Source organism: Onychomys torridus, chromosome 8 (genome assembly GCF_903995425.1).
Source record: "Onychomys torridus chromosome 8, mOncTor1.1, whole genome shotgun sequence".
Taxonomy (NCBI): domain Eukaryota; kingdom Metazoa; phylum Chordata; class Mammalia; order Rodentia; family Cricetidae; genus Onychomys; species Onychomys torridus.
In genome coordinates, this window is record NC_050450.1 from 38,165,075 (window position 1) to 38,236,508 (window position 71,434).

The window sequence follows — 71,434 nt, forward strand, 5'->3', positions numbered from 1 at the left end:
ACATTCACTGCTGGGAACCCGTAGGTGATGTGAGGTGTCATAATGTCAATGTCCTCTTAGAACTTGTCAGACTTTCAGAAAAGCTGTCTGGTCGTCCGGCTGGGAGTCAGGGTCCATGTGCTGGCACTCTGGAAGAAGTCTGGAGAAAGAGGACTGAGGCCACAGCATTCAATCTCCAGCTATACAGTCCTGAGTATCTGCCTCCATTCAGTACAAGGCCCCTTGAGGATGCCTCTGTCACCTCTACACCCTCTGGTTATCAGAGAATATATCCCTAGACTACCACCTTTTTCAGCCAGTCCAGTACACTCACTTGTGTTGTCACGTGAGCCCGTGTGTTGTTCAAATCTTAAATGGTGTTATATTAAAAAGCCCAGAGTCAGATATTGGGGTGAAAGCTGAAAGATCAGAGAAGCAGAGCAAGCTACAGCCAACCTCACTTCACCAACTCCTCAGCTGATCCTGTTTCCTCAGATCCTCAGATTGAAAGCTTCTGAGTCCTCACTGGAAAGGATCTCATCTGAATTGCCTTTTTTATACCTCCTCGTGCCTTATATACCTTTCTCTACCCAGCCATGTCACTTCCTGGGATTAAAGGCGTGTGTGCTTCCCAGTACTGGGATTAAAAGTGTGAGCCACCACTGCCTGGTTCTGTTTCCAGTGTGGTCGTGAACTCACAGAGATCCAGATGGATCTATACCTCCCGAGTGATAGGATTAAGGGTGTGTGCCACCCCTGTCTGACCTCTATGTCTAATCTAGTGGCTGGCTCTGTCCTCTGATCCTCAGGCAAGTTTATTAGGGTACACAATATATCACCACACCTGTGTCTGACCCTGATTGGCACATGTGTAGCAGCTACAAGAAGAGGTTCACTGAGTCTTTTACTTTGAGTTTTTCAAGACAGAAGGTTCTTGCTCTTGAATGGTGGGGGAGCAGAATGGAACGCAGGTGGCAGGCATTCCACAGCAAGAGAAAGATACTGCCCCAGAGAAGAGCAGGATGTGAAAGAGTGACCCCACCCTGGCTTCTCCAGCTCTGGCTCCTTAGCAGATGTTGCTGAGGCAGACTCTACCCTAGCTTTCACCACAGTGCACAGCACAAGAGCATCCCAATACACGTCCTGCTGTGGTTCTGAAGGGATGTGAGTGGCCCCCAGGGCTTCTGTGAGGTATGAAGAGGTGGAAAGTTATTTCAATTATGCTATTTAGAGGAGAGGCCTTAGGGAAATGATTAGGATTGGATAAGGTCATTCAGATTAGAACAGACTTCTGGTGGTTTTATGAGGAAAAAGACCAGATAGACACACATATACAAGTATACTGTCTCTGTCTCATACAATATGGTACCTTGAATTACCTGGAGACTTTGCCAACAAGAAAGCCATAACCAGATAAAGCCTCTCGACTCTGTACTTCCAACCACACACCTAAACAAACCTCTCTCTCTCTCTCTCTCTCTCTCTCTCTCTCTCTCACACACACACACACACACACACACACACACACACACAGATAATACTTGTCCCCATTGGTTTATGCGCAGATCACCATCACACCCTCCCCCCTACAAAACAGAGTTGAAACAGTCTTTGGTTAGGTTTGTCAGCACTGGTAACAGTTGGGGAGAAGAGAAGAAATGTTTGAGAGGAGTAGGAAGGGAGGAGAGGGAGACAGGAAGCCAGCAGGAGAAGCAGCATTCTCAGGCCTTTGTCCTCTCTGTGTCCCCAAAAGGCTACAGTCACCATCTTTACTATTTCCCCCAGCATTACCCTTGGAGGAGCTAACCCCTTGCCCTCGGGAGTATTGCTGATACACAGAGTTAGACTGGAACTCAGGCCGAGGACATCTCTCAGTCCAGAGGTTGCATGGGAAGCTGGCCTCCGGACAAATCCTTGTCATTCCAGCACCCCCAGCCCAGGACGCAGGCCCTCTGTGCTCTTTCCTTCCCAGCAAAGGGATCAGTGTGGGACAGGGAAGGAAGCCATAGCATCAAGGAGTGGGTAGAGCCAAGAGGCATGGCAGAAGAGAGAAAAGAAGCCAAAGAGGGGGAGCAGTGGGATCTCTGGATGACATGTTCGGTGTATTTTCAGATTTATCCAAAACGGCTCTACTGCTTTGCAAAATGTTGTATTATTTTTGCCTTCCCACCAGGGCACGAGTATTCCAACTGCTTCATGTCACCACCAACACCTGATATTAAATTTTGGAGCACTAGTCCAGATTGGTTTATAGTTCCCTAAAGTCCGGAAGCAGTTTTCAAGTCAGTTCCTTCCTCTTGGTACCTGCTACCCTGGCCCCAGCCCGGGCTTCAGTTTCTCAAAATGACCTTTGTCCTAGCTCTTCAACTAGACTTGTGGCCTTAAGCCCATCATCATTCTTCAGATCTTACACGTTCTAGTGATCTTTCTAAAACACACATTGAAGCACACCGCTTAACTCCTTGCTTAACACTCTCAACCTTTACCTCTTTACCTCTTCAGACAGGTTTCCACCCTACCACGCTGCAAAGGCCACCAGGTAAGGGTGAAGCTGCTGAGAAGTGGGGGCCGCAGGAAGAATAGGGTGGAGGAAAGCTGGAGCCTCACCTGAAGGGAGGCTTCCCCCCAGTTCCTCATGACCACTGCCCTTCATTAGGAGAACTCAACAATGGAGTTTTGCCTTTTTTTGTTGTTGTTGTTTTTGTTTTGGAAATCCTCTCAATTTTTAGGTGATGCAATTATGTCAAAAAACAAACCAACCAACAAAAAATGACCACCTATCCAAACCCCTTTGGCTAAACAAAGCATAGCAGCAAGCTGAGGGCAGCCCATGTGCCACTGGTCAGGGAAGCAGGCCATCCCCAGGATGGTACTATTCCAACCCTCTCCCCTCCCTCTCCTGCCAGCGCAGGTGGCCGTGGCTCCTGGACACAGCACACATGTCCCTCTCCTTCCTGAGCATGTGGCCCAAATGTGTTTCTACGTCCCAGTCCCAGCACTGTCCTTTGTCTTTGCAGCCCCAGTAAGGTCTCCCTTCTGCCGAGAGTCCTCAGTGCACTGTGTCTCCCTGCCTGGCCAGGGTCACCAGGTGTCACTAGCCACATATGGAGCTCACATCACACTTTCGGCAGGATCTTTTCACTGTGAACCTTGACCGGGATTCTTGGCACTCATTCAAAGCACGGACCAGCATCATCCCACCCCCACCCTGTCATGTCCCCTCAGCTCTGCATGTTATGTCTACCATTATTCTGTAAGTCAGGACAAAGAGTGGTGTCTGCAGAATGAACAGAATCCTTATGGAAAACTCAGTGGGTAAACGAAGGCATGATGATTTTTGGTTACTTGCTTGGCATTGAGGTGGTGTTATAAAACAAGTCTTGGATGTCTGGGACCTGGAGGGCCATTCTAATCAAAGGGAACTGGTCAGTGTTCTTCACTGACACCGCAACTATGGCAGCCAGGCGGCACTGGCTTTTACTAATGCCAACATTATTGGCTGTTTTCTTTGGTGGTCCTAAAGCAGATGCCAGGTAAAGCTGAGGTGAGGACAGGTGTGGGCAGAAGCCCACAAAATGAACCTTTCTCTGTGCAGCACACTCAGGAGGTAGGGGAATTTTAAGCAGGAATAAACCATGCTCCCTCTGGTGACCAAGATGGGGGTGGCCAAAGGAGGCCTGTGCTGGCGTTGGGTTTTGTCAACATGACCTAGTCATAAATGGGAAGAGAGAATCTTAAGTGAGAAAATGCCTCTGTAAGATTGGCCTTCAGACAAATCTGTGGGAGCATTTTCTTCATTAATGAATGATGTAGGGGGCCCTAGCCATCCCTAATCAGGTGATTGGGATTGTATAAGAAAGGAGCCTGAGCAAGCCAGTAAGTGGTGTTCGTCCATAGCCTCTGTTTCAGTTCCTGCCTGCAGGTTCCTGTCTGCAGGTTCCTGCCTGCAGGTTCCTGCCTAGAGTTCCTTCCTTCAGTGATGGAGTATGAGCTGAGAGTTGTAAGACAAATAAACCCTTTCCTACCCAAGGTGCTTTTGTTGTCACAGCAACAGAAAAGCAGAAAAAGATAGGGACAGCATGGGTGACTGGGTCCCTTTCTCTATCCCACCGCCCCTCCGAGGCCAAGGCCTCCACTGCCCTGGCTCGGTACTTGAAACCCGAGTCACAGGGTTGCAGCTCTCTTCAAATTCTGCCCAGATCCTCGGGGCCTCCTGGCCCCTTGACCTTCTATATGCAGGGTACTGTTCCTTGGCTACTCCTTGGCATCCTGTGACTACAGCTCTACCACTGTAGTCACCACTTTTCAACTACTGTCTCCCTTTTTCAATCCCTTAAAGGCCAGCCCTCAGCCTATCCTGTTTATAGCTCTCTGAGCCTTCCCCCAAAGGGCCCAACCTTCCTGTCTCACTTGCAGCCTTCTATCGAAACATAGAATGGTCAGCACCTAAAACTCTGTGCTCTCCAAACATCTTCTACAACCTCAGACCTGCTGGAACCTATCTGAGAGGCCGAGGGCTGCAGGAGAGGTGACGAAAGCAGCCTTGTCAAAGACCTCTGTTTAGAAGCCATTCGGCGGCGTTGAATGCCCTCCTGGCCCCTCTATACCGAAGCAGAAGTTTGTCAGTTGCAAGAGTTCCTCTCTGGGCCATACCCCATTACTGATTCACCAGGGTCATGGTCACTGTCTCCCCAACCCCCACTCTCTGGACATGTGGCCGCACCCCATTAGGAGCCCATTCAGCGCGGCATGCGCAGGCAGCGCACCAGCCTTAGCAAGCAACAGATCCTAAGCTCCGCGCCCTCCTCCCTCCTCCGGTGCCGTTATACTCCAGGTTTCTGGATGCCAAAGCCTTGATCCTGCCCCGGGGTTCCTGTCTAACCCGGCCGGTTCCCGTCTTTTTCCAGGCCGCCTCGCAACTGTCACCTGCGGCCACCGAGGCCTAACTACCGCTCTTACATGGTAGCAAAGACACGCCTCGCTCCTCCCCGGCTCCCATTCCCCTTGGTCCACTCTTTCTGGCGCATGCGGATCCACTGGCCCTGGAGGGAGCGCTCAGAAGACAGCCTTAGCTCCCCCAGCCTGCTGCACACACTAGCAGGCAAGCTTGCAGCAAGCAGACTGCCAGGCCCGCGAGCAGCCTAGGGGGCGCCACTCCGCACTCGACTACCCTGAGCCTTCCACTGGCCCCGCCCACACCAAGCCTACAGCCACGCCCGTTACTGCCCAGCCTCGGCCCGCCTCCCTGTCGCGATTGGCCCCGCCTGCCAGGCTCTCCTTGCTCTGATTGGCTGGTCTGAGAATCCGTCAGGCCGAGCGCCGCGGCGGCGGCGGCGGCGGCGGTGGCGGCGGCAGCAGCGGAGCAGAAGGGAACCGGACCGGAAGGGTCGCAGCGCCCCGCGCCCCTCACACCCACTGCGGCGGCGACGGGGCGGGAGCAGAGCGGGGCGGGGCGGCCGGGTCCGGGCCGCGGAGCCGGGGACCGTCAGAACGCATCGCCGCCTGCGCGCCCTCCCTCTGCCTCCGGCGCGGCGGCGCGGAGCCGAGGTGAGCCCGGCGGGCGGCTAGGCCCGGCGGGGCTGCTCGGGCCGCGCAGGGCCTGGGTTGCGGGGCGCGGGGCGTGGGCTGCTCAGTACCGCCCGGCTATCCACGGTGCGGCAGTCGTCCACTCCTGCCTGGTGTCTGCAGCCCCGGGCTGCGGACCCGCTGGCTGTCTGGCCGGGCCCCAGTAGACCGGCCCGTAGGGGTCTGTGGGCGCCTTCCCTCCAGCTGTGAGGCACGCAGCTGCACCTCGCGGCTCGCCCTGGAGCGCGAGCTCTGCTCCCCGCGACCTTGGCGGCGACTCTACCCCTTACCGGCCCTCTGTTTTCCCCTTGGAGAAGTGCTAGAGTGTCTCGGGTTGGGTCGGGGCTGTTACCAGGCAGTGTGACTGTCTCAAAGCGCTAGGGCAGAAACCTAGGGCGCACCTATGTGGGCACCTGGGTGGGTGAGTGCTCTCTGGAGTGCTGGTCTGAGTGTCGTGGGAACGCTCCCTCATCCGCTTCGAGTCCCCCCCACCCACCACCACCACTTCTCGCTCCTCCGCTCCCCCCTCCCCCAGTGCCTTGTCATTCATCTTCAGCGCGCAGCAAAGCCGGAGTGGGCCCTGCCCACCCGCCTGCCACTCCCTCCCCTCCCCTTCCCTCCCAAAGGCCGAAGCACAGCTCTTCTCTCGTGTCCCGCTCTCCCCACCTGCCTTGGACGTGCCAAAATCGTTATCAGGACCTTTGCACTTCCAATTTTCCACGTTAGGAGTTGTCCGTGGCCTTTTTTGTCCCCCCTCAGTTGTTCCTCTCATCAAGCTCCCTCCTGTGGTTCAGCGGCTTGTTTTTGGTGAGGCCTGCCTTGACCACCCTTTTCCCTGGCTTAGTCATTCCAGTTGATCCGTCTCTTTGATTTTCCTCCTAGCACCTACTGTGGTTTGATGCTGTCTGATTTATTGCCCTGTTCATTTTCTGTAGCATTGCGAAGCCGGGTAGTTGGCGGGTAGACTCTTCAGTAGTGTCAGCTCAGTGACTGAGCCGCAAGACCGTCGTCCCTGTCTACCTGTTGTCTCCCCTTGGTCCGTTTGTATTGATGACTTTTAACTTGTGAAACTTGTAAGCAAACAGACTCTTATTCCCGTTTGGTGAAAATTTTTAATGTGTGTCTTTTTTTAATCTCTGTCTAGTAGCCGTTAGAGCAATTTATGATAAACATTTTAATATTTTGGGAAGAGTTTTGCCCGAGCCTCCTCCCACACATGCAGGAGTTATCTACTGAATTCTGCATTATCTAGGTCATGCTTTCTCCCGGGCTCTAGGGACACAAAAGAGATAGCAACAGGGTACCTTCCCCCAGAGAGCCCGGGAGCCTCAGAGCAGGCTGGCTTGCACACAGTTCTAGGACAGGATATGTCACCAGCTGTAGTGAAGGGTCTGTGCCCTAGAAATGAAGGACATGGAGCAGGGGTGCTGGTGAGCCTTGAGCAGGGACAGGTACAGAAAATGAAAGGGCAAGATCAGCAAGGAACTTCACCCTCCAACGCAAGTGTGGGGTTGTGGAGTGGTAGAGACCCCCCCTCGAAATCCAGAACTCTCAGCAATTTTTGTGAAAGCTAGGATTCCAAGTTTGTATCTAGACTCTGATTTTTCAATGTTGGCAAAAGCTAATTAAAACTAAGTATTTGGTGCCACGCCAAATGCGGACCTCATGCCGCACTGTTAACCTCCTGAGCAGGCTGTGTGGGAGGGAGAAGCTGTGAGGAGCAGGAGCAGTAGCCTGAGGCCAGAAGAGCTAGGCCCTGTTCTCCCAGATACTAGCCAGGTACTCATTTGAGTGTGGCTGGCACTCTGAACGGCAGCTATGAAAGCAGGTTTCAGAGAGGAAGAAGAAACAGAGGTTCCCAGTGCTTCAGCACAAGCAGCTGGTGAGAACCTGAACCCAGATCACCCCCAAATCTACAGTTCTCAGCTCTGTTTGTGTTTGGTTTTCAGTTTGTTCTGGAAGAACAATAGCCAATCTATAAACGTTTTCCCCTCCCTTTCATAAGAGTCTTGCATGGATAAAAATAATTGTCTTTGGGGGGGGGGCATAATCTCCAGAGAGCTTTGGTTTTCCTGAGATTTTTAATTTGCAAGGTGCCAGGACTTTATAATAACTTGTTAGCAGATGAAAGTGGCTTTGCTCCATCCCTTAAATGAACGGTCAAGGGTATACTTGAATATGTCAGTTTCAAATGAAAAAAAAAATCTTAACATTCTGCATAAAGAAAAATACCAAAAAGCAATTACTTATGAGTGAACCAATTTTTAAAAAATTATTATAATATAAAACAAAAATCAGATTGTTAAAGGAAACCCTTGATTTGTCAGTAGGGCTGCTATTTTTGTCTAATTATGGAGTTAGCTTTCACACCTGGCTAGGAAGGTGGTAACTTTATTTTTAAAAATTCTCAATGATTTGTACTTGACCTCCCTGTGAATTGATTTCCACAGTAATCTGTTATTTTAATTGTTTACAATGGGGACTTTCAAATTTGTTCAGGAGTAAACAGCTTAGTATCAACATCTACAGGTTTGAACTCTGGCAGTCTTGTTTCATCCTGGATCTCGAAGTGCATAAACTCTCCTCAAAGTGTAAGGAACAGATTCTAAATCAGGGCCTAAATATCACTGTGAACTTCTCAGTCCATGTCTCTAAAAGACAGGGGCTCGCTTACCCTTTAAAAACAATAATTCTTTCATAGCATCCAGTGATCAATATTCAATTTGTCTCCTGTATTTCATTCCAGTTGTTGAATAAATATTCAAGGTGTAGAATTCAGTATTCAAGTTAGCTCATGTATTCTATAGTTTCTCTAATCATTCGAAAGGAGAACCAAGGTTATGTTGTGACTACTGGTTGATGTCTTTTTGATTCTCTCTGTTTCTCTGTTGGCTTTTGGTTTTTGGTGTTAATTATTATTATTTTCTTCTTTCAGACATGATCTCACATTGTAGCCCAGGGTGACCTCAGATTCACCATGTAGCCCAGGCTGGCCTTAAATCCATGGCTGTCTTCCTGTCTCAGCTCTGTGTGTGCTAGAATTACAGGCAGAAGCCGGCACATCAGCGCAGTTCCTTCGGTTTGTGACTGTCCCCTGCTTCTCTTGTTTTCCCTGTAGTTTACTTGTGGAGGCAGCTGGTGATTCTGGAGCACCTCCATGGTTGGAGTTCATTGATGCCATCTCTGTGGTATAACATAGTGTTATATTTCCTGAGAAGTAGCAGTTGAATCTAGATGACACTCACTCAGATTGAGGGTGGACTCAGGTCACAGTGCCTTCTCAGGTTAGCTGAACTCACATTGAGAGGTGTCCTGAGGTTCTGTGCTCATCTGTGTTTTATAGATGATGGTAGTTGCATGGCCCTGGATGAGTGACTGGCCCACTGTGAGACTGACTTGAGACCAGACCTTAACCTGTTCCACACTGCCTTCCCACATTTATCCTTGTACTTAGCTTTGCTTTGGATTGGTATTGCTTGAGCTGTATAAGGACCAGGGTTCAGAAGTAGCCAGTACAGCCTGCACCACTGAGGGTCTTGGAGTAGAACTGACGGGCTTTTCACACGAAATGAGAGGAGCCTTTGGTGCCGTTTAATGGGGAAGGCTGAGTAGGAAGCCTTGCCGAGAAGCAGTGCTTGAACTAGGTTTTGAAGGAGGGTGAGCGCTGGCCAGAGGAGCTTGAAGGGACAGAGAAGTCAGCTTAGGTGGATGGAGCTGCTGGGCAGAGGCCTGCAGGTGTGCAGCCACCTGGTGTGTCTGGTGTCCAAGAACAGGCCAGAGGGCTTGCAGTCTGCTCTTATGCTAAGGATTTGAATCAAGCTTTCAAAGTCACTATCAAACGAATTCAGACAGAAGAGTGGGATTGCTGTATGTTTCCAACAGTCTCTCTCTTGAAACAATTATGGATCTACAAGAAGCTGCAAAATCCCACCTACCTTTCACCCAGTTTTCTCCATTGATTGATACATAACTCCAGTATAGTACCATAACAGGAAGGTGGCATTGCTCCAGTGTGTGTGTGTGTAGTTCAGTGTCATTTTATCACGTGCAGGTTCCTGAAACACCATTGCCACCACAGGATACAGAAACTTTTTAGCATCCCCAAGGTCTCCTGTGTAGTCCCTGTGTGGCTGCCTCACTCACCAGCCCCCACCAAGCATAACCCCTGGCAACTGAGATCTGTTTTATATGTCCACAGTTTTGTCATTTAAAGAATCCTTATGGGCTTATAAAGTGACCTTTCAAGGGTCACTTACTTCAGTAAGTACAACTGTCTCCCAGCATCCTCAGGATGCCACAGTCTATGGGTGTTCAAGTCATAAAATGGTGTGGTATTAGTGCATATTCTCCCATGTCTTCCACCATCTCTAGAGTGTTTATAATACAAAGCAAATACTGTGAAGTAATTGTATTATATGACTTGAGGGAAATGACAAGAAAAATGTGCTGTATACATTCAATACAGATATAATTTCCCTCAAATGTCACTTAATTTATGATAATTTTAATTGATACATGAAAACATAAAAATTATGCCTGTTAATGGGGCGCTATGTGATGTTTTGATACATGTAGTGTTTAAATTAGGTCAAATCACATCTAGATCATTGAGCATCTATCATTTCATGTCATAAAATCTCTTTTAGCTGTGTGAAGTGTGCAGTATATTAATGTGATTTGTAGTTACACTACTATGCAGTGGCTCATTGAATGTCTTGTTCTACCTAACTGTACAGTTGATTTTTACCATATCTTTTCTACCTGTGGTTGGTTGAATTTAAAAGTTCAGAATCCATGAATATGGAGACCAGCTGTGTAATACATTTGAGATCTACCCAGTCAGCAGGGTGGCTCTTTGCAGTGCTGGTTAGTATTCCATAGTCTAGCTATGCAGCCATGGATATTTGCTCTGTTTCTAGTTTTGATCTGTGACAAAGCTGCTCTGAGTATCTCTGGCCAGTTCTCATGTGGGCAGATAGTTCAGCTAAGGGGGCCTGGTACCTGAAAACAGGGCTGGCAAGAAGAAACCTGCCAGAGTCCTTAGGTGGTGAGGTGAGCGCCATGTCCTGTATTGAGTATATACTGTGACACAAGGACAGACATTCAGAAGGGAGGCCCTGCAAGGCTGTGGGGTTCTTCGGAATGAAATGGTTGTGTGTGTGCCTAACTACAGTGCAGCATCAGGTCAGGAAATTGGCAATGGAGAGAACTCACAGAGATCCGCCTGCCTCTGCCTCCCGAGTGCTGGGATGACAGGCGTGCACCACCACCACCTGGCTCAGTGAAGAGCTTTATAAGAAAAATGTAAAGAGTGTGTTTTGAAACAGGGTGACTTAAGAATGCTTTTAGCCATAGCAGTGGGGCCATTTAAATAGTGCAAGTCCTGGGCATTCAGAAACTTCGATGTAATTAAAGGGTTAATTGAGTATGAATCACTCAGTCTTCTTCAGAGAAAAGAGGGAAGCCCACGTTGCTCTGGCTGTGCTGCCCAGCCTTGGATTCATGGCTTTCTGTCCTACATTAACTAGAGATGATTAATTAGAGACTGGTGTGCTAGGAGGAAGGAGCGTGCTGTGGTCAGACACACCTCAGTTCAGTTCTGGGCCACACTGTCCAGAAACCTCAGCTTTCTCTGCTGTCAGGATGGCAGGGCACCCACCCCTCCCTCACACGTTGCTTGAAAGAATTTGTAAATGTGTCTCTCAGAGCCTGAGCTGTTCCCCCACTCCAGTGTCATCTGTCTCCAATACACCCTCCCTGCAGCCATCACAAGGTCGTTTCACTTTAAATTTTTGATTAGTTTTTTTAAATACAAACCTATATGGTTAAAACAGAACAGAAAGTTCTAATGGGAACATTTCTCATGTCCCTTTTATTTCTCTGTTCTTGCTGGTGTACAGTCTGGGGGGAGAGAGAGAGAGAGAGAGAGAGCAAGCGCGCACACACACGCTGTGCTCACATGTATGTATGTGTTGTGTGTTAATACTCAGTGCATACAGATTGGCATTACATGAACTCTAATTCAACTTGCTTTATTTCCTTTGTGTATCTTAGATATCTTTACAAGCCAGTACACACAGTCCCTGAATTCTGCTTAATGCCTTCATTGTACTTTATGTTTTGAGTTGTTCATAGTCTTTCTGGTTAGATGTGCTCTGTTCTTGGACAGATATCTTTGAGTATTGAACACATACTCACCCTGTGCATTTTTAGACTTACAGTTGCTGGGTTAAGATTCACATGCATGCACATCATTAGCTATTACTTGTATGATTTGCCACCTTACACTACTCACCAATATTCATAGGTCCACAGTTTTGTGAACAGACTTGAGGATAGGTCTTGCCTCTATGGAGCCTTCCTTCAAGACAGTCTGTGCTGTTACCCAACCCCACTTGGGAATGAATCCAGGGCCTTATGCCAGCCAAGCACTCTACCATTGAGTTACCTGCCCAGCTCGTACCTCCCTACTTTCTGAGAAGAAGTTCATGGCCTGGGGGAAAAGATAGACCTATAAAAGCCTTTATAGCCCCAGCTCAGCGAGCTGCCAAGACTGTAGACGTGGCATGGATGGAGACTGTTGGACCCATTCTGGTGGCAGGCATGGCAGAGGCAGTACATCCAGGTTTGGTTGTGTGGCTAATGTGGTTGCTTGAGGAATGCTTATTTTCCCAGCTTGCAAAATGGTTTTCCTGAGTCCCATTTTATGGACCTTTTAGTTAAAATGTCATTCTAACTGAATAGATCCATTCGTGCTTAACTTACATGTTTTCCCAGGATGTCTTACGTGTGTGTGTGTGTAGGGGGTGGTCTTTGTCTTCTTCTCATGCAGCCCAAATATAAAAGGAGTGGCTTTGAAAGGTTTGTTCCTAGATGATTTTTTTCCTTAGCTAACAAGAGTACTTTATCTTAATTTTAGAATGAGTTTAAATCTTGGGGTGAAATTATATTAATAATTCCTGAGCCTAGACTGATTAGCTCTAGTCCCCAAGTTCAAGGAAGTTAGCCTTGAATTATACTAGTCCAGCTGTGGGATGTGAGCAGCTGAAGAAAGAGAGTTGCCAGAGAAGATTGAGATTTGTGCCAGGCACGGCAGGGGCAGGTGGTCCAGCAATAGGGATGGCTTTGCTCCACAAGGTCACTCAGTGATTCGGCTGGTGGGCAGCTCAGCTGTTTCTAGCATGTGGCTTCCATTGCTCGTTTGCCCTTGAGCCTTTGTTTCAGCCTTTAGGAACTTATTTCCAGGTTCAAGGGAAATTCTAGGCATCACTGTGTCGAGAAGAGTTTTCCTTACAGAAAACTCACCAAGTAGCCATTAAATGTCAGATGGTGGACCAGAAAGGCAGGGGTTTGGTGGAGCTGTAGAAAAAAATTGTTCATGACTTTGTTGTTGGCATCTTCAGTTAAAAGGCCAAAACCATAACTCACTTATTTTTCAGTTAACATCATCCAGCCTTTCCCAGGGTGAGCATATCAGTCACGTTTTTCCCGTTTTTAGTCACTGTGATGGAATGCATGACAGCAGCTTAGGGGAGAAAGGAGTTATTTTGGCTCATGGCTTCCAAGGGACAGCCCACCCTGATGGAGTACACAGTGGTGGGAGCCTGCTGCTGGGATTCCTCAGCCTCCCCAGACCAGGGAGCAATTTGTGCTGGAAACAGTGAGACTGTTACCCTCCGTGCTGTCCTCTAGCAGCCCTCTTTGTCCAACCAAGCTGCACCTACTAAAGGTTCTACAACTCCCCGAAACAGCACCACCTTCTGAGGACCAAGTGTTTAAACACAAGGCTCTGCAGGACATTTCACACTCCAGCCAAACTGGGAATCAGCCGGCTGCGCAAACCACAAGAACACTGCTTTCTGAAGCCACTGTATTTTTATAAATTTACTTAGAGTGTAGATAATTGTTTTACTACCATGCGCTATAGCTGCGTTTGGGGTGCAGGGAATGAAGGCAAGCTCTGGCTCCACCTTCATAAAACAGGTCCATCGCTGAGGTGCATACCTCATACCAGTGTCTCTGATCCTCCTAACAGCCTGTGACTTGGGCCCATGACCTCACTTTGAGGTCCATCATGATAGCCTGAGTCCATGCACTTAGATGACTGGTACTTGCTGTCTCCAGGGACTTTAGAATCAGCTGTTCTGAACTAATGCTCCCTCTGTACCTGAGACTGCTAGACATACGCTGGCCCCACAAGAAGGAAGTGGGTGAGACACGTTAGTGACCCAGTGCTCTTACCACGCTGGTAATAATGTGTACATTCGTTTCTCCAGAGGTGAGTCCCTGGAGTTTCAGGTGAACTCACAGCCTTGTGCATGCTACTGAGCTGCACCCCTGCCCCAGGATAGTTTATTATAGTACAGTCCTTTAAAAATGTGGCCTTTCTGCATCTCAGAATTCCTTCTTTTCAGGGCTAGAGAGGTGCTCAACAGTTAGGAGCTCTGACTGCTCTCCCAGAGGACCCAGGTTTCATTCCCAGCACCCACATGATAGCTCATAGCTGTCCAGGCACATACATACATGCATGCAGACAAAGCACCCAGATACATAAATAAATGTCAGAAAAATTTTGTTTTAATTCCTTCTTCTGATGGCCTTTCACCACTGAAACTTTTTGTTGTTGTTGTTGTTGTTGTTGTTGTTGTTGTTGGTGGTGGTGGTGGTGGTGGTGGTGGTGGTATGTGCCTCTTGCTTAAATTGAGAGCTTGGCCAAGCTGATTTTCCTATCTCATAGCCACACCTTTACATCCCAGCAGATCGGAACCACTGTGAACGGAGCTCCTTGTGTATGATTTGGTAAGTGCATCAGTTCATTCTGTTTCTCTCTCCAGGGATCTGACGAAGGTACCCGCTCTCCAGAATACTGCATGACACTACATCATGAGTGACAGTAAAAGTGATGGTCAGTTTTACAGTGTGCAAGTGGCGGACTCGACTTTCACTGTCCTAAAGCGTTACCAGCAATTGAAACCAATCGGCTCTGGAGCCCAAGGAATTGTTTGGTAAGTCTGGGCGTTCTGATAGCATAGACTAAGACTTTAGTAAAAAGTAAAACTAAATCAGAGTTTAGAAGCACTGATTAAAAAAAAATACCCCCTGTTGTAGATTAGATTTTGAGCTAAGCTGCATCAATCCTTATAATAGTTATAGAAAGTCATTTATAGGATACAGACTCAATTTTTCTTTTGCTTTGTTGTTGGTTTAATTTGTTTATTTATTGGTTTTTTTCTTTTCATTTGCCCTGTCATTATGCTATCAGAATAATTGGTATGACAGTGAGGTGTAACAGGGATTTGGCGTTTTATTCATTTCTTCATCATGGCCACCTTCTCCCCTCCTCCTTTTATTCCCCATCACTCCTATTCATTTCCAGGCGCCATCATTGCAGTGCCTTGCCATTCATTGGCAGGATGAGGCCAGGCAGTGTCATTATCACACCATGGATTAACCAGGAAGGGCTGCTGTGTGAGGGGTTGGGCTGGCCGTCTCTTCTTTGGTGTCTCTCTTCAACTATGTGTCCAGCCCAGGACGTCAGAACCATTAGTCTGACCCTGAACCTTAGGCTCTTGCATGGTAAGACAGTCAGCGGCTGCGACGTCACTGGCCAGACAAAGGTAACGTTTCTCACGTGTTTTCTAGACTACCGTTATCAGCATCTCTCAAACATGTTAGACTGTAGTTTTCTGGACAAAGCTTTTTTTCCCCCTCACTGATCAACAAGACTATATTTGTCTTTAAAAGAAATTGTGATAAGATAAAACATTTAATGTTTACAGCTAGTAGGCAGAAGATTGAAAATCAAAGGCCTCTCCTGGGCATTCTGGGAGGAGGGTTTTGGTTTTTCCTGTGAAGACACTGAGCATAGCATCATCAGTGGGCTTCAGCTGATCCTCCCTCTGCTGCAGAGACTCTGATCAGGGCCCTGGGTGCTCAGAGGAGAGACTGGGGAAGGAACAGGTGCTACCTAGAAGGAGTGGCAGCTGTGCACAGTGGGGTCTTAACTTCTGAGTGACAGCGAGCATTAGTGCAGGCAGAATGTCCTCTATCTGAACGGCTCGGGGGCAGAAGTATTTCTGGGTTTAGAGTCTTGTCACATTTTTCAATATTTGTATTTGCTGGTGGGCATCTCTCATCACAAAATCTAAAATCTGAAATGTTCCAAAATCCAGCAGTCTGAGCACCATGGCAATGCACCAAAAGCTTCCGTTTTAGAGTGCTGAGATTTTGAATTTACTCTGGAGATGATCAAACCAGACTTAAACCCTTTGTGACAAGAAAGGTCTTAAAGTCAGTGGCTGGCTCAGGGAAGGAAACGTCGGTGGTAATAAAGTCATGAGTGTTTACCTGAGTTGTAACTCTTTCTTATTTGGAATTAGATAGTGATTTGATGAGAGGATGGAAGAAGGGGAACGTGAATTATCTTGGGAATAAAGTTTCCTTTATAGGGTAGACAGAGCATCCATATTAAATATGGACTTCATTTATCCCACTTGGCCTGTCATTGACTTGGTTTTGAAGATTAAAAGTAAAGTGGATAGTATATATGATATAATGAGATCTGCCATGACTGTCTGTATGTGTGGTACAGTTGAGGACTAGCTCATTGACTTTCATCTGTTCCATGGGTTCAGGATAGATCTGGGTCTAAACCACCTGTTGGTCTCTTGGTACCTTATTGCAGTTAAAGCCTGATGACTTGAGTCATGGACACTTTTTGTATGACCAGGACTCTGACCTAATCTCTGTTTAAAATCTTCATAATAATGAACAAATGAATATTCATTAAATATCTCTTCAGAAATTCTTAATAAATTATATTCATCTTTGTAGGACGATTACATCCAAGAACTGTTGAGGGCTAGAGAGGAAGCTCAGAGGTAGAGCACTTGCCTAGTATATAGAAGTACCTGGATTCCTTACCAGCACCAGAACATCCATACATATGCATGCATACATACATATGTACACATACACATACACACATGCTTGTATACATATACCCATGTGTACACACACATGTATGTATATACACACATATATACACATTTGTACATACACAGATATACCTATGCACACACATGTACAAACATATACACGTGCATATATACATATATACACACACCCATGAATACACATGTGCATATGTGCATACACACTTTAATTGTGTAACTGTAACTGACAGTTTTATAGTACCCTCCCACCTATGTTCTGATATAGGAAGTAAAACCTTCAGAAGGGATTGTTTCTGCCCTCCACTTCCTCTTTTTTTATCCTGCCCAGCTGCATGGTTTTAGATAGGGACTGGTCAGGTAGTGGCACGTTCCTATTAAAGCAGAACACAGAGGTTTACTTTTGCTGAAATGATCTCAGCAATGGGCGAGCTGCTACCTTGACAATAGAACTGGGTTTTCTACCCCTCTCATGAAGGTCTAGCCATTTTGCTGTTAATTAATGGTCTAGAACTTCTTGTTAGCATTGAGCTTGTACTTTAGAAATGTCCGTCAATAAACCTTTGGGGGTGCGATGGGCAGAATAATGCCTCCTCAGAAATAGCCATGTCCTAACCCTGGAATCCTGTGATGTGTGACCTTACAGGACAGAATGAACTTTGCAGACTTGATTAAATGAATGATCTTAACATTCAAGTCCTGGAAGCAGAAGGATTTCTGTAAGTGGCAGGTCAGGCTGGGCCACATAGTGAGGTCAAGGCTTTCCTGGGTGAAGGCCCCGTCTGAAAAACAGAGCAACAAATCGGTGGTCATGAGGTGGAAGCATTGGTGGCCAATGTAATCAAAGTTGCTCTTACAAAAGGGAGTCCAGAATGTCCTGGTCAGAGACGGAAATGTGATCACAGAGTGTGGAGTGCTGTGTGACAGGAGTGCAGGAAGCTTCTAGAAGCTGGAAAAAGGGAAGGGAATGGATTCTTCCCAGACATCCATGAGGATCACAGCCCCCTGACTTTAATGGTAGCCCATTAGGACTAATTTTGGACTTCTGAAGTCCATAAGTGTAAGATAATAAATTTGTGTGGTTTTAAATCAGTAATTTGTGGCCATTCAGTAGCTACAAGAACAGCACTGGGAGCTGATGTAGGTGCAAGTCTATTTTTACAGTTTTGAGAAATAAAATGTGTTCGCACCACTCTGTGGTTTTTAAACCAGTTAGTTTTGTTAAACTAGACCATTGTAAACACATAGGGCCAGGTGTGCACGGGAACCACAGTGGCCTACAGAATTAAGTGTAAGAGCTGGAGCCAGGATAAAATATTCTGACCCCTAATTTTAATTTCACTGTTGTTTGCAGTGCTAAGCATCAGACTGGGCTGCAGATGTGCTGGGCGAGCCTCTGTTGTTGAGCTGCATTCCTAGACCCTCCCTCCTGTTCTGAATTGTCTTTACAGTTGTTGGCTTATTTGATTTGTTTCTATGTTTTTGTTCCTTAGAAGATGATAGAAAAACTTATTAGGAAATAAGTTTTTAAAGTTATTATTGATTCAAGTGTATGCGTTTCCTTTCTCCTTCTAAAATTTAAGTTGTTCAGCCCAAAATGTAAACCTTTGGTTCTATGACATGTTTACCCCTTTCCTTACATTTTTAATATTGGGTCTGGCAGTTCCTAGGAGTAACAGTTAGAACCTTAATGCAAAATAATTAGTATAGATAGATCTTGCATGCTTTCCTTCTAGCTTTCTGTAAGCATGAACACTCATCTGTCTTTAAATTGTTTTATTTACCTCTATTAATATAAACAAACCACAAATAATGTCCAGAATAAGGTGTTTTGGGTAAGGAGGGTCTTAGTGTGGTCACAGAATGGCTGGGAGATAGGAGACTTGGGTTCTGAGCTCGGTGCAGACCCTCAGCTAACGTTCTCTGTGGCCTTGGGCAGCCCACTATGTCTTCACAAGTGAAATGATGGCTTGAGACTTCAGACAGTAAATCAAAGCCAAACAAAAGAGAATGGCAGTAATCAGTGAGCAGAAAAAGTTGTAATAAATTTCAACAACATAAAATAAGTTGGGGGTCTTGATCCAGATGACATGGCCAAGGGTGTGAGAGTAAGTAGAGGGTTGATTGTAACCAGAAAGGGAGCCTTTCTCCCACAGAACTCCAGGGTACTGTAAGTACAGAGAGCGCATGGGGAGGAGGCTGTTAAAACACAACCATGACACAGGTTCCCATTTGCCGCCAGCCTTCCCACACTGCCCTCCATGCTCAGTGTCTGTCCTTAGAGAGCCAGTAAGTTCCTGAAGTCAGTGTCCCATCAGTCAGGCTAATATAGGAAGCCCAATGTTTGGGGCTGTTTCTTGGGATCATTTAAATTCTGAAAGGGACTGCTGGAACTGTCCATATGGCTAGAGAATAGAAATTAGACCCTGAGGCTTTCTAACAGGGCCTGGAAAACTTTCTCAGCTTTGTTTTGGGGCTGTTGAAAGGCCGCACCCTAGAAGTAATGGAGTTAACTTGAGTGAGGCCCTGCCACTCAGCACTAGTCATCATGCACTTGTTGAAATGTTAGGGGTGAGTCTACACTGTTAGTGCTCCCATGTGCCCAGATGTAAATTCTGAAAGAGGGTAGCATTACCTTGGATTTCAGATCATTTCTACAACAGCTTTATAAATGCAAGGTCTTAACACAATAAAAAATGGCTAGTTTACAAGGAGATAAGACAAAAGGGTCAGTTCAGCAGGGAATCCCAACATCATTAAATCCAAAATTTTAAATAGCTGTGGTGATGCATTCAAGATGATAAAAGACAAGATGAAGCCAGGCGGTGGGTGGCACACGCCTTTAGTCCCAGCACTCGGGAGGCAGAGCCAGGTGGATCTCTGTGAGTTCGAGGCCAGCCTGGGCTACAAAGTGAGTTCCAGGAAAGTCTCAAAGCTACACAGAGAAACCCTGTCTCGAAAAACCAAAAAAATAAAAAGGACAAGATGAAAACTTCAGTGGAAGAACAAGAACTTTGAAAGAGAACTAAGTGGAAATTATAGAAGTGGAAGTGAAAGCTGTGGTGATTGGATCACAAACCTTCAGACAGTGCTTGCAGATATGAGATGTAACTGAAGAGAGAATGGCCGTGCGGAAGATGCATCAGCAAATACCCGGAATGAAGCCTCAGACCAGAGAGTAGGGATACAGAAGACAGGATAATGTGTTCATCTTTTATTGCTCCATAATCAGTTACTACAAGGCAGTCTGGTTTTGTCTACTAAAGTAGAATCTCTGCATTCCCACTTGGCTATGTGCCTGTCAGAGATGCATGCTTGGAGGAGTGGAGCCAAGCACATGAACGTCGACGGCGGTGCTTCTTACCATCACTTGAAAACTGAAAATAACTAAAGTAGCAATCAGTGTCATGTGACAGTCACACAAAGGAATATTGTAGCAATGACAGTAAATTACAGTACTCAGACTAGTGGGGGATAGAGTTGTATATAAGGGCACATGTTGAGTTTGTGAAAGCAAGAAAGTGAATGTCATAAAAGTCTGAAGTTAGGCTAGGCTTGGTACATGCCTTTAATTCCAGCACTTGGGAGGCAGAGGCAGGAGGATCTCTTAAGTTCGAGACCAGAAAAACGGGTCTACACAGTGAGTTCCAGGACAGCCAGGACTATGTAGAGAGACCCAAAAAGTTTATAATAAAAATAAATAAATAAAAACCTTGGAAGCTCTTTTCTTCTTTGGTGGGCAAAAATGATAACAATTGGGAAGGGTTGTTAAGGGGACTTTTGGGGGCAGCAACAGAGCATGGCTCTTTATGATACATCATTGAGCAGAGGAACAAAAAACAAAACAAAGCAAAGGAGTGACTGCCAGATGAAAGCCTCCCTCATCAGCAGCACTCAGAGCTGGGGAAAGCCTTAAGTTAAGTTCTGAGGGAAATTGATTTTCAGCTTAAAAGACAGATTGCCAGTCAAAGATGAGGGCAGAGTAAGATCATTTATCTTCAGCGTATGTTATCTGGGGACATTCTTTGAGGACTCACTTCAACAATCAAGACAAGAAGAGAACATGTAATATAATAAGGCAGTAAATACAAGAGGCCAGAAATGGAATCCCAGGATAAGTTCTGTGAAGCAGGCTTTGAGATACCTTCAAAGAAAGGATGGATCGATTCCAAGCATAGACGTCTGAGTGGGAGGGCACGGTGCTTTGGGAGATGAGCTTTTCTCCTTTTAGGAAAAAGATGTTTACTAGAAACTTGTGGAAGAAAGAAGGGCAGAGTGTTCAAGTGGCTGATAGGCCTGATCTTTGGAAAATGAAGCATAATCCAGCTCTGCAATAGTAATATTTACATATGTACATGTATTTTCCTGTTGGTTGTCAGTGTTTATAGACAGCTGGGAGAAGCAGCACAGAGGCTTAGCTGTCAGTTTAAAATGAAGATGCTAGCAAGCTTGAGTGTTTAAGCAAGTGTTTAAGTTTGGAGGAAAGAGGGAGGAAAGTAGAGATAGAAGAGAGCAGGGTGGAGCATTATAGTCACCTTATGTTGTGGGGGAAGAGCAAGATAAGGTCCATTTAACCCACTTACAGAGAAAACCCTGACATCCATTAGAACAGAGCTGGGAGGGTTGGAGGTGCCAAGTAAGGAACTACACCCTCCGTTTCATACAAGGGAGTGTCTGCACTTTCTAGTTAAAAGGTGACCACAGGAACAGAAAACATGGGTAGCTGAAGGTCCTTGTCCCTAGAGCTGGAACAGGAATGGAAAGGCCTGTCACCAAGTGCTTAGAATTAGTTCATTTGACACATTTTATACATCAAAAAAGGTTAATTGACATACACATATGTTTATTTTATTTAGATAGGTTTCTATTGCTGTGATAAAACACCATGACCAAAACAACATAGAGGAAGAAGGGTTTATTTCATCTTAGAGCTTGCAGTTCATCATCCAGAGAAGTCAAGACAGGAACCTAGAGACAGGAACTGAAACAGAGGCCATGGGGAGTGCTGCTTACTGGCTTGCTCCTCCCGACTTGTTCAGATTGTTTTCTTATACCATGCAGGGGTAGTACCACCCACAATGGGCTGGGCCTCCCAAATCAGTCATTAATCAAAAAAATGCTCCACAGGCCAGTCTGTAGGGGGCATTTTCCAATTGAGATTCCCTCTTCCAAAATGACTATCTTACGGCAGGCCCACAAAAAAATTAGTCAGTACATAATACATATATACATACATACATACACATACATATACATAGTGTTTCAAAATATATATACATTATAGAACAGCTAAATTCAGCTAATTTACATATACATGTCTCGTTTTCTGCAGTGAGAACACTTAACATCTACTGTCAGTTTTAAAGAATACAGTACAAGTAGGGTATGGTAGTGCACGATTTTAATCTCAGTACTCTGGAGGCAGGGGGAGGTGGATCTCTGTGAGTTCAGGGCCAGAGTGATTTACATAGCAAGTTTCAAGACTGCACAGAGAGACTTTGACTCAAAGAAGAAAAAGAAAGTAAAGAAAAAACAAAAAACCAATAGTAAAAAAAAAATAGTAATGTTATTAACTGAAGACACCACGTTATTCTGTAGAGCCCTTGCACTCAGTCATAACTCCTGTTCGTCTGAAAATTCAGACAAAACTTTTTGAGATCAGAAAGATGAATCTAAGAAATACATACAAGTGTACACATACACACAGGCACATTAATGATTTCTCACAATAGATTTTCTTCATCATCCTATATTCATATGAGTAGTAAATTTGCCTGTGAGCATGTGGGCTTAGCTATGACTTGTATGTATGCACACACATGTATATATAAATGTAACAAATGTAGTGGTTCTCCTTAGCCAGTTCCACCATGTACAGCCTTTAACTTAAAAACAGGTTGAATTAAGTTAGAGTTGTTCAGCAAAAAGTATTATTAACAGAAAGGATTAAGAGCAAACAGTATTACAAAGTAGAGAACATAAACCCAGAAGCAGGGCTGGAAGGATGCCTGGGCTCGCAGGCTCTGAGCCCCTGTTGGGCCATCCGAAGGCCTCTCACTGATGACACTGTATACTGCTAACTTGAAACTTGACAATGTGTCATCAAGCCACTCACTTTTCTGTCCTATTTCCAGAGAAAAATTAATACTGAATTCCATGAAGGGATGTGAGAGATGGAAACTTTAGCTTTAGGTTTTCTTCTTCCTATAAAAGGAGGAGCGTTTCCTGCAGAACTTTATATATAGCAAGTGCTTACACTGGGACTTTGTGTGATGGGAATTTACCATGAGCTGAGACTTGGGCTCCTGTTTCTTTTTAGATTCTTTGGCCTGGGAGAGCATAATCAGTCAAAACTTAGATTTATTAAATTCCTTCCATGAGCTCAACCACAGAATCTGCTGTGGTACTCCAAAATATACTGGCATTTTAATCAGTGATAACAGGAAAGTTTTCAATTTCTTGACATGTTTAAACTGAAAGTTTCATTTCTTGACCTATGTTACATGCTTTGGATTAAATTACCTGTTTCTGAACCTGCTAATCTTAGTTAACAGAAAATTCAATGTACAAAGAATTGCAGAATTCTACTTGAACTGTGGCTGAAAGGCTTGGTGCCTTTGAGGGGGTTGGGGTGGGGTTAGTCTGTCCCGCAGGCTCAGCCATTCCACTTTCCATACGTAAAACTTGACTGGGAAGAACAGAAACATTTCTCTTTGTCTGTCATTCTCTGTTGCTATTTTCAAAGGCCATTTTAATAGACTGTTTATTATATTTCCTAATTATAGTGCTGCTTTTGATACAGTTCTTGGGATAAATGTTGCTGTCAAGAAGTTAAGCCGTCCTTTCCAGAACCAGACGCATGCAAAGAGAGCCTATCGTGAACTCGTCCTCTTAAAGTGTGTCAATCATAAAAATGTAAGTTACAGGTGCTCCTTCTGCGTGCTTTGACATCACTAGTGTGATCAGACTAAAGAGTAGCTAATGATAGTACTGTGTGTTTTAGGGTTTCTATTGCTGAAATGAAACACCAGGACCAAAAGGCAAGTTGGGGAGGAAGGGTTCATTTGGCTTCCACTTCAGCATTGCTGTTCATCACTGAAGGAAATCAGGACAGGAACTCAAACAGGGCAGGATCCTGGAGGCAGGAGCTGATGCAGAGGCCATGGAGGGGAGCTGCTTACTGGCTTGCTTCCCATGGTTTGCTCAATCTACCTTCTTATAGAAGCCAGAACTGCCAGCCCAGGAAGGGCACCACCCATCATGGGCTGGGTCCTCCCCTACTGATCACTAAATGAGAAAATGCCTTACAGCTGGATCTCATGGAGGCGTTTCTTCAACTGAAGCGGCTTCTTCTGATGACTCTAATTTGTGTCAAATTGACACACAAAACCAGCCAATCCACTATGAAAAAGCTTAAATTTTGTTGATAAAATACATTCTTTATTTCATCTAGGTATTGGGGGGAGGGAGAAGCCAGTGCTCACTTGGGAGATCAGAGGACAACTTGCTAGAATTAGTTATCTTTTTACCACCGTGTGAGACCTTGGGGTACAACTGAGATCAGTCATCAACAGGCTTTGGGACAACTGCCTTTACCCACCGAGTCCTCTCTTCAGCCCCTAGAGGAGGTTTGAATGATCAGTTCATGACATCTCTCTCCAGTTTTAGATGAGTGGAGAATATTTAGGATTATACCAAACTCTGTATGTTCTCCTTTGTTTCAACATCTGTGCTAGATCTTTCTGTATTATGACATTAAGTATGCAACTAAGACCAGTTCATTCTTTTGTCACATTGTTTTTTAATTGTGGGGGGGACTGGGGACTGAACCCAAGACCTTACATACACAAGGCAAGTGCTCTACCACTGAGTCATCTCCCTGGCCTCCATCTGGATATGTGGTTTGAACTGGTTTTAGTTTATTCAATGTATGTTTTATTTTACTTATTTAATTTTTGTCAGTTTACAAAAATATGTTTATTATTTTTAAAAATTCAAATAATATTAGAAGGCAAAACTCCCTGGACCTTTAGCCACAGTTCACTAGCATGAGCATTTTAGTAAGAATACTGTGTGTGTGTGTTTACATATGTATAAACAAGATCAATTATTCTCTTCTTTCCTCCTGTCCCTGTAATGTTGGTAGATTTCATATACTTTAATGGACACACCTGTAATACATTTTTAAATGGTTGCATATATAGATATATAATAATTTGGTTAACAAATTATGCTGGTTGGTATTTTTGTCACCTTGACACAAGCTAACACCATCTGGGAAAAGGAACCTCAATTGAGAATATGTCATCAGATTGGCCTATAGGCAAGTCTGTGAGGCATTTGATTAATGATTGATGTGGGAAGGCCCAATGCTTCTGGGCTGTATTTAAAAAAGCAAGTCAAACAAGCCAATAAGCAGTATTCCTCCATTTCCTCAGCTTCAGTTCCTGCCTCCAGGTTCCTTCCTTGAGTTCCTCGCCCTGAGTTCCCTTCATGATAGACTGTAAACTGTAAGCTGAGCTAAACCCTCTCTTCCCCAGGTTTGGTTATAGTGCTTTATAACAGCCATAGGAAGCAAACTAAGACACACACCATGTTGTTGGGTAGGTTATTTCTAGTTTGTTTTTTTCCCCCTGCAGTGAATATCCTTATTCATAATACTTGGCACATATATCCAGGTAAATTCTTGGCCATAATTTGCTGGTGAAACAATTCATACAGTTCCATCTTTTATACACACTGACAAATGGATGTTAGGGAAGACTATCAGTTTAGACTTTGATGGAAAGCCTCTGAGAGCGTGTTTTACTTCAGATTCCCCCAGCACTAGGTAGTACTGGTTTCGTTTTTTTTTTTGGCCAAGCTGATATATGAAAACTAATCTTATTTTATTCTGTGAGGTTGAATTTCCTTTCCATGTGTTTATGAGATTGATTGAGTGTGTGTGTGTGTGTGTGTGTGTGTGTGTGTGTGTGTGTGTGTGCGCGCGCGCATATTTGCATGTGTATGGGCACACCTGTGTGTGCAGATCTACTGTGTGTGAGATTGATGTCAGGTGACTTCATGAATCACTCTCCACCTAATATACAGAGAGGTAAGAGGTCTCACTTGGACCTAGAGCTTGTTAAGTTGGCTAATCTAGCCAGCCAAGCTGCTCCAGGGGTCCATCCTCTGAGCTCTGAGATTCCAGCGGGCCACCATTCCCATTGACATTTACATGGGTGCTAGGGTCTGAGCTCTTAGCTGAGCCATCTCCAAACCCCAGCTGTTTTTTCATTTCATTGAAAATTGGCTTGTTCATGGCCATGGCTCTATTTTTCTCTTAAACTGTTTGGTGTCTTTTGAATTCACTTGTAGGTGGTTTTATACATTCAATTATTAACCTTTTTCATTCTTGGATTTTGCTATGTAGCCCAGGGTAGCCTTGAACTCTGCAGCTGGACTCAAACTTGCAACTCCTGCCTGAAATGGAAGAAATGGGAAGAAAATAGTGGAAGCTGGGCATGGTGGCATGTCTGCTGAGATTACATGTGACATGTCACCCAGGCCCAGCTTCAACTGTCCCCTCCTCCATTTTTCTATTTGACTTTGTATGTTGCTTTGGTTATGCTGATTTGTTGTTGTTTAATTCTGGTTTTGTTTCTTTCTTTTTTTTTTTTTTTTTTTTTGAGACAGGGTTTTTTTGTGTAGCTTTGCGCCTTTTCCTGGAACTCACTTGGTAGACCAGGCTAGCCTCGAACTCACAGAGATCCGCCTGGCTCTGCGTTCCGAGTGCTGGGATTAAAGGCGTGCACCACCACCGCCCGGCCCTGGTTTTGTTTCAATGTAATTAGATAGCCTAGGTTCCTGTCATGCTTAGAAAAGATTTATTACACCTGGACAGTGGAAATGCTTGCTCATATTCTTTGCTTTATACCTTAGTGTTGTGGACTTTGTTCTGTTTTGTTCCCAAGACTGAAAGGTGGATTCAACTTTCTTTCCCTTCCTTCTCCTGCCTATATGATGAGTAATTCACCTTTCTCATGTTCATGTGAAGTGAGTGAGGGTGTGTGCTTGAGACACTTGGTTTGCAAGCACCGAGACTATAAGGAGCGAGCACTGAGGTCTGCTCTTTAGCCCTCTTACAAAGTACAAGCTCATAAAACATAAAACTTAAAAACTTTCCAGAAAGTTGTATATAGTGTTTAAGTTTCCAGAGTTAGCACGGTACTTTATTTACTGTTTCCAACCATTATTTTTACTCTTTTATATATATGTAAATTGTGTGGTAATGGTTGAGTTACTGGGGACGTGAGTGATTCTGTTAGAAGTACATTTTTCAACTGGTAGTTAAGTTTTCCAATGCCATCCACTAGAATGACTCAGTGACAGCCATAGTAATGATAAATACTGAGTTCTGCCGTCCTTCCTCACCTTTAATACATTTCAGTGTTCAACCTAGTTTTTATAATCCACCTGACATACTAAAGTATAATTAACTTTTTTCTCATTTCAGATAATTAGCTTGTTAAATGTGTTCACACCACAAAAAACTCTAGAAGAATTTCAAGATGTGTAAGTATCTTTTGCATCAGATTGAAAGTTTGGAAATTCAGTGATTTTTATGCTTATGAAACAGTAGGTTATTTGCAAGCTCAGGACTCTAGGATGCTGCCAGTGAGGCTCAGCGCAAGCGCAAGGGCCACAGAACCAGGGGCCAGGCTATGTCGGGTGTAGCTTTTAGTCTGAGGCTTTACCAGTGCAGTATTCCTTGACCTGGTCAAGTTGACTTCTGTATTCACCATTCCAGGGTAGATAGAGGAAAAGGCAGTGGAGAAGGGCTTAGGGAAGGGGAGGAGTCTGTCCTACAGACACTGGGCTGCGGTGGACTTGAAGGGAGGACTAGCCAGAGCAAAGGAGCAGCAGTGGAGCATGGCTGGTATGTGCTGCTGCCAACAAGAGGCCTGTGTGGCTGGAGTTGGGGGGCAGACAAGCAGAGAGGGTGAGCGTAGAGAAATGGTGTGCAGGTAGGAAAGGAGTCAGGATGAGGTTTCCAGCAGAGCAGTGATCTCACCTGACATGTTTAAAAGAACAGTTTTGGGGAGTGGGGGGCTAAGAATCGACTGTGAGAGGTAGGGACAATAAAGCCTAGTTAGTATGGGGAAGCATCACAGCAATTCATGTGAGAGGTTCAGGTGGGTAACAGGGTGAAGGCATGAGATTAGACAGGCAAGGTGTTTGAGAGTAGGGGCATAGAAGCTGCTGATAGCTGACTGTGAGAGAGAAATGGAAAGCCACACATGCAAGCTTACAACTGAGGTGAGGAGAGCTGTAAGAGGACTAGATGGGGTGGGGAGCTGGTAGAATCAGGAGTATAGTTTTAGACGTGGACTCAGGGGTGTCCATTGCCTATCCAAGTGGAACTCTTAAGTAGGTAGATAGGAAAGAACCTGGGGTTCAGAAGAGAGGGCTGGATGAAAGGAATCAAAGAATCTGTAAATGGTCCTAAAAGGCATGGCAGACTGGATGTCACCAAGAAAGTGTTGTAAGAGGAGAGCTGGCATCTGGTTACAGCCACTGTAGCAAGAAGATGTAGTTGGGGTCTCTGCAGATGTAGAAGCCATCAGTTTTAGCAGAGAATTGGCACAGGCCAAGTCAGAATGGCGTGACAAACAGTGGCAGGAGAAGTAGAGATGATGTGTCTGAGCACTTATTCGGGTATAGGGGTGGCAGTGGGGGTGGGGGCAGGGGCAACTATGCTTTCCCTATGAGCCAAAGACATGCACTGGTGGTGGACCATGAGCTTGAAAGTTTTCTGTTTATTGTTGTATAGTCAGTCTTAAAGAATAGATTTCAGCTAAGAGATGGTGGAGAATACCTTTAATCCCAGCACTCAGGAGGCAGAGGCAGGCAGATTTCTAAGTTTGAGGCTAGCCTGGTCTACAGAGTGAGCTCCAGGATAGCTAGGGCTGCACAGAGAAACCTTGTCTCAAAAAACAAACAAACAAAAAAGATTTCATTTTTCAAGTGAACCTGAGCAGAAAGTTCAGAGTTGCATTTTTCCCTGTATAGTAGAACCTTCCCATCAGCAGCCCTATCAGAATCATGTATTGTTAAAGATCAAGGAATCTATAGGAGCACAGTGTAGAGAATGGAAGGATGATCAAATAGAAGAGAGGTATGTAGGGAGAGATGGATAAACAGACAGACAGACAGGTGAAAAAGAAAAGTTGAAGAGTTTGTATAAAATTGTTTCCATGGTGTATAAGTTGCTTTGTTTATAATTTGAAAGGAAGACACTGGGTAAGTTAGTTGTTTGTATGTTCTTTGGGAAATTTTACGAAGTGAAACACCTTGTGTTTTTACTCTAGCTGTGCAGTAATTATATCCTACTACCACATAATAATTGTGATCTAACAATCATGAAGTAATTGTTATATAAAATAATATTAATGAATGTGGTTTGTCTCTTTTGAATATTCAGGTACTTGGTTATGGAATTAATGGATGCTAACTTATGTCAGGTCATTCATATGGAACTGGACCATGAAAGAATGTCATACCTTCTCTACCAGATGCTCTGTGGCATTAAGCATCTGCATTCAGCTGGTATAATTCACAGAGTAAGTAAGCACGTAATAACTTTATTTTTGAAATAATCATCATTTGATTGTCGTAGTCATCTAGTTATAAAAGAACCTAATATTTTTGTGTATGAGATAATGTGAGTGTGTGTGTGCATATGTGTACATGTGTGAGTGCACACTTGTTTACATATGATTAGAGGCCAGGGGAGGTTATCAAATGTAACTGGAGTTTTCCTGTGTCCACCCAGCTCCTGCAGCTGCTCAGACCCAAGTAAATACACAGAGACTTATATTGCTTTTAAACTGTATGGCCGTGGCAGGCTTCTCGCTGTCTAGTTTTTATATCTTAAATTAACCCATTTCTATAAATCTATACCTTGTCACAATGGCTCGTAGCTTACCGGTATCCTTACATCTTGCTTCTCATGGTGGTGGTGGCTGGCATTGTCTCCTAACTCAGCCTTCCATTTCCTCAGAATTCTCCTCTCTGCTTGTCCCACTTATACTATACTTCCTGTCTGGCTACTGGCCAATCAGCATTTTATTTATCAATCACTCAGAGCAACACATTCACAGCATACAGAAAGACATCCCCAGCAGTCAAATGTTCAGTCTTGGCCTTATTCCCTGGAGGAAGGCTGGTGGCCAGCAAACCCAGTGATCCTCCTGGCTCCGCCTCTCCCCAGCCCCACACCACTGTGATTATACATTATATGTATAACTACGTCGAGCCTTTTACACGTCACTGGGGATTTGAACTCTGGTCCCATGCTTGTGTAAAACCACTCTTACTTATCAGTCTATCTCCCCATCCCCAAGAACTTCCTTTTTTTTCCCCTTAAATTTGATACTTTGAAAAGCCAAGTTAAGCTATGGAGTCATACTGTTCAAAACACTGCAGACCAACTCTGTTTTGCCCACGTCCCATGTACTTCAGTCACTATAGACACAGAGATAGGGAGCCACAGTTTTGGTTTTCTGTTTCAACTTTTCACTTTGTGTTAACTTTAAACTTAGAGAAAAAGTGCAAGAATAGGAAAAGGCTCCAAAATACCAATGACCCTGAGTTGTGTTAGACTTGGGGCAGGAGAACACAAGTGGCCAAGGAACGTATTGGTACTGTCACTGTCAAGACTTGAAAGTGAAGGCCAAAGAGAGTGTGGTTGATGCTCCGAACTGCTTTGATAAGCTTTTGGTTTAAAATGTGTACAGCTGTATAAATAGAGAATCATGATAGTTTTTTAAATACCTGGGACTGGAGACCTGGCTCAGAGGTTAAGAGGACTTGCTGCTCTTCCAGAGGACCTGTGTTTAGTTCCCAGAGCTCAGGTCAGAGAGTTAACACCTGCCTGCTCCAGAGGATTTGACGCCCACTTCTTGCCTCCAGGGGAACCTACACACGTGTACAAACTCCCCAAATGCGTGTATCACTAAAAATAATTTTTAAAAATACTCAGCATGTTCCATGAGACAAGGAGCAGAGATCATAACTGGTTTTACTTGGAATATCACAGCTTTCTCTGAATTGCTTCTGGCTGATTTTGCCTAGACTGTCTCCAGACTTTTTGCTCCAACAGTGAGAAGTTCCCTTCTGCAGGGGAACCACCATGAGACACAGACAATGACGCCTGTTGAAACAGAGCATTGGGCAGCATTCTTTCTGATCAGTTAGGTTTCAGTGCCAAGAAAGGTTGGGTCTAGCACAAGCCACTGAATGGAAGCTTCCCAGGGTATACCCCCCATCCCCGCCCTTCCACCCCAGAAGCACAGACCTGATCCTTCCTGCAGACTGTGTCCAAAGGCCTGTGTTGGGTGTCAGTGTTTCATACTCTTGTGCACTCCCACAACCAAGTTGTTATTCAAAGTGTAGCCTTTGCTGCCACCAAGTGGTTATTTCAAGTGATAGACATTATGATGGCAAAGTTCACTTTTAAAATAGTAACTAAAAAATTTCCAATGAATCATTCTATTTCTAGAAAATCCCTCTAAATAACTGAAGTTTAGTTTTATTTAAGATACTGAATTTTCCACCAACAATATGATGCTTATAAAGTACAATGCTGTTTTCTTCCCTCATACAGAAGGCATTTTTTAAAAAAGATATTTATTTTTTTATGTGTATGGATATTTTGTCTGCATTTATGTAGGTGTACCATGTGCATGCATGGAGGCCAGGAAAAGGCATCATCAGATCCTCTGGTACTAGCGTTACAGATAGTTATGAGCTGCCATGTGTCAGGTACCAAAACATGGTCCTTTGGAAGAGCACTAACTGCTCTTAATCACTGAGCCATCTCTCCACCCACCTGCCTTCCAGAAGGCATTCTTAATGTCTCTTAAATATATTGCCTCTTGTGTGGTACTGAGGAGGGAATCTAGGATCCTATTCAAATGAGGCAGTGCTTTAATATTAAGCTGTGTCCTCGGCCCTCTAAATATATCTTTAATGAAATGTATGCTTTATGTAATTTCCCAGATTCACAAACTGTATTAATTTTTGAAGGGGAAATACTTTCCCTTACTTGTTTCTCTCCTTGAAGCCAGAAAAGTAAAGGCAGGAAGAATGTCCCCCAGTTCCTGGAGACTTCATGAAACTGTGGCATGTACTTGCCTTTCATGGAATATTTGGTCCTTTAGCCCAGGGACAGCACTCCTGCTGGTGAGACAGAGTCCAAGGAAGTGTATGTTTTGCTTAGCACAGTGTTTAGAACCCATGACAACCTGAGAAAATGTTCTGTGACCACTTTGTTCCCTACCCTACACCTCCACCATATCTTACCAGTTCCTTCCGGATCCCTTGTACACTTCTGCCTCACACACTCTCATCTGTGTCGACTTGGGAAAGGTGTGAGCTGTCATTGAGAAGACATTTCAAACACACAGGTACGCCATCGCTAGTACGTTGATATACCAACGCTGAAACCAGCCAGCACTGAGACCACAGTTGGTTTCAAATGTACATTAAACTGGATGACATTAGCCTCAGTGTGCCAGCTGTCCAGTGTAAGCAGTGCTGACCCTTCTTCTAAACAGCACTTCACACAAGGACACATACCTTCAGTTTTGCTGTTAAATTGATTTGTCACACACCTGTAATCCCAGAACTCAGGATGTTAAGACAGGACGGTCATACTTTCAAGGACAGCTTAAGCCAGATAGCAAGACTCTCTTGAAGAAACAAAACTGGTTTCACAAGAAACACATTTTTAATTATTTGAAGTTTTTAGAGTGATACAGGGCAAAAGGTGAAGTTTTATCCCTCATCCTTTGCACTTTTACTTTATATAATTCACAAAATTTGGGAAAATGAAAGCCTCCACCAACCCAGCAGCCACCTGGAGTCGGCTGCTCCTTCCTCCAGCTCTGCACAGATGCTCACTCCTCTGTGCACCTGCTCCGATGCCAGCCTGCCTGCACACACTTCTGTCATTAACTAATAGTTTCCAAAGTTGGAATCCTCTTGACAGAGCAGTGTAACTTGCTGAACAAATTGGTTGGCTTGCATTTGTACTTTCATCAAGGGTCGAAGCGTTACACAAACATTTCTGAAAACTGGATTCCTTCTCCTCCTTGCTCCTATTCCTGTCTCCTTTGAGAAGCGAACTTTGAATTTAGTTTTGTTGTTACTGTTGTTTGCTTTTTTTTTTTAATGGTGGTGCCATGGATGGAACTGGAGCCTGATGCATGCTAGGCAAGCATTCCGCCACTGAGCTATGTCACTCAGTTCTTTAATGAATTACTTGGGTGTTCATTTCCATATCTCAGGGCAGTGTGTTTAGATCTCGTTGGCCCTTTTCAGTTTGGGACATAGCGATTGATGTATTCCTCGTCACAGACCCAGCCCTCATCTCTGTGACTTCCCTGTCTATTCCCTGCCCTCCCACTTTAGTTATAGTCTGGCTCTGTTAGAGTCAGTGTTGTACTTTATGTCATCAGAACCATATAAAATTTTTTCACAACTGAGCCTTATATTAATACTCTGATTATATTTCTTTCCCCTGCAATGTTTAGCTCCTGGAGTTAATACTTATCCTCTATTTCTCTGAGTTGCGCAGTTGCTTGTTTTATGGGGATTAGGACTATGTGTGTTATATGTGTTATTCGTGTGTGTGTGCATGTGTGTGTGTGTGTGTGTGTGTGTGTGTGTGAGTGTAGAGGCTCACATGTCAACCTGAGGTATGGTTCCTCAGGAGCTGCCGTCTTGTTTTTTGAGTCACTCACTGGGATGAGCCTCCGGAAATCTGGCTCCCCCTCCCTTCCCAGTGTGGAATTCCAAATATGCACTGTTATATCCAGCTTTTTACGTGGTGCTGTGGATCAAACTCAGGTCCTCATGCTCACACAACAACACTTCACCAGCTGAGCCATCTCACCAGCCTGTGTTCTTATTACTCTTAAAACCCTACAGTTTGGACCGCTTTGTGAAACGCACTCAGATACATCCATAAATGCTGGGTCTCCAGGCTTGCTCCCTTCTGGACTGCTGCCCAAACACCTCATGCAGGGTGACCCTGAGTCTCCCCTGACACTTTTCTTCACCTCCCTCCCATGTTGGATTCCATACTTCCTGATCCTCATTGACTCCTCTCTATTGACTCCCTTCTCTGGCTGGTCTGTGTCTTCAGTTAATTGCTTAAAATAGTGTGTGGTGAGCCATCAAGATGGTTCAGTGGGTAAAGGTGCCTGCCATCAAGTCTGATGACCCAGCTTCAGTCCCCAAGACACACATGGTAGAAGGGGAGAACTGACTCCTGTAAATGAACCTCTTATTTCCACATGGGCCATGACATGTACACACACACACACACACACACACACACATACACCAAGTATGCGGGAGGGAAAATTTGTGAGGCTGCAGATTTGTTCTGCCCCACAGTTAGTAGTGTGGGGAGATGTGGAGTTCTTAGTTATACATCAGCCCCTTGCAGTAGTGGACATGGTGCCCACCACAGTGAACTTTGTCATGCTCTCTTTACTGTTTCTTTGTAAGTATCCTTATTCATATTTGGAAACTTTTAGGATAATATCTTTGTACTTTGCCTCGATATGGACATTTTCTTACTAATTGAGCCGAGCACGTGACCCTTTGGTCTGGGAAGCATGTTTCTTTAGAGTCCCCTCTGTACTTGGTCTTTCTCATTTAAAATCTTTAAGTTCTTTCAGTAGTGTTTTTTCTTGTTGCCTGTGAGCTCTTTCATCTCTGAGTATAAAAATTTTTAATTTTTAATTACTCAGTGCACTGATTTCCTTCTTCTGAGTTGCCTTTTAATTTGTTTAGTCCTGCCCAGTCATTGCAAAGCTTTATATAAATATATGCCCATCTTTGCCTCTAATCACAAGTAACCTATGCATTGGTTCCTTGGCCTGTGAGTTAAGAGCTACAAAGATGGAGAAAGCCAGATAGAAACCTGAAGCTGCCTCCTTAGCACACGGCTCAAGAGACTCACTGACCCTGTGAGTGTAGAGATATAGATGTTAGTACCACCATCAAAATCTCAGGGATGCAGGGGTGGGGGTCCCTCTTATGACTCACTTCTCCGGTCCTTGAAGACACTCCATGAATCCTGGAGAATGGCTGTGACCACTACCCAGGGTTGCAGTTACTGTCCTGGTTCAGTATAGATGCTAAAAGTAGTAAGGCCTTGGGACTGATGTGTTGATTGTACAGATGCATTCTTTCTGCTTATTGCAGAAAATGGTGAGAAACCATTCCCACTTTTATGGGGTGGATAATAATGTTTTCTTGCAGTTTTCCCAGATCTGTGTTAACTCTCCATCTTTACCCTAATATCTGAGGGGATCTGGGTCAGACTCTAGTTACTACCTGGCCCTCGCCAAACTCCCCAAGTAGAGGAGGCGTGGTGATACCTAGGGTCTTCCAGCTCAGCATACACTCAGAGCAAGGACCAGGGAAATCTGGACAGTAGACACTTGTCATGACGTGTAGGTCCTCCTTCCTTGGACGTCTCTTCAGTTGGTGGTTCTGGATCTAAGAACTGAACAAGCAGTAATGGTGGTTAAGCCAGGATGATACACACACACACACACACACACACACACACACACACACACACACACAGAGCTTTTCTGTTCTCGCCTATTTTGGGTCTGTTAGCCACCCCTATGGCTGCCATGTTGTAGTAACCATTTCCACAACCTTCTGCAGGTCTAGCATAACCTGAGGGTCAGCTATCATTGTGTCTTTACTTGTGTTTCTTGTTTACTGTGTTTTGGGTGGTCCTTGAGATTTGAAGAGGCAGAACTACCTTGATTATGCCACTGAAAAATGAGTCTTCCAAGTCACTAGATAGTTTGAGAATCTGTGAGTGTTGGGGAGAGCTGAGAAACCTCAGTGACCTCTTTACTTACCTCTTTGGCAGACATCAGTTGCCTCTCACAATCCTGGAGTGACACCTTGCACAGAGCACCAGGTGTCCTGACAGCTATCCAGAGCTGTATTTTTATTACCCCAGTTGTCCAGCAGATGGCAGTAACGTGGAACACTCTTCTCATCACTATAGTTTTTAGATAGGGGCTGTTCCCCATCCTCTAGGGCTCCTTTGACAGATGAAGGCTGTCGCTGTTGAGTGGTTTCCTGTAGCTGAAAGTTTTCTTTCCTGTGTCCCACCTGGTCCGCAGCCGCTCAGACCCAAGTAAACACACAGGGGCTTATATTAATCAAACTGCTTGGCCATTACTCAAGCTTACTACTGACTATTTATCCTGCCTATACTTCCTGCCTGGCTACTGGCCAGTCGGCATTTTATTTATCAACCAATCAGAGCAACACACACTCATAGCATACAGAACATCCCACAGTAGTTTCTGGTGCTGTGTTTGCTTGTCTTCGTTAGAAGCAGTGCTTCTGCACCATCTTTGCTCATGCAGCCTAGATGCCAAGGACTGCCGGCCAAAGTACCGATGTATGAAATTGTGTATTTAATATGCTGTGACTCCTTAAATAGCTAAACCATTTGTTTTCTAGGATTTGAAGCCTAGCAACATTGTAGTAAAGTCAGACTGTACTCTCAAGATCCTTGATTTTGGCCTGGCACGGACAGCCTGCACCAACTTTATGATGACTCCCTATGTGGTGACTCGCTATTATCGGGCTCCAGAAGTCATCCTGGGCATGGGCTACAAAGAGAATGGTAAGTGTAGTTAGGACTGCAGGTACTCAACAGTAAAGTAGTGCTCCCTTCAGCACTGGCCTGTCCTTCCTCAAGGACCATGTGAGATACAGTTTGAGCACCATGCTGTGTGTAGATGCCTGGAATCCACAGATAAGAAATCATTGATTTTGTATTTCCATTTGTCAAATTCATTTTTTTTCCCCAACTCTGACTGTCCTCAAAGTCATAGAACTCTGCCTGCCTCTGCCTCCTGATTGCTGGAGTTAAAGGTGTATACTACCATGCTGGACTTTTGATCAGAGTATCATGTGCTCACAGAAGTGCAGTGCTGAGTGTGCAGCTTTCAGTGGGCACACCCATATGACCGAAGCCCTGGGACCTGTGTCCCTTGGTCGCCAACACGGTAGACTGGTTTCACTACTTTTTTTTAACCATGATGTGAATGGAATAATACTGTGTTTCCTATCACGTAAAGCTGATGTTTTTGACATCAAAAGTTCACTTGCTCTAGCAGTGTCAACTAAATATAAGCTAAACTTTAACCCTGAACAAATATTGGTGATTATTTGTAAGAGAAAAGGAAAGAGCAATGGAAATTTGCTAAAGTCTTTAGAGATGAGTTTATGTAGGTGCTTTATGGCCTGCTCTGAGAGGCACAATGCCCTCCAGTAGCTGCCTGTGTTCAGCTATCCCTTCCCTGGCCGAGGCAAAAGATTCAACCAAGCCCCATGCTTGACCCCATACAAGAGGACAGACACCACAGAGCCATGCTCAAGCAACGCCTTGCCCAGAGTCCAGCCCTTCCTTATTGGCTGCCACCTTTCTGTTGTGGCAATTTAGAGAATGGTCATTCACATTCAGTGTTAGGATTTTACAGAAGTTCACCTGATGAGTGTTTACTGGGACTGCCCTTGTTTGGGAGGTGGTTTAGAAACAGAGATGCAAGGCTCTCTGGCTGTTTTTTAATCACCTGATATTTGGTAGTGGACATCTGGTCTGTCGGGTGCATCATGGCAGAAATGGTCCTCCATAAAGTCCTGTTCCCAGGAAGAGACTGTATCCTTCACAGGGAGAGACCCAGCACTCGGCCTTGGAGGCTGGGGTGGGGCTGGGGGTGTGGCCCTGAGAATTTTGTGTTCGTTGGCACTTTCTGTGTCTGGTTTTTCGTTTGTTTGTTCCTTTTTTGTTTTCTTTTGTTTTGTTTTGAAGCTGTAGAGTATTGGACTCTTTGGCACTAAACCACAGATTGCTGCAAACCGGAGACAAAAGTAGAGGTCAGCAGTCACCCACCGTGCTGTGTGAAAAGTTCACCCACAGTTGTGTGTCTAGTACACTGTTAGAGTTTCTTCTCTCACTTTTGTTTTGTTCATGACACTTCATAATTTTATCATTTCATTTTATTTTCAGTTGATATCTGGTCAGTGGGTTGCATCATGGGAGAGCTGGTGAAAGGTTGTGTGATATTCCAAGGCACTGACCGTATCCTTCCCTAGGATCTTGACCTTGGCCACGATTTCTATGCCGAGGGCAGCATGGTTGCGCCTACTTACCGAACTCTCAGAAGGAACTGTGGGGATGCAGACTGTGTACTCAGGGTTCTTCGCTGCACTTTCTAAATTAGTGTCACAGACCAAGTGGTTCAGTTTTACATTTTCTCCTTTTCACTCAAACACCTGTGACCATTTTGTAAAGACTTAGAATTGAGCTAAAGCAGTCATATTAGCTCTTTGATCAGACATAGCTGGATGTGTAAAATTATTTCTCTTTGGTAAATATATTCTGATATTTAAGAGGAAATACTATTTTATAAATTAGTTCATTCCATTAATTAACTGGGAAAGGTGCAGTCTAAATAGGCCAACATGCATGTGTGATTGATTTAAATCATATATGGTTTTGTTAGTGACTGGTATGATGTCAGAGCTGCAGCAGACTTAGTGAAACAGTTAGATGAAAGTCGTGTCAGGATCCATACATTACACTTTCTTGTTTGTTGCTTTGTTGACATTTTATAGACATTTCTAAGACTCCAGGCAGAAGCGTATCTGTGGCACTGGGGAAGGTAAATTTAAACCCAAAAGATGACTCATGCCGTGGTCAGCAGGTCCTGTCAGCGTGGAGGGTAAAGGAGCAGACAGCACAGCAGCGCGAGTCTCTCCCCTTGTGCATTCTTTACGCGAACGTGCTTCTTCATGTGTGCTTCCCATCTGTGTTCTAACCCCTTAGATCATCATTGCTCTTTGATTTTGTTTGTGTTGTGAAAGCTTGTAGTGACCTCTGTCTGGTAGCAGACCCATAGTTGAAGGGAACCGGCTCTGCAGTCAGGGTTTGGAGTGTGTGTTCGTCACAAAAAGTGCTTTAGTTTTTATGATCTCATGAAGACAACTTTCTTAAAATACGAGTTCCTCACAACGTGAGTTTAGAGTGAAATATTTTATTCCACTCATTTTATATTTATCATTCTTTACATTTTCCTCATAGGTTATAAAATACGAAAAATTAAATATAGCATTTTATTTTGCTCTACTAATTTCCCTGGCATTTTTCCCCATAACTTTACCTTGGATTTATCTGTTCCAAGTTATAAGTAAGCCTTTATTTTGGAAGTAAAATTAACTAAAGGAAAGTTGAAGCCAACAACTTAGAAACACTATGTGGACTGTGATGGGTGATTACTGTGACAGGCTACAAATGGCAGTTAAGATTAAATCTGTGCCAGTTCTTACTTATTGTCTACCTTTTTTTTCCCGTTAAGAATTACTTTTCCTGCTGGGCAGTGGTGGTACACACCTTTAATCCCAGCACTTGGGAGGCTAAGGCAGGCAGATCTCTGTGAGTTCGAGGCCAGCCTGGGCTATAGAATGAAATCCAGGACAGCCAACGCTACACACAGAAACCCTGTCTCTACAAAACAAAAAACAAAAAAAAAGAATTTTTCCAAAAAGCAAAAATAAATGAAAAAAAAATATGTACTTTTGGGTACACTTTAATAATTTTAAATTATAATTTAAAATACTTCATGTATTAACATGTTACAATAGTTGATGTTTTATAGATAAGGTCACCTAAAGTGCCTTAAAGTCATACAGAAATTAACATCATTCTCTAAAAAAAGTTTTGCTCATTTTTTCAAAGATTAGACTGAAAATTTGGGTGATATAGGAAGGCTCCAGAAACCTAGTTGAGGGTCTCTAGAGGTTTGCCTGTCACCTCAGCAGAAAAGTAACTGCTGTCCTCACTGTGGCTTCTGAGAAAGAAAAATGCTTCAGCCTGGCTACCTGAAGCCCAGGTTCAGACGGCTCCACAGCGGCTGTGCCTCCTGGAGAAATGCCGGTCTCTCTGGGCCATGGCTTCCTATTTTTTTAAATGAAAGACCCGTGTTCTAGCCACCCAAAAGGCCCACCGTGCTTTCCCAGGTAAACCCGACTCCCACCTCATGCCACCTCCCTGCCTTCTATCAAAACGACCCTGTAGCACTAATATATAGTGAGCACCTAACCATTTCTAGGTGCTTCTTCATCCAAGTGAGGATGTAAAAGGCACACTGCCAAACTGACTTGAAGACAGTAAAAGCAGGAGACACCGCAGAGGCTGTTAGTCACCCAGAAAGAGATGGTGGGGGCTCACGCCAGGCCAGTTGGTTGGCCCTGGAGTCTGCTCTGAGGATGTAACCTTCAAATGACTTTGTGGATAGTATCTAATCTATCAAGTGTGCAGTTCAAGGCAAAGATCTGAAATACAAAAAGGAATATGGAAATCATTGGTCTGTTGATAGCACTGAAACCTGGAACTGGTCCTAAGCATTGGCGAGATGAACAAAGGATCAGAGATTCAGGAAAAGGAGGAAGGACTCAGAACTGACCATTGGATTTAGTGGTTGCCCCTGGCAACCTTAATGGAAATAGTTCTCAAAATGACTGGGGAGGGAAGCCTGATGAGAGTATGTTTAGGAGAGGATGAGGAGAGAAGAAATAGATACAGGTATCAGTCAACAGCTAGGGTGCCAGAGGGAAGTGGTTGTTGTTAACGTGGAAGAGAGCATTGTGTCTGCATGATGACAGAAGGTTCTGGTAGAGGTCAGGTTGGGGGTGGAGCAGCAGGAAATAAGAATAAGAAACCCTCGTCCTCCAGTAGGTGAGAGGGGAAGGTAGGTGGGCTTGGCTTTTAGCCAGAAGCCCAGATGGTTCCCAGTGGTAAGTGGCACAGAGATATGGGGGTGGGGGCGTCACATCGCTCTTAGGATTAGTCTTCACGGTGAGGAATGAGTATAAGGAAGAGGCATTAAAAGTGTCTGGAAAGAGGGACAATATGAGCCAGGTCCCCTGTTTTGGCTAAGCAACTAAATAAAAATGTGTGCATAATCCCAATTTGTCAAAGTGTGTGAACAGAGAAGAGAAGAAGGAGAGCGCTCAGGATTTCACCCTCTGAAGCCATTTCCTGGGTAGGTCGCCCAAATGAGCACCCTGAGTGTGTGTGGCTGGCCCTAGGCGATGTTCCAGTGTGTAATGCATATTCTGAGGAAGCCTGCCACTTTCCACAGACATCGTCCAGTACCCTCAGCCTGATGAACACCCGAGAGCTGGGCAAAGCTGGTGTCTCCTTGAGAGGGCCGTACACACTGACTCTGAAACCCAGGTCATGTACGGCAAAAGGAAGAAACACCACATCACTAGATGCCGAAGGGATGGGCCAGTGCCAAGTCAAACAGCGTGGTCTCTGAAGCACCATTGTCTAAGGCAGTTGCAGGAGGGAATGTGGTCTGTGGGGAAGGCCAGAGGCTGGAGCCCCACCTCCCTCTCCAGGCTTCTCTTGTCAGCCTGTCTCACAGGTCCTGCTGCCCAGCATGAGAGAGGTCACAAGGTCTCTCCTTTAGAGACCTGTGAGTCTAAGGTAGTTTTAGTATGAAAATTGATTTCAGTTTGCTTATGCAATATTTATTTATTTCATGTTTAATCATATCATAGGTTGAATCCATTTTTGTCATAATTTTATTTTGAATTATAACAGAAAAACATATAGATTATGTTGATTTAATGAACCATGATCATAGTTTTTAAGATGCAAAGAATAAGAATTTTTGTTAAGTAATTTAGAAACCCAAACCTTATTTAAATATTATTCCAAAGTGTTTTTGCTGATCCTGTGGGGTGGCCTAATTACTTACTTGCCCATATAAATATAATTTTCCTTTGCATGATGGTATTGTATGTATTATGACTGTGAAGCATTTCAGCTGTATTTTCCTCAAGAGAATCCTTAGATATTGATCAATGGAATAAAGTTATTGAACAGCTAGGAACACCATCCGCAGAGTTCATGAAGAAACTTCAGCCAACTGTGAGGAATTATGTGGAAAACAGGCCAAAGTACCCTGGAATCAAATTTGAAGAGCTCTTTCCAGATTGGATATTCCCATCAGAATCTGAACGAGACAAAATAAAAAGTAAGGCGTTCTTTTATGCTGTACTTGTTTCTCTAACGTTTGAACTATAAAACCCGTGTGTGTTAGGAAGTGCAGTAACTGAAACCCTGAAATAGAGTCTCTTACTGACAAAGGTTACTAAAACAAGGTCAAAAAATCTGGCCAAAATTAAAATGTCCAGACTGGTCTGGACAGCCTTAGGTTATGGTGAGAAGATGGCTGCAAGTGTCTGCAAGTGTGAGGACTTGACTTTGTGTCTCCAGAGTCACACAAAAAGCACAGGTGTGGCTGCATGGGCCTGTAACCACCCCCACCCCCTGGGGTTTACACAGCTGGGTCTTGGGGGCTTGCTGACCAGTCAGTCTAGCTGCATCAGAACCCCAGTTCAGTGAGAGACCCTGTCCTAAAAGAATAAAGGGGAGAGCAATAGAGAAAGTCACCTGACTCTCCTCTAGCCTCAGAGTACATGGTACCCACACACTCAAAATGTTCATGTGCATGCACACTCGTGTGGGTGTGCGCACACACACACACACACACACACACACACACACGACTCATTGTGATGTCAGTGATCCGAATTCAAAATGTTTTCAAATATAAAAAGCACTTCAGTAAGGATTCTAGACAGAAACTGTCGAGTGTGGTTCAGTGGCAAAGGCCCTCCCCACCCTTCCTTGCCCTTCCTAGTATGTGATCACCTGAGAAAAAAACAATGACTTTACTTTCTCTACCTCAGGGTGAGCAGCACCTTGGTCAGAAAGCCCCAGGCTTTCCTTGGCTGTGTATGTTGTGAACTTTTCATTGCTGAGACCCCATTGAGCCTTCTTAATTATATTGAGCTTGGATTTTTTCTTGGCTACTAACCTCTAGATTAAAAACAAAAAGTGTATGCTGTCAGCATTGTATGCAGTTAGGCAAAGCAGAGAAACAGGTGAGCAAGCTGTGCCCTGGGACTGTGGGTACTGTGAAGGTTTTTACATCGCTCTACTGCAACACAAAAGAATTTTGGCAGTTCATGTCCACACCCCTGGCAGCACCATCCTAAGAGAGATGCTTGCCATCTTCTCTGCTGTGACTTCGTAGCTTCAGGCCATCTGGACACTGCTCTGAGGCTGCCACCCTAGTGCCTTCATCTCACATGCTAAAAGCCTGGTCTGTAATAGTGGCCATTGGACTTTTTTAAGGTTGTGAGCTGTGTTGATCTGGAACCCCTTAAACATTTCCTGAAGTCAGTGTATCTCTGTACCCTCCACTCTCACAGTTGGTTCTTTATTGTGTGGTTTCCTCTTCTCCACGGTAGCAATATAAGTACATCATTTGTTTGTACCCTAGCAAGTCAAGCCAGAGATCTGTTATCAAAAATGTTAGTGATTGATCCCGACAAGCGGATCTCTGTGGATGAAGCCTTGCGTCACCCGTATATTACTGTTTGGTATGACCCTGCTGAAGCAGAAGCGGTAAGTGTCCATTTGGAAAAGTTGTCTATGTGGAGGGCTCACTTTTATATCTAGGGCCCACTGTCTTTGGATTTTCTCTCTGTTAGTCCAAAATAAGGCTACATGAGGATAGCAGGTTTTTTATTTTAGGGCCCTCACTTCAGAAATGGAAGAAGTACAATCTGAAACCTAGGTCGGTACCCCGGGGGGGGGGCACTTGCTGGGGCTATAGCTACAGAGTTGAGCACTCAGGAGTGCACATGAGTGTGTTGTGGTCTCTATAAAACTGACATGCAATAATAACTCATGAAACATCTGCTTCATGCCTGGTACTAGGCCATGGACTTTGCTTATATCTTATTTAGACCTTCAAATCAGAGAGGCTAAGTTGCCTTCCCAAGTGACGCACTAGCTCACACCTCCCCACTGCATCTAGGCATCTCATTTTCCCATCTGTTTTTCATGGCCTCTCTTGTGTGAATGATCTTTAGCTATAAGTAAAATAATAACACAGTGGGGCATATACTTCATGCCAGCAGTGGAACATACTGCTGTGTCCTGGGTATAGATTTCACTGCCATTTTGACATTATGTTATATCAAAAGAACTGGATTTATGAGCAGCCAGCTGTGGAATGTTCCATTCATGAGCTGTGGCTTGGGCATGGGTGTCCTGTCATAAAGAATTGTAAACTAAAGTGTGTTCTGAGAAAGTACCAGACCTTACTCTGCTCCCACACAGCCTTGTCCCTGGGAACCTCAAGCTGCCTATGGTTATTAATCTTGTAATTTCCTTTGGGCTATTGTTTGCAGAGCATTTTGAGGTCATATGATTATTGAGGTTTATTATTTATAGCTTGCTTTTGGTTAACTAAATAGATAAAATATATCATACTTATAAAAAAAAATTTTACAACATGCTAATTAAGCTAAATCCATGTTATAAGTAGATTCAAAACATCCTAAGTAGTGTTATCTGTCCATCATGTCCCATCAGTTTTGAGCTGTTGACCTGACATGCCATTTAATTTTCAGCCACCACCTCAAATTTATGATGCGCAGTTGGAAGAAAGAGAGCATGCAATTGAAGAGTGGAAAGGTAAAGCAGCGTATTTTGATCCTCACTTATGACATTCTCATAGTCCTACAGAACCTGCTTTCACTTAATTGTGATACTAGCCTTGTGGGAAGGACCTTGAGACCAGAAGCCCCAGTGTCCTCTCTCCACCTCCCAGCTGAGGAAGAGTGTGGCTCTGGCAGTGGTAGAGTAGAACATGTGTGATGTTCTATTTGCTTCAGGTGACCACATACTGATGTGTGGCTGTGAAGTCAGGAAGTGTGTTACCCTCCTCTTGATAGCAGGGGAGTACATGGAGCAAACCCGATGGACAGGCCATATTCCCTACAGAGATGCCTGTCTAAGCAGGTGTGGGGGAGCCCAGCTGTGGGACATGTCTCTGTCTATGAAGTCATATAGTTTTATGTTTTAAATCTAGTTTGAAGGAAATTGCCAGAAAAGGCAAGAAGGTATCACTAGCACTTTAAAATGAGCCACAGAGTCTCAGTGAACTAAGTTGGTTAACAAAGAAACCAGACTTAAAAGTTTTCATTCAGAAGCAGTGTCATTAGGAACTAAGGCCATAGTCAGGCCAACATTGATCATGGCCTTTCCAGACTGGCATGCCAGTGGCCCACACATGTACACACTCATCATGGCAATGCCCACAGTGTATGCTTGCAGTATGCTGATGTGATCCCCTAATAAACTGTGGTAGCCAAAGGAAGTTGAGGAATCCTGGTGCCCCGGGATGGCTCCAGGGGTGTGGAGAGTTCAGGTGCAGGGGAGACACAGCATCTTAACTTCTCTTTCTCTTTGAAGAACTAATTTACAAAGAAGTGATGGACTGGGAAGAAAGAAGCAAGAATGGTGTAAAGGACCAGCCTTCAGGTTGGTGATCGCTTTACTTTTGTGGTCTAATATTTTGTCTACTCAATGTTTATAAATGGCAGTGATGTGTTAGTGCCACTTGGGCCACCCTAGTGTGACACAGTCACCCATCGCAGCCACTTCGTTGAGGTGGCAGGCCCTAACTAACTGCATTTGAAACATTCCCCCGTGACTCGCACCAGATGCTGTCAGCTGTTTAGAGAGGAAGAGACTGGATTTGCAGACTTTAAAATATGTGGCCCTCTTTGCACTGATCCCATGCAGTTCAGAAAAAGGCGGGCGTTTGTGCAGACCTAAGATCTTGCATGTTTTATTTTTGTTCAAGCCACACTAACACATGGGTAGTAGGAAATAGGATAGCTTCATTTATCTTTGAAATTAAAATAACAGTTTTTAGACTCATTAAACAAAAATAAAATTCATGGCAGGCACTGACCTTTTTCTTTTTTGGGTATATATTTCAGAAAGCATTTTTATCAGAAAAGGTTTTTTTGAATCATGATGCTTTTTTCCTGTAGACATGGTATGTCTGTTGTAAATGAAATGTCCCATGACATTTGAATCCCACTCAGGCCTAAGCCTCCTGTGATAATTGTAGGATAAACTTCTTTGTCAGGTATGTTTGAAGTCAGCGGGCATATCTTTTAAGTAATCAACATGATCATATGTGACCATATAAACATTGCCACAGGAAAGCAAAATTGGGTATTGTAGGAAGAGCCAAGACTGTTTGGAAACTGAACCAAAGAAAGACCCAAGGGAAAATCCCAGAAGCTCAAAAGTATAGTTGACCGGTTTCTTAGTTCTTGGTTTCTTGATCATTAGGATCAGGAAGCTGCAAAGCACACAAGTCAAGAAGTGGCCTGGAGCCCGTGCCTGCTGTGCGGGACGCTGTGCCTCAGCTTTTATTCCGCTTGGTTCTCTTAGCACAGATGCAGCAGTAAGCAGCAAGGCCACCCCTTCTCAGTCGTCATCCATCAACGACATCTCGTCCATGTCCACTGAGCACACACTGGCCTCAGACACGGACAGCAGTCTCGATGCCTCCACAGGACCCCTTGAAGGCTGTCGATGATCTGTTGGAGACAGTGCGCTTGTCTGTGAAGGAACTCTCGCTTCCATGGCCCCAAAGCACATGGGAGTTGATGGAACCAAACTGAAAACTCCATGTTCTGCATGTAAGAAACACGATGCCTTGCCCCTGCTCAGTTCCACTAGGATTGCCTGCTTAGACTATAAAATGAGGCAGACTATGTCTGAAGAAAAAGTACAAACCACACCGTTAGACATTTTGTTCAAGGTCATTTCAGGTGAGCAATTAGAATAGATGAGTTTCTTTTCCACGTTGTGTGGTGTCCGTGGTGACAGCTCATGTGTAACTGTGGGAACTCGTATGCATGTGACCACAAATGCTTGCTTGAACTTGCCCATGTAGCACTTTGGGAATCAGTATTTAAATGCCAAATAATCTTCCAGGTAGTTCTGCTTCTAGAATAATCTCTTAATCCTCTTTAGTAATTTGGTGTGTCTGTCCACAAAAAAATAGATTTATGTGTATTAATTGGCCACCATCAGATTATCATATCTTACCCACTTTTATGGTATGATTTATTCTATCTTTTGTATTTCAGAAGGAATATAATTAAATTTATTTAATAAATAAAAATACAGCTTTTCTTAAATTTGTGATGTTTTGGGCTGAGAATTACCGCTGCTAAAACCAAGTTCTTTATATAGACACTCTGTGTCCTTTAAACCACCCAGTGTGGGATAACTTTACATACAGCTTTCTGCATGACAAAATTTCCAGTTGTATTTCTTGCTGCTTAAGACATATGTCACCTTGAATCTTGCCCACACATCTCCTTTTTCTTGGTCCTCTGGACATGGATTTAGAATCCTGCATATCACAAAGCACCCATCTCAGTAGAATGCTGGTGGCAGAGATTCCTGAACCCACTGCCTGGTGTTGGCATAGAGCTGACAGTGGCCTCTCCAGAACAGCCAATGAGCAATGCTTCCCTCCGCAGAGCCCGCCCATTCTTTGCTGCCCTCTCTTTAGTCAAGGTGAAAGGTGATTGGGTCTCACAGCCTTTCCTTCTGTAGCATTACCTCCTAAACTTTCTTTCTCACTGACAGAAGCCACGCCCAGCAAGAGCACGTGGTCTTTTAGGAGGCCAGGCTCACTCACTGTGCCTGGTTGCTGCTGCCCTTTTCCATTTTGTGGAGGCGTTTCCTTTTCCTAAGGGATTAAATCCATGAATGTTCTGGAAACACTCTTCAGAAGAATGAGAAGAAATACCCTATAAAGTAGCCACTCTTGAATATTTTCTGATTTAAAACTGCTCACCTGAAATCGATTCTTTCAGATCCTGGTCTGTGAATTACTCACAGGATGTAGTAAGATGCTGAGTGTTCTGTGCTGCAGAAATGGAGTTGGGATGGTCATACCTTGGCTACCTGTGCTCAGAGTATTTTCTCCCTTGAGCTTATTTGGTTAACAATTCATATCTTGTGTTTAGTTACTTTGGGAGCTATGGAGTGTGTTCTAGGAGGAAGCTTGATGAGAACTTTTATGAAAAGTGCCGTCTGATACATGGTTCTGTCTGCACACCTTGTGTCCTGATGGTTGGTCTGATCACTGGAACCTTGAGTGAACAAAATTCACCTTGAAGTAAGGACTAGCTTTCTATCATGTATGGACACTTTTCGGTACAAAGTGGAAATGCTAGTGTGGGCGGAGGCAGAAACACCTGTTTATGGCTTCAGGTTATTTAGACTCTGGAAGCCAGAAGTCACAGGTATGAATGTTACCACTATACATATGTAAACATCTTACAGTGGTCTTCTCTCTGAGGCATGTTCTTTTCAAAGACTTCACTAGGACTGTCTTGAAGAGAGGAAGTATAGAAAGTGAGCTTTTAAGCTGCACTGTCTGCCTCCACTGTACTATGATAGAGATTCGTCCAAGGTCCTACTGACAGGAGACACCCGTAAGTGGAACAGCTTTCTGCTCTCCCCTTACTCTGCATATCCAATGAGCCTGTTGTGGATGGAGCCTGTGCTGCTGTGGACAGGGTCTCATGCAAAGACCCTCTTCCATCAGGCAAGTGCACCTATGACTGGCCACAGAGCTCCAAAGAAATACCTCACCCCAGTTTCAGGGTCCTCCCTCCTGAGCCTAGATTCGCCAGGGTCCTGGGACAATACGAATGGTTTTGAACTGACCTCTGCAGGCGAATGCCGAAGGTGGATGAAGAACTGAGAAATGTGCTCAACTTTTTCATCTTTTCTATTTTATTTTTGTAATTTCTATTGTACACACCCTGGAAGTCCCTATTTTGGACATGTATTTTTATAAACCAGGTAATTGTGATTATCTGGGATTTGCACTAGGTTAGTTTTTGTTGTTGCTGTTGTTGTTGTTGCTGCTGCTGCTGGCTTAGTTTTCAGCCAAAAGTGGAATGACTGCCCGTCCAGGTCTGTCCCTGTCAAGCCCAGGTCTGGAGGGCAGACATGTCCAGCCAGGGGAGGAGAGCAGCCTCAGAACACGGGCTGCATAGTGCCTCGCAGCTTTGGGCCTGCAATTGGAGCCAGGCTGTGCTCTCATCTTTAGAACACAAAGCCCAGAGCCCTTGTGTTAGAAGGAGAAAGCCCTCCATAGGCCCTTGCTGACAGCCAGGGTCTGCATCTAAAACAAAAACACAACACTGGTTTCATCTGGGCCGAGTGATGTGTGAGTCATAATAATGGTGTATGAGTTCGTCTGGTTAGTTTCTGATGTGACTCCTCCGGTGTCTCCTGCTGATAGTAAGTACAGGTGTGACCTTTCAAATTGCATATCTCAAAAGTAACGTTGCCTCATGTTTTATAATAAAATATATTACGTGTGTTTTGATTGGTGGAAAATAATACAAACTACATTTTAAAAGAGAAATGTATAGCATGTCCAATCCCTGTGTGTTTCAAAGTGACAATTGACTGATTGTATCTTTCCACATCACCATTTTGATTACAAACTTAACACAAATAGATGTTGAAGTGTCGTGATTTCAGACATCCACAGGTGTTTTGGCATCCAAAGTGAGATTACTGCTCTGTTAGTTCTCACTGAAAAGCTTCTGCAAATCCCTGTATCTGTTTTCAAAACAATGGCAGTAAGTTTTGACTTTAAAAATTGTATAATATGCTCAGAATATTGGTGAAGTTTTATTCTCACAAGATGTAACCAGGAGAACCTGCCAAGCTGTCTCTATTTATATGTCTTAAAGCCTTAATTGTGCCTGCGTGCATGCTTGTAATTTTGTGCACAGGATGATCCGTTCTCATCTCACCTCTGTTTCCAAATACTGAGGACACTTGAAACTTCAAACCCTAGGAGTAGCAGGCCTCCCGAGGCTCGCTCTCTTTCTCTGTCAGAACTAGAACGGGTGCAGATAGTCAGCACCAGCCTTGGTGTTAAGGTCTAGATTGGGAAATTCTTCTCTTGGCCTACCATCTCTCAATATAGACAGCTCCAGAATTGTTTATTAACTGAGATGGTCTGTGTAGATAGTTTGATGGGGTTTTGTGTTTTGTAGTAGGAGTACTTGTATGTAAAAGTAGTGTGTGATCAGCTACTCAACACTATTCTGAAGAGTATCTGCTCCTGTGAATTTAAGCATAAGGTTACCTTTGACAATAAGGTAGTGGTTTGATACCTTTTTGTTGTTGGCATTTTGAATCACCAGTCAGCAGCAACATCAGTAATGGGGTGGCAAGGTGGTGAGTCACATCCCTTGCAGCTAAATGTCACCATGATGTAAAAAGAATACTCCGTTACAACCATTGGGAACTGGTCCCATGCTATGCCGCAAAGCCTTGAACTGCATGCTCCTCCATGGTTTAAAAACCCAGGGATCATTGTGACAATGTTTCCTGCTTCAGTTCTTTGTCTTGGGATTCAAGGTAATTTCACCTTCACCCCCATCATAGAGGGAAGTGGGGAGAGGTGGCACACATACCCTGCCAGGCATCAAGAAGTGAGCAACAGACTTACTTGCTCCTTTCCAAGGCCCAGAGTGTTCACTAGCCTCATTCCTCACTCTCTTGTTTATAAAGACCTCTGAGAGTCCAGGGAGAATCTCCTTCAACAGAAACATCACAGGAGCCTGCGAGACAGCTGTGAGCCAGTGCCAGCTGAGCTTGTCTTCAAAAGTTCATCACTGAGGGCATCATTTGTCCTTTAGGCCAGAGCCCAATCATGTCTGTGATGACATCGGGCTTCTAACTGTTGTGTTCTTAAGTGTTTCTCATCCCCAGGGAAGGTAACGTATGGGACCAGTTTGATGTGGCCTGGACATTGTATTAGTCCCTTTCCTCACACTGTGACAAAATACCTTACAAAAATAAGGGGGTTACTGTGACTCAGAGTTTGAGGGTATGGTCCGTCATCACGGGGGAGGCTTGGTGGCTTGAATCATTTTCTCTTTTTCTCATTTCTACTCAGTCTGGGGCACACATACACAGGCAGTAGGATGGCACCATACAATTTCAGGATGGATCTTTTCCTTAGTCACACCTCTCTGGAAATGCCCTCATGGCCATGCCCAGAGGTGTGTCTCCTAGGTAGATCCAAATCCCATCAAGTTGTCCCTCAAGACCAGCCATTACAGACACAGTTTCTCCCAGAGGTTCATGTGATGACAAGTTGGTCCCCAATATAACTAGTATTGAGAGGTGGTGGGACCTTCAACAGGTGGAGCTTAGTGAGAGGTGACTGGATCTCGAGAGGCTCTCAGGGTGGGACTAGTGCCTTTCTTTAGAAACTGGGTGTATTCTCTTAAGTCTCGGTTGGGTCTCATGAGAGTGAGTTAAGTATTGGACTAGGTTAGTTGTCCCAAGAGTGGGTTATTACCAAACAGGTCACGTTCTCCTCTGTGTTTCTGATGACCATGCACCTGTATCCCCAGTCTGCCCTTTTATTGTAACATCTTACAGCAAGAGGCCGAGCAAGTGCCTGCACAATTCAGTGCTCCTTAACCTCCAGAACTATGAGCCAAATACATTTCTTTAAAAGTGACCTGATCTTGGGGATTCTGTTAAAGCAGCAGCAAACAGACTAAAGCAGGTTGTCCTATAAGATGTGCACCCTCTAGCCACGTGTAGCAGCTTCCATAAGGTCACATTGATCTTTTATCCTTTCCTGTATTTCTGGAATTTGGGAGGCATACCCAAAGCCCAGACAGGTTTGCATGGTCTTTGGGTAATCATACATTTAAGTGATAATGTGTCCTTTATTCAGTCACACCCAAAGACACTGCATGTCTTTGTGGCCCACTGTCATAGACACTAAAGAGCCAACCACTTGGCTAGCATGATTACAGTCTAATCCCCTTCTCAGTTACATTTTCCTCCTTGTGATGAGAAGCTTGTCTTACCTTGGGCATGCCCATCTGTCACACTTTTCATGCTGTCAACCTCGGTTGATCATCTTGCTGGGAGTGAGAATCTCATGGGGCCTTAAGGAAGAGTGACTTCTTTAATTCATCTATCCAGGTGACTGTCATTGGCTGACATATGCTGTCAGGAAGCTCTTCTTTGATTCAGGGAGGGCTGCTTCCTGAAGAGGGCCTCTGCACTTTGCTCTTTCTCTTTAGTACTTGGTGTTCAAATGGGCCCAGCGTAAAGGCCACCTGCATGCTCTCACCGGAGGCTCTGCTTTTCTCTCTGAGTTTCTCATCATTTCCTCTGAGACTTAAACTGCCACAACTCTGGGCCCCCCAAAGCTAATTCCTATGGCATGTTGATTGATCCCATTACGTCTTCAAGTTTTAATTTTGAAATAACTTTGAAAGCTGATAGAAAAGCAGAAAGAACAGAACAAAGAATTCCTGTATACCCGCTTCAGACCCCCAGATGTTAACATTTTCCAAATGTGTGTTAGCCTCTGTCTGCACAATTGCATTTATGCATATACACATATAAACACAACGTTTATACTAATACACAGTCATTGATTTTCCCCTATTGTTTACTTTTTTAAAAGCAAGCAGATTGTTTTTGTTTTGTTTTTCAAGACAGGGTTTCTCTGTGTTACAGTTCTGGCTGACTGGAAACTCACTTTGTAGACCAAGTTAGCCTCGAACTCACAGAGATCCACCTGCCTCTACCTCCCAAGTGCTGGGATTAAAGTCATACACCGCCGCCACCTGGCTAGCAACCAGATTTTGTTTTTTTGTTTTGTTTTTTGAGACAGGGTTTCCCTGTGTAGCTTTGTAGCCTATCCTGGGACTCACTCGGTAGACCAGGCTGGCCTTGAACTCACAGAGATCCTCCTGCCTCTGCTTCCCAAGTGCTGAGATTAAAGGCATGCACCACCATCCCCAGCCTTAGTAGCCAGATTTTTAATGTCTGTTAACTCATGTATACAAAAAGTATACGTCTAATTTTTAAAGGTAGAGCTACAAGCAGAGATATGCTTGTGTCTGCTGATATATATGTGGTATTCACATGACCAGCATTCATGTATCTAAACATGTCCACATTAGCTGTAGGGACATCTCTGAAGAACCCAGATACTTTATGAGGAATCTAAGGGATTGTTCTGGAACCTTTGGACATTGTCGTGGCCCCAGGATTTCAGGGGTAAAGCCACAGAAGGATACATGCTTTAGTTATAGCAGTAGGGTGAAACAGAGAGCCCAGAGGGATGTGAGAGCATGCTAACACCTGCTTAAAGTTGAGGGTCACTGGAACTGGAGACCTGACATTTTAAAGGGCTGGAAAGAGAGACGGCTCAGCAGTTAAGAACACTTGCTATTCTTCCAGAGGACCTGAGTTTGGTTCCTAGCATCCACATTTCAGCCCACAGCTGTCTGTAACTCCAGTTCCAAGGGACAGACACCTTCTGATATCAGCAGGCACCAGGCATACACATGATACACAGACATACGTGCAGGTAAAACATTCACTCACACACACACACACACACACACACACACACACACACACACACAAAACCTGATAAAGTTAACAGAAAAAAATTGAAATTTGTAACATGAGCCAAAAGAAGAAAATTCAGACAGGAAAAGAGAAAAATAAAAAAAGAAAATAGTTTAAAATAAAAAGGAAATGTGATCATAAATAAATGCTAAAATCACCGGGGAATGTGTCTTAAGCAAGTTGATCAGCATGTATAAGGATCCTGAGCAAATACAAATGTATCAAAATATGAGATACAAAAGCATCCACCGTTATATATATTCTAGACAATGGCAACTATGGGTATATAGATGATTGACAATATCACAAGAGAATCATCAAGTCTATTTGAAATCTGCATGCACTGATAGGTCAGACAGGTCAAAGCTGAAGAAAAATCTTGAAGTTAGAAGTGTCAGTATTTAGCTGGGCTCATAGAGGATATTTATACCCACCAGGCATATTTTTTTTGATCATGCAGTGGAAATTAAAGGAAAACCAACTACCAGTCCACAGAGGAAGTGTCAATAAATTCCAAAGTTGGCATAAGAGTTTTTGGTATAACAATGTTAACTGAATCGAAAATAAATTTATCAGGTTTCACACTTTGACGGAAGAGGAGATTATGAGGAAAAATACAAAATTCCTGAAAAATGCATAGCCCAAATGCCAAATTTCATAGAAATCAGCATGAGCTGACAAACATTTACCCATGAAAACAGAAAAATGTGTTCAGCATTTAACTCAAGAAATTGACTCTGATGAGTGGAGAAAACTCAAGCAAAAAGAACACTAAAGATGGGCACAGAGATCAAGAAACTAGAAAACAGGGCAAGCTGGGTTGTGTGGAAAACGGCTCAGTCAGGAAAGGGCTTGCCTTAAAAGCATGAAGTGTTCGATCCTCTGAACCCACATAGGAAAGGCCTAGTGTGGTGGCAGCTGCTTGTTAGCCTGGTGCTGGGGAGTGGGAAGCACCAGGCAGCCGGGCCTGACAGTGAGCGCCTGTCTCCAAAAACAAAAAGGAATGACATTTGAGATCGTCCTCTGACCTCCACATACATGAATACACCTGCACACATGTGCACACACACACACACACACACACACACACACACACACACACACACACGGCATTAGAAAGTAAGAATGAGAAAAAATATGAAAGCCACAGAATAAGATAAATCTAGAGCTCAAGGATGCGAAGTGGGGTCTGGAAGCAGCTGGAGAGAAAGGATGTTTAGAATCTTCTGGCAATTGTGATCATCTGTACAAAGACATTTTCCTATAAATGTACAATTATGAAAGTGGCCCAAGAAACAACAGCAGGGCACACCACGTGTGTTAACTATCTCATTTCAGTACTTTCATGAGAATGGTACTGTTATCTTCATCTGCAAATTGCAGACGTGGCGAGCAAGCATTCCCAAAGCAAGGACATGCAGAGCTGAAGTCTCCAGCCGATGGCAGACACCTGCCCCCTGCTCGTAGACTGTGTATTTAGATGGTTTCCAGAAAACTTGGAACAGTGACCATCAAAGATGATGAAATATAGTCAAGGGCCATCTGTTCCCAAACCCAGGTATTCTCCAAGTTAAACTAATCTGGCAGTGAGGGTTTTTTTTTTTATTGTTTGTTTTGTTTTTGTTTTTGTTTTTACTAACTTCAAGAAACAGATAAACCCTATTTTACTTAAGATTCTTGAAGCTTCCCCAACCCAGTTTCAGACTAGTTTCACCTGGATTCCAAAGTTGGATGAAGTCGAGAAAATTCTATGGCCTTCTTGTGGCTGTGAACTAACTCAGGACTGTATGTATGCCTTCTTCCAGAGTACAAGGATGTTCGGATACATAGAGCTATTCGGATACATAGGCTTTTTTTTTTAAGTGTTAGAAAAATTGAACTCCCACCTGGGGATGGCAGAGCTTGTTAGGGATGAACAGAAAGTTGCAGCTGTTACTCCACACATGGGACGCGGGGGAGGTGGGGGACACTCTGCACCTCCTCTTTATCTAACATGATGCTGAAATCTCATAAGCCATCCTGGAAGAGGACAAAACTTGGTGATGAGATAAGGCTGTCATTGCAGCCTCAGCATATCCACCCACTTGTGCATACATGCATCATACATGTCTGTATATAAACTTGAGACACAAGAAAAGGCAAAAGACAGAAGGAAGCCCCTTGAGGCGGCCAGAGCTCCAAGTCCAGAAATAGTCAACAGCCCAGAGGGAGGCCAGGAACACTGCTCCCCAGGGAAACACCTGCCTCTCCCCAAGTCAAAGCAGATCATTTGCAAGTCTGAGACAACCCATGACTCCTCAGCTGCACTGGGATGTTTCCCAGAGTCCCCAGCTATAATACTCTGCTCTTCCTTCATCTCCACACTGCATGCCATTTATTTTCATCACATGTCCTCTGAGCATTCTTCCATTTGGGATCTTTGGCTAGAGACAGAACCGTACACAAGACCCCTGACTCCTCCTTCGACAGCCAGCATCAGTGGACATGGTCAACAGCAGCATCAGCCCTTGGCCGCGGCTGTAGATGAGTGCCAAGTGGGAAAACTGTGGCAGAAAGGTCACACCTGACCCTGAAGATGGCTTGGTTGGTTTGTTTTGGTTTGTTTGTTTTGTTTTTTTCTTAGACAGCCTTATGTAGCTCAGGCTGGCCTGGAACTCAGCCTCCTGCCTCAGCCCCTAAGCACTAGGATTACAACAGTGTGTCTCACCATGCATTCTACAAAGATCCCTTTCTAAGTCAAAGACTTGGATGGAGGAGGGGTAGCTCAGTTGGTAGAGCATTTGAACCAGCATACACAAGCATACTGGTTCAATCCAGTACAAGAATTGTATTTAGATGGACCTGTGACAGCAATATACCTGATATCAACAGACTACAAACTACATGTCAAATGCCTGCTGTGAACAGGTATGCTTTCTATTAAAAAAAAAAAAAAAAAAAAAAAAAAAAGCCTTCTCTCTGAATTGTAACACATATACAAGAAATCAGACAGACTCCAAGTGGATAGCTCAGTGAAGTTTTCCAAGCTGAGCCCACCTGTACAGACAGGTCCACCCAGATCTCCACATGAAGCTTCACACTCCCCCAGGTTTCCCCCTTTCCCCTCTGCAGTCACAGACCCCCAAGGTCACCATTCTCCCATCCCTAACCAACAGCTCCCGTGCTGAGTTTCTGGTGTAATGTGGTGGGTGCAGTTTCCGATTCTCTCCACGTTATTGAACGGTTGTAACTCTTGCTTGTTGCTACCACATCCGACAGCATAATTGACTTATCCTTTTTGCTGATAGTCATTTGGATCATTTCCAGGTTGAGGCTGTGGCAAATGGTGCTGTGCTCAGCATTTCTGCATGTGTCTTGGGGCATGCTTCCCCATTGGGAGCAGGACGGCTGAGTTGGGGGAGGGGGGTTGATACTGCTTTACTGCTGTATTAGTTCTCTGTTGCTGCCATAACAAATGGCCGTAAACGTTCAGAGCAATCGTGATTTATCAGCTCACAGTTCTGGGTCTAAGACCCTCAAGTTGGCTTGGGTAATGTGTTTGCTGTAGGTCACATGAGGCTAAGACAAAGGTGTCAGTGAGGAGGGCCTCTGGAAAGTGCCTTTTCCTTCTGAAGCGCTGGCCAAGTTCAGGCCGTGGACTCTTGCAATGGAGGTCTCCAGTTCCTTGCTATAAGAGAAACCACCCTGGCCTTCTCGATCTAGTCTTTACAAGTGTTTTGGCAACCCTGTGTCCAAAGTCTCCAACTTGGCTACTTCACCTCTGCAAAAATTCTAGTCTCTGGTTGTTTTCCTGACTCCCAGGCAATGACATCCAGCCAGGACGACCTAAGATGGATTCTCAGGCTCCGCCTGGCTTGAAAGTGATAAGGGTTCCCACCAGGTCAGGCGATAGTGGCTTTTCAGGACCAGTTCATCGCCCTCCTGTGGCTTTCATGGGTTACCTGTTGCATTTTTGTGTCCCCTCCTCAGGGTTCTGGTCTCCTAAGCCCTGGGAAATGAGGATTTAACTGGCTCTCAATCCCTGAGCAGAGAGGCTCCTTACAACCTACCCCCACAGCCCTCCCCACAGCCCTCCTCAGACTTCAGCAAATGCATTTGGGAGAATTTAACCACAATGTTCCAACCTCACACAACATACACAAAATTACCAAAACATGACATACACACACACACACACACACACACACACACACACACACACATGCTTCTTCCTCTTCTCTCTCCGATCCCCTCCCTTCCTGTCCTGATATTTTTATGTGCCTTTTAATGTCATTATGAGCAAAGGAAATTTACAACTTAAATTACTGGCACAAGTCTTGCTGTTGATCAGTGTATGGCTCCAGGCTAGTTTTAAACACAAGCATAAGAACATTGAACTTTGTGCAGAGGCACCATATTGGTCACTCCCTGTGCTATGACAGAATATCTGAAACAAACGACTTTTGGGGAGTAATTGTTTATTTGGGATCACAGTTTTGAGGATCCACTTCATGGTTTCTTAGTCCTGTGCACCTGGAAGAACATTATAGTGGCAAGAACATGTTCACCTCATGGCAGACAGATAGACAGGTGGGCAGACAGACAGATGGGGGCATTTGGGGGAGCAGATTGTGCCTCTGCCATAACCTTCAAGGTGCAAGTGCTTGGATTATTTTTAATAGCACCAATCTCTTTAACACCCACACCCTCCTTGTCTTCAACTTTAAAAACCATTCTTTCTGTGGCCAGACTTCACTGCTGTGGGATGGTCCTTCTGTAAGCTGTGAGTATGTATTACTCTCATTGGTTAGTGATTAAGCTGTTTGGCCCATAGCAAGGCAGGATAAAAGTAGGCGGGATAATCAAACTGAGGACTGGGATGAAGAAGGGTGGAGTCTGGAGAGACTCTCTAGCCACCCAAGAAGAAAGATGCCAGAGGACAGGTAAAGTCACGGGCCATGTGATTAATAGATTATAAATTATAATAATTATTGTTAATTATAGATTAATAGAAATGAGTTAATTTAAAAGTAAGAGCTAGTTAATAATAAGCCTGAGCTATTGGCTGAGCACTTTGTAATTAATATAAGCTTTTGTGCATTTATTTGGGACCAGGCAGTAGGGATAGAAAAATGCCACCTCTGTTTACACTTCACATTTTCCATCTTTTTTTTTTTGGTTTTTCGATACAAGGTTTCTCAGTATAACAGTCCTAGCTATCCTGGTACTCACTCTGTAGACCAGGCCAGCCTTTAACTCACAGAGTTCTGCCTGCCTCTGCCTCCCAAATGCTGGGACTAAAGGTGTGCCCCATCATGCCCAGCTAGGCTGCATATTTTCAAATCTCTTTTTACTCCTGAATCTCATTATAAGTCTGGCTAAAAGCAGCTGGTAATAACCAAGCCACAGTCTGCCCATATGTTGTGTTCACATTTCCTCCGGAAAGCCAGATCTGGTTCTACAGCTACTCAGGAAGCTGAGGCAGGAGGATTGTGACTTTAAGATTCTCCTGAGCTACCAAACAAGTTCAAGGCCAGTCTGGGCAACTTAGTGAGACCCTATCTCAAAAAAAAAAAAAAAAAAAAAATATGGGGAAAAAGGATTGTGGATACATTTCAGTGTCAGGGTACTTATTAACATATACAAGGCCTTGGGTTTGGTCCTTGGCATCTCCAAAAGAAAAAGGGAAAAGAAGGGGAAAGGGAGGTAGGGAGGGAGAGGAAGAGACAAAGAGGGAGATAGAGAGAGAGAGATTAGTTTTGCCACCTTTAAACTCCGTCTCCCACGAAGTCTCAGGATGTAGAAGTACAGAAGTTCCTTGGCGGACTGCAACATGAGCAGCCTGGGTCCAGTTCCCAGCACAGTGCTAGGGCCTGCCCAAAGCCTCAGTCTTCAGAGCCTGCATTCCCACTGGAGTTCTGCTCTCCTGAGTTCCCCCAAAACATCGCCCATTAAGATGAGCAACGCTTTTAGAACTTCTCTAGCCTGCTTTTTCAAAGTCTTCACATTTCTCCCACAACGGCTTCCAAAGGTCCACATCATCGGGTTCAGCAACAGGGAACACTTTCCTTCATCCGTGTTCTCGTCACGAACAAGGACTGGCAACAACAACAGGGAATCGATTACTTATTTTCAGTTCACGGTTTCTAAAGGCTCAGGCCAGAGTCACTTTGTCCCATGTCCTTGGACAGTGTCATCGTGGCAGGAGTCTGTGATGAGGAACTTGACCTCACAGCAGACAGAGGGAGAGGACCAGACTCTAGCTCTACAATAACCTGCAAATGAATGTCCTCCTGCTGGGTCCTACCTCCTCAGATGCCACAGCCTCCAAACTAGCCCCAGAGTGTGACCCAGTGGGGAACATTTCCTAGTCACACCATAGTAAGAGGTGGTCAGCCTTGCTCACCACAAGAGGCCGGTCTTCTGCCATGTGAAAGACGGGGCCAGTGTCTAGGACTCAGATGCCACAGCACTCTGCTTCTGTTTCTACTTATAACCATAGATGTGCAAATAGCCATGGCCCAGCAGGGACACAGAAACTGCTCTGACCCTGCAGGTCAACCTCAGGCTTTTGTGCAAACTGGAAAAGGTGCTGCCTGTGGCTTTGTGTGGTGGAGGAGGGAAGTGACCTCTGGTATTAATGTAGGACCCACAAGAGTCTGTGTTCCAATAGGTATTTTGTAGCAGGCAGGTGTTTTCCCCTCTGTAATCTGCACCATGTGCATTCAGCACAGTCACCACAGTCTCCAGGAAGACAGGCTTTGGCTAGCTGGAATGGCCATCATCCTCACAATGCATCCTTTGTGAGCTGCCCCTCCTTCCCTGCTCCTGCCCGGGCTCCCTGGACTCTCCTTCACCTCAGCAACCTTCAGTCTGATCTCAGGTTCCATTACCAGGAGTCCTATCTGTGATACTATCCTTTATTTCAGGACCATGGTGCTGGGAACCTGCAACACCTACACCCAGAACCACACTTATGACACATGCATTTCACACACACGTGCACCCAATGCTACACATGCCACCCCTGGCTACGTATATCATGTACATGCAAATGCACCACATACTGCATACATATCACACACATATATTTTGCATGCATGTATAGAACACCACCATGAAGCACATACTGCATACACTTACCATGTGCATGCTCATACTGCTCATATATACACATACTGACATTCTCTCTTCCTCCCCCTCACAATTTTCACGAGACTCTGTCTGTAAACAATGAAACTGTGATACACACACACACACACACACACACACACACACACACCCCTCCTTGTGGCTGACTAGGGTGACTTTCTCCTAGTGCTCTGTCCTTGTAGTAACTTGGGAGGGCTTCCATGAGACCTGAGAATGGACAGTTTATGGGCTCTGCTAATAAAACGCCTTGGCTGGAGCCCAAAGTTCTGTCCTGTCTGTTCTTGTATTCTATTGGTGGTCCTCCTTGGCCACCTTGTGGGTTGTCAGCTCTTTCCTGAGTCACCTGATGCATCTGTGCCAAGGCTGAGACACATGCTGCTGAGACCACACAGGGTGTCTGCAGACATGAAACCCAGGGGTCTCCTTTTACCCCCCCCCCCAGGACCCAACCCCAGACTTCACCCATTAGTTCATCCACCTCCAGGAATCTCTCAAGATCTTCTTTGGTTACACAGTCTCATCACTGTTGGGAAAGGGCTCCTCAGCAAACCTCACAACCACCACCTACCCAACACCCACCCCTGGGAAATTTCCCCTCATACTCCCCACCAACATGGAAGCCCCGACTCATGTCCTCCTGCCCTGGATCAGCAAGCCCTGTGGCTTTTCTCTTGGAAACATCCTTTCCTTGGATCCGCCCAGTTCCCTGATCCTGTTTACGGTCTGTACTCCTCTGCATGCCCCTGCCTCACTGGCTCCTGCTTTTCCCTTTGTCCCCTCTCAGTGACGACCCTATGGGAGAACTTTTGTGGTCCAGGCCCTGAGAATGGGAGATGCCATCTGAACAACCAAGGCAAGGGGGCTTCTTAGGAGCCAAGGCCAGTACGGCTGGAGACACCCCATCATCTCCTGCTGGAGTGCTTTAGGCAGAGAGGGCCTAAACTTGTCCCTAGGGCCACATCCAAGGACAAAGGTCCAGCTTTTCACCCGATGAAGAGGCTACTTCAGCCCTGCTCCCTTCTACCTTGGCTCCTAGCACACTATGCCTCAAAAGATCCAAAGTCTCTAATTTAACTACTCCAGAAATCAACATAGTTTGATATTTGTCATTATGTTTTACTAGCCAAAAAACTCTTTGCTCGAGTGAATTGGGTTGGGTTTCTGCCACAGTTCATTAGGCAGGGCCTAGTGAAGCAGAAGACAGATGCCCTGATCTCTACAGTGAGACACACCTGGATGGAGCCAGGACAGAAGGTCACTAGGTCCTGCCTAGGCTCCTTTTCACTTGAAATTGTTGTGACACCCCCCCCACCCCACCCCTTATCTTTCTAGCACACCAGACCCTCCAGAGCCGTGAAACATGGCTGATTCTCTGCGATGTCCCTCACTATAAGGGTGACTGCAGTCTTCACTACCCCTTTGATACCCACCCTGTGCCAACAGGACTCGAAGACATAGACCACCCAAAGTTCAGTGGCCATTGTAGGAGAGGCCAGGACTCAGCCTTGGGGAAAGTGCCACCTGGATTTCGGGATACCAGAAGCTGGTCATGTGAAGAGGTCTGTCCAGGGGGCAGTTTGAGTGCAGAGACCTCAGGGAGCAGGCTCGGGAGGGCACCATAGGGGCAGTTTTAGCCCGCGGGAGGCGAACCACACTAGGGGGATCCCAAGCACAGGCCTGGACGTTTGGCCAGGACCCGGAGAGCTGGGAGCAGAAGAGAGGCTTGATGGGCAAGGCGGCATGATGCGAGCGGACTGGGAGGGCAGCGGGCAAGCGCTGCGCAGCGCGGACTCGGGCGGCTCCGCCCGCGCTTCCCCGTGCGGCCGCGAGGGGGCTCCGCTCGGCTCCGGCCAGGCCGCCAGGCGCACGGGCGGGCTGCGCGCGGGATCGCGGCGGGCTGCGGGCGGGCGGGCAGCGCCCGGTTCACGGTGCGGCGGCTGCGGCGGGCGCGGCGGGCGCTGCCGATGGGCCGGGCCCGGGCTGCCGGAGCGCCGGGAGCCGGTGAGTGACGCGCGGTGGCGCGGGTCACCTGCGCTACGGACAAGGGTGTGCGGGGCGCGGCGAGGTCCGCGCGTGGGGCGAGGCGGCGGCGTGGGCGGGGACGGAGGAGCGGGCCGCGGGCGGGCACGCGCAGGGCTGACCCGGGGCAAGGTGTGCGCGGGTGACAGTGCGCGCGCGTGGCCGGAGCCGCGGCGCGCGTGGCGGGGAGGTGGACGGCGCGGGGCCGAGCGACGCGGGAGTCTCCCCCCAACCCCACACCTCCTGAGGGCGCGGGACGGGCGTGAGGTCCCGGGGTAGAGATGCCCAGCATCTGCAGGAGGCCCGGGGGCCCAGCGAAGGGCACGCCCCCCCAGCCGCTGATGGGAGGTCACCTCCCTGCACCTGCTAGTGGCAGGAAATGCCAGCCTGGGCCCAGAATCTCCACCCACATGGGCCTCAGTTTCCCTAGCTAGGAAACGGGCACAGCAAGATTGACTAGTGATGTGCGTATGAAGGATGCGAAGGTCCTTGGCCTTGTGGGAATCAGAGGACCAGTGTGCCCATCGGAGGGGCTGCAGGGTAGTGGCATCTGCTGGGGCTCTGGGTGTGTCCCTCAGGCAATGGCAGGGGGCAGGCTCAAGGATGGAGACAGATAAGCCCTGGAGAGAGGTGGGTGCTCTCAACCCTGCTGTCTACCCAGCAGGTTAGGTGGTGAGGTGGTGAGGTCCCCTGCACCCCAACTGGCTGCCTCTTGCGACTGTAGGACAGATAAGAGAGTCCAAGAAGGGTCCTGGGAAGACCCACCTGATGGACAGAGCCTTGGTTCCACTTCAAGTCAAGAAAACAGACTCATGTGTTCTGTCTCGGGCCATGAAGTGACAGAGGTGAGGTTCCAGGCTCCTACTCCAGTACTTCAGCCACCTTGCCAGGTGCCCTGAGGATGCTAAACTATGTTCACTGCCGCCTACTGTGTGCAGCCAGCTCCTGCCCTGAGCCCTGCCCCCACGCTGGTGTGAGAGGGACATACTACAGCATAGTTAGCTACCAAGGGAAAGCCTGAGGCCGTCTCAGAAGATCGTTTCTAGGACGACAATAACGCGGGGTAGAGGGCTGGAGAGAGACGGTAGGGAGGCAGAGCCTGGGCCTGGCCGGAGAAGGTGTCTGTCCCTGGCTGCGCTGTAAATGAAGAGTGGACCCCATGGAAAAGTCAGCCCATGGGCTGAACAGGTGCAGCATCCCTCGGGCAAGTACAGGCGAGGCCTGGGAAGGGCTTGGAACCAGCTAAGTCAGAGAGAGGAACGAGGGCTTGGATGTCCTGGGTGCAGCGGGCAGCCTCCTGATGGTTGGAGTTTGAATAGTGAAGGAAACACGTAATGGTAGTTGAAGATGTGTGCAGGGATGTAGAAAGAAAGCAGGACTGGAGTAGCCAGGCAGAGAGAACGCAGACTGGATTAGGGGATCAGAGGTGTTGAGATGTGTGAGAGGCTGCTGGTTGTGCAGTCCACCCCTGGTGGTAGAGCCACTCAAAGGTCTTTGTCCTGGGAAAACCACAGCCGTGAAGAGGGTAGGAGTCTCATAGTGAGTTGAGCTCAGGTGGAAAGCGAGCCTGGTTTTCGTTCAAGTGCTGCCCCACTCCTGTCCAGTAGGGGGCGCATGACTGTGGGCGGGGTTGCAGAGGTCCAATGAGATGCTGGGTGTTTGGGCTAGGCCTAACCCCTGGGACCTTCTCATTTGTCCTTAGGTGTCTGAGTTCTGGTCCAGCACCCACAATTGTACTTAGATCAAACCTAGAGTCGGCCGTTTCCCAAAGAGCCCCTTGCTCCTGTAAGTGGGAATTGAGGAGCCTAGGTCTAGGTTAGGTGTGCCCATGGCCACCCTGGGGTCACTGAGTCTAGACGTTGTCAGGTTGCCCCGACCAAAGCGTCTTTAAAAACAAACTAGAAATTAATATTTCTGTATCCTTTTTCACAGTGAGAACCCGATTCCCAAATCATCACTATATTTAATCATTTACTAAATCCTAGAACACACACAGAGATTGTTTCAGAATTAAATGTGTAAAGCACTGCCAACCCAAAACTACTACTAAGCTTCCCATGCCCTTGGGTGTGCACGGAGCTCTGAGCATTGTTTTCAGTCAGATACGGCGTTGGTTTTGTGAGTTCCTGGTTGCATTCAGCCTGTCTTTGTGCATCCTTGGTCTTCATGATACAATTTGAACCTGTTCAACATTTTTATGGCTCAAAGGTATACAAATGCTGTATTTATAAGTTCTTTAGAGGTATAGTGTCTTCGTCCCTGTTCCTCATCAGAGGTAACCATTTTAAACAGTCCCTAGATTATCTGTCTCTGTTTCTTTGTACCAAACAAGCCAATTATTTATACGTTATATTAGCGTATGCTACATCCCTTTTGTATTGTGATAAAAATTCCTTCTAAAAGTCAGCTCTTGCCAGTCTGTGGAGACCTCCCGGCTGTTTTTTGCTACTACACCCCACTCCACTGTGTGGCTGTTGCCTAGTTTCTTCAATTTGTGTTCTGTGGGTGGACCTTTGATTTTTATTCCAGGCTTTTGATTTCCTTTTTTTTCCCCTCTCGGTCTTTTAAAAGATTTGTTTTATGTGTGTTGTGTGCATGTGTCTGTTTGTGGATGTGCGTATATGGAGGCCAAAAGAGGGTGTTGGATCCCTGGAAGCTGGAGTTACAGGCATCTGTGAGCCTGTTTTATCTTAATTAATCAACTAATTAAAGTATTTGTTTTATTTATCTTCATTTATAGCTATTCCATCGTGTTGATGATATTTGGCTTTGGATCATATTTGTGTGTTCACACATGTGTACATGTTCCTGTGTGCCTGTGTGTGTGGGGGGGGGAGCATGGAAGCCAAAGGACAGCCTCCGGTATTTTTCCTCAGGAACCCTCCTGCATCTTCTCATTCTTGAGACGGGCATGGAGCCCCAAGGATCTGCCCTGTCCCCGCCTCCTTAGTACTGGGATAAAAGCCATCATGCTTGGTTTAAAAAACAAAAACAACGTGATTTCCAAGGATCACACTTGAGCCCTTGTGCTTGGGAGGTACACACTCTACCATCTTCTTTTTCTTCTCAGCTGAATTTCTATCTCAGCTTCTGGAACAGACGACTTTATGCAGCCATAGGAATCACAGATGTTCTTCTGTTTCAAGGTCACTTCCGCAGGTGAAGCTGCCTTTGTACAAGGCTTTCACATTTCTTTACTCAGGAGAACTTCACCTGACTTCTTGTCGTGGTAAATGTCTCTTCCTTCCGTTGGAGCTCCTAAATGGTTATTACCCCACACATGTTGTGTTTTTCTACCATATTCAATTTATTTGTTTTGTGATCGTTTTATAGATAGCTTGGGTATTCTGTCATCTGCAAACTCAACAGTATCACTTTTCTTTATTCATTTTTAGGAATTCGTTACTTTCATCCAATTAAATTAGCTAACTGGAGCTGGAGAGAGGGCTCAGCGGTTAAGAGCACCTCCATTCTTCCAGAGGACCCAACTTCAGTTCCCAGCAGCCACAGCAGGTGTAATTCTAGTTCCAGGGACCCAATGCCCTCATCTGACTTCTGTGAACACCTGCACTCATGTGGCATACATGCATACAGACACATAAACAAGGAATAAATCAATGGGCATCTTTACCTTATTCCAAAACTAGCAAAGATGCAGACTTTAGAGGAGTCAGGGATGGAGATATGAAGGGAATGTCTTAGTCCTTTTTCTGCTTCTGTAACAGAATACCAAACACTTAGTTATTTGTAAACAGTGGCTGTTTTTTGGTTCATGGTCTGAAGGCTGGGACGTCCTCAATTAAGGGACTACATCTTTGAGGGCCATAGTGCCTGTTCATCCCATAGCAAAAGGAGGAAAGAAGGGGGAGAGGGAGGAGGAAGAGGGAGAGGGGGAGAGAGAGGGAGAGAGACAGAGAGAGACAGAGAGAGAGAGAGACAGAGAGAGAGAGACAGAGAGAGAGCGCTAAGCTGACTTTTCGAATGACCCACTAACCCATCCTAGAAAAATGACAGCTCATTTGTAAGAGCTGAGCACCCATAGCTTTTTATTGGGTCTCCTACCTCATTTTTTTAAAATTAGGGTCTCACTATGTACCCCGTGGCTGGCCTGGAACCCAGTATGTAGACCAGGTTGGCCTCAAACTCAAAGAGATTCGCCTGCCTCTGCCTCCACATGCTGGGATTAAAGAGATGTGCCACCACGCTCAGCCCCTGGTTCCTACCTCTATACACTGTAGTATTGAGGGTAAAGTTTCTGACACATGGTCTTTGGGGGACACACTGACACTGTGTCATGGAGTATCATTTGTTCATTCCAATTCTACTGGAAACGTTCTGTTTTTATTGAAGCATATGTACCTTCTCCTTGGCACAGTTGGGACAGTGAGCCATATCAGGGGATTCCCTGATGTCTGCTCTGGAATGAGCGTGAGGTAAATAAATCTGAATCTTAGTCCTCGGCCATCCCTGCATTCCTGAAACCAATCCCATGTGAGCAGGGTGCATTCTGCCTTAATATGGTTGTATTGGTTAGCGACTGCTGTGTTACACTGTGTGTTACAGTGTGTGGATTAAGGCACATGCCTGTTATCACTCGGGGCTGGCTCAGAGCTGGTGCTGCTGAAATGGAACCCTGTGACCTATCACTTCTCATTAGCCCCTTCTTTTTAACATTGCTGCATTGGGGGATGACATCAACACACTGACTTTGGAGGACACCTTCAACCTTCAGTGGTCACCCACAGTTCCCAGGGACCCCCTCCAGCTCCTTGTCATGTGGGAGTCTTTCCCATGACTGCTTACTCCGCTAAGCTAGTGAGGAAAGACTACAGGGCAGCATCGTAACTGAGCAAAGCATAGCTTGGCAAAGCGCTGACATCATCATGGATACGATTTTCTGTCACCTTTGGTGTCGCACACCAGTTTGAGCAAATTGAAAGCTCCCATCTACTCTCCAGGGCACGGCTCACAAGAGAGGGATGCTGGCTGGGTGCTGTAGAGATAGGCCACTGTGGACAGGTTGCTAGTGTCTATTTTTGCTAGAAGTCTCCTGTCGTCCCTTGCTTAGTTTCTGACAGGTTCTTTAAGAAGAGCTCGTGACTAGTGTTTCTTGGTTTTGTTTTCTCTCTGCCCCTGATTGTTTGCTCTCTGATTGAAGGGTTGACCGGCTGATTGTAAAGTACTTGAATTCCTTTCTTAAACCCGATAAGATGTTGTTATGGGGACTTGGAGATGTCACCAACCTTGGTACTTGGGAAAACATCATAAAGAATGGTGTGCTCTGTCTAAACTTACCAGTTTTTAAAACGGCGGGGAATAGTTGCCGGGTCTCACTGCTCAGTGTTTTTACTGAACCAGTTGAGAGTGTTGCTGGAATAAGTCTGCCACTTGCAAGCCAACACTCAAGAGGCGTGCGTTAGCATGAAGGCCTCTTTGCAGTAGGCTTTAGGTGTGGACCCAGGGTGTTCCCCCGTGTGTGTGTGTGGGGGGGTATGGCTGTGAAGATCAACTTAAGGGGAGCTGATAAGGGACAATGATATCCCAGCTGTCCTCAAAAATCAAACACAAGTCAAACCAAATATGATTGGGGGAGGAAGGAATGATGGTTAGATCCTGGCATGGAAGACCCTGGTCTCAGGACCCACTCTGCATTGAGCCCTGGACTGCTCTATCGTCTCCATCCTGAATGGCTGGGGTGAGATGTTATATCAAATGTGCAGGGAGCTCTGGGCCGTCTCCCCTTTTTGATTTTAAAATATTTATTTTTAGGCTGACTTATTAGTGTTTATTAATGGGATGCAACACTTTACTACCATGCACAGATAGTGTGCAATGACCAGGCCAGGGGTTCTCCTTTCCATCTCTTCAGGGTGACCATTTCTTTGTCCTGGGATCCTTCCAATCCTTCCTCTCTGGCCAATGAGGCATGCTGAATTAATTCTTATAGAATGAGTGACCCCACTGTCCTTCCCCACCACCTTACCATATTTTGGGGCTCATTATATGCACCCTCCCTTAACCAGACATCCCAGGGTTCCCTGCCAAACCCCAGCAAGCTCCATGCACCAAAGGGGCTGGTAGAGAAGCCAGAGGTGGGGCCTGAGGCTCTGAGCCACAACAGACTGGGAACATGCCTGGAAAGGCAAGTCTCAGTTCCCAGGCCCTGACCACTCTGCTTACAGGTTGGGGACTGTGGGCTGGCTCTGAGTCTTCAGAGGCCAGTCACACTCTATAGATCCCCTGAGAGATTTGTTCTCTACTGGTGACAAATTGCCATCAAATGGTCTAACTTCCCAGCACCTCAGTGTCTGGCAGCAGCACCCACCAGTCATTTGGGAAGTGGCCGTGTCCAGACCACACCAGGGCTTTCTCCAGCTCAGGGCTTCTGGCAGTGGGTCTGCTCTGACAAGCCCCTTAAGGATGAAAAATGGCACACACAGAGGTCTTGTGAGCTTGTGCAAGGCAGATTGCGGGAAAGGCTTAAAGAGGCAGAGATGACAGAGTGTGTGGCAGCTGCTCTGGGGACAAGAATTGCAGGTCCCCAGTGGCCTGTGGTTTGCAAACAGATGTTTGGGAATGAGCGCAGCCAAATCATGTAGTATTCAGGGTGATAGAAGGGGCGCCAAGTGCCTCGGGTTGGTGTTCAGCACCGTTCGCGGGGAAAATGTACTTCTATTTTGCAAACAGCAAGTCTAAGAAGGAGGAACAAATTAGGTTATTGTGCCGTAACCAATTTCATGTGTGGAGTCGTTGACAGAGGCACATTTCACATAATGAACATGATCAGCAGGACTGCCACTCACCTTAATGAGGAGAGAGAGCAACGGGGAGCCTACTGTCCCCTCCTGCTCTGACAGGGGCCAGGAGCCAGCAGGTTTGCCTGTCAAAGCCAAGGTCACACAGCATCAAGGGCTGCCAAGACTTCCAGGAAGAAAGACTCTCCTTATTTTCCCCTAACCTTTTCTTTTTTAATAAAATTCTGTGAGTTCAAGGCTAACCTTACAGAAAATTTCAAAAACATGGAGAAAATAGACTGAATGTAAGTCACACTGTTCCCATCCCCCAGCTCCCACAGATATCAGCTCCCAGCTTGCCTTCGTGTGTGTGTGTGTGTGTGTGTGTGTGTGTGTGTATGCTTGTGCATATGTGTGCATATGTGTGTATATGCATGAAGAGGCCAGGGTTTGAGGTTTATACCTTCATCACTCTCCACCTTGAGACAGCATCTCTTGCTGAACCTGGAGCTCACCAGCTTAGCCACACTGACTGGCCATTGAACCCCAGCGACCCTGTCTCTGCTCCCCCAGTTCTGGGGTTACAGGCACACATCCTGGCTTCTGGTGGAGCTTATGTGCATGCTTGGGGATCTGTCAGGTCTCGGTGACAAGCACTTTACTGACTGAGCCATCTCTGAGTTATTCTTCTATTTAGCAGACCAGGCTGGCCTCAACCTCACAGAGATCTGCCTGCCTTTGCCTCCCCAGTGCTGGGATCAAAGGTGTGCTCCACCACCACCTGGCCTCTACTTAGCTTCTTAAAGAGAATCTAAGGTCCCATCTCAACCTCTTAAGCCTCCAGCATATATCTTTGGCTACACAGCAACTGCATGTTCATAACCCTAGTGTTCTTGATGTATTTCTTCAAAGTGGTAATAATTTATTCATATTGGCAATAATTTAATAATATTGTGTTTCTATAACGAAATACCTAAGATCGGATAGTATAATACATAATGACTAAAAGTTTATTTGGCACGTGGCTCTGGAGGCTGGGAAACCCAAAGCATGGGTTGGCTCTGGCTGGTGTCCTGTGAGAGTCTTCCCTCACAGAATTGCAGAGGGTTTCTCATAGGGAGGCAGAGCAACTGTGTGAGCTTTGGTCTGTCCTCCTCTCCCTTTAGAGATGCTAACACCACTACAGGGGCCCAACCTTAACAATCTCATCTAACCCTAATGACCCCTCAAAAGCCCCACTTTCAAATACCATCCGCATATGGCCTTAGGGACTTGTTTCTGAAACATGACCCTTGTCGGGGGAGGCGTGGGAACCACACTCAAACCCTGGCAGTCATGCCCCAGTTACTTCAAAAGGAATCTTGAGATCTTTCTGGGGTGTGTATGTGTGTGTTGTATGTGTGAGTAGATTCCTGTGCGTGAACATGAGTACACTCATACCATGGCATGCATGCAGAGGTCAGAGGACAACCTTGAGTGTTTGCCTTGCTTTGCGTCTTGTCTGAGATGGAGTCTCTTTGTGTCCGTCAGTGCTAAGTGCCCCTCTAGCTGCCCCTCAAGCTTCCAGGGATTCTCCTGTCTCCACTTCCCATCTCTCAGTAGAAGCGCTGGGCTCACAGATGCGTGCCTGCGTGCCTGCGTGCCACTGTGCCCCGCTCTTTTACGTGGGTTCTGGGGATTCAGAATCAGCTCACTCTTGCACAGCAGGTATCCTACCCACTGAGCCATCTCTCCAGCCCCTCATGCCTTTTTGCAGTTGATTGACTTACATTGGGAATGGTTCAGCTTTGAGGTGTGGTCTTTGCTTTTTTATAACTCTGAAGTCTCTTTTCCTTTTTGCCCACTGATCTGTTAAAAAAAAATAGGGCATTTGGGGAGAATCCCGTGCGCCTGGATTTGGTTGTTTGTATTCTTGGAAGGTCACGTAACTCATCTGTCTATTCCCTGGGCGATGTGCCCCCCTCAACAGTAGCTAATAGTAGAAGAAGTAGCATGTAGAGCCCATGGGTGACTTGAACTTCTCTAGTAGTTGAATTAAAAAGGAAACCTGAGGCCAGGGGAAATAACTCAGTGAGTAAGGCTCTTGTCAAACAAGCAAGAGTCCCCGAGTTCTGATCCTCAGGCCCCACAGAAATGGTGGTGGCCATGGAAGCCTGCTAAAGTGACAGCGCTCAGGAGGCAGGCAAGGGACTAGCTTAATAGGGGAGTCCTGGGTTCAAGTTAGAAGCCCTTCTTCTGTATATAAAGAGTGTTAAGGAAGACACCAGGCATCAACTTCTGACTTCCTATGCATGCGCACACATGCACCCACACACATGTGAACACACCATACACAAATACACGAAAATATTTTAATTTAATTTAATTTAATTTTTTTTTTTTTGTTTTTCGAGACAGGGTTTCTCTGTGCAGCTTTGCACCTTTCCTGGATCTTGCTCTGTAGACCAGGCTGGCCTCGAACTCACAGAGATTCACCTGCCTCTGCCTCCCGAGTGCTGGGATTAAAGGCGTGCGCCACCACTGCCCAGCCATATTTTAATTTTGTGTTTTGTTTTTTGAGG

General features: G+C 45.5%; 2 protein-coding genes across 7 annotated transcripts in view; both read left to right on the forward strand.

Annotated features, from left to right (window-relative positions):
• Positions 1 to 5,282: 5,282 nt before the first annotated feature.
• Mapk9 (mitogen-activated protein kinase 9) lies at positions 5,283 to 49,288 on the forward strand. Of its 6 annotated transcripts, none has more exons than XM_036194811.1 (12): positions 5,283 to 5,526; positions 14,379 to 14,549; positions 23,282 to 23,411; positions 26,992 to 27,050; positions 28,960 to 29,098; positions 36,051 to 36,216; positions 37,183 to 37,254; positions 41,459 to 41,641; positions 42,956 to 43,080; positions 44,094 to 44,157; positions 44,938 to 45,006; positions 45,939 to 49,288. In XM_036194811.1, exons 2-12 carry the CDS (start codon positions 14,428 to 14,430, stop codon positions 46,079 to 46,081), a joined length of 1,272 nt encoding a protein of 423 aa, XP_036050704.1. In that variant the 5' UTR covers positions 5,283 to 5,526; positions 14,379 to 14,427; the 3' UTR covers positions 46,082 to 49,288. The 6 variants fall into 6 exon arrangements, with proteins under 6 accessions (XP_036050704.1, XP_036050705.1, XP_036050709.1 ...); XM_036194812.1 differs by lacking the exon at positions 37,183 to 37,254 and adding an exon at positions 37,606 to 37,677; XM_036194816.1 differs by having other exon boundaries at positions 45,934 to 46,011.
• A 12,739-nt stretch (positions 49,289 to 62,027) lies between these two features.
• Rasgef1c (RasGEF domain family member 1C) overlaps positions 62,028 to 71,434 on the forward strand; it is a 61,740-nt gene continuing 52,333 nt past the window's right edge. The window contains exon 1 of the mRNA XM_036197292.1: positions 62,028 to 62,121. The gene's annotated coding sequence lies outside the window, so the exon portion shown is untranslated. The remainder of the gene's footprint in view (positions 62,122 to 71,434) is intronic.

What these genes read in the sequence shown, in the direction of transcription:
- Mapk9 (XM_036194811.1), top strand. Translation starts at nt 14,428, where the DNA reads ATGAGTGACAGTAAAAGTGATGGTCAGTTTTACAGTGTGCAAGTGGCG. An exon ending in CTAGAAGAATTTCAAGATGT is followed by an intron (nt 27,051 to 28,959) that starts GTAAGTATCTTT and finishes TTGAATATTCAG; the next exon opens with GTACTTGGTTATGGAATTAA. An exon ending in CCTGTTCCCAGGAAGAGACT is followed by an intron (nt 37,255 to 41,458) that starts GTATCCTTCACA and finishes GAGAATCCTTAG; the next exon opens with ATATTGATCAATGGAATAAA.